The sequence below is a fragment of the Desmodus rotundus genome, chromosome 9 (assembly GCF_022682495.2).
Source record: "Desmodus rotundus isolate HL8 chromosome 9, HLdesRot8A.1, whole genome shotgun sequence".
Taxonomy (NCBI): Eukaryota; Metazoa; Chordata; class Mammalia; order Chiroptera; family Phyllostomidae; genus Desmodus; species Desmodus rotundus.
This window is the reverse complement of record NC_071395.1, coordinates 11,573,791-11,645,879: the sequence shown is the minus strand read 5'-3', so window position 1 is coordinate 11,645,879 and position 72,089 is coordinate 11,573,791.

Here is a 72,089-nt window from a genome sequence, read left to right as displayed (position 1 = left end):
TTAATTATATCCCTGCGGATTTGCATATCTTAACCAGCAGAATGGCCACATGGCAATGGCCATGTGGACGGGAAGAAGGGTCAGAAATCAGCTGATTGATTACTCAGGGACTGTGGCTCTCAGAACTCCAACAAAAGGTGGAGAGGAAACTGAGCACGATAGGGGATAAATCACAAAACATCTTGGTATTGTGTCCGATTCTTCACCTTCCTGCAAACCTGCAAAGCCCCAGTAGCTCAGGAATCGAATTTTTGTAATTGAAAAGATTCTAGGATAAAATGGTCACATTTCCACTTTCCCAGTGGGGGAAAAAGTCGCATAGAAAGACTCCAGGGGCTTGTCCACAGCACTGCTGCAGCTCTAAATGGCAAAATTTAAAGACAGCAAGTGCTATTACACCTCCAGTTATAGGGGTCCAAGATGACGTTACAAACGAGGAGGTCTCATTTACTATTTGAGACGTAGATACACTAAATGCCAAGGATGGCACTTACGGAATACAGTGTCATCTGGCACACAGTTGGTGTTCGGTAATTACTTGAATCAAAGATGATGTGGACTATGCTGCCTTATCCTATGATCCAGAACAATCTGGTTCAGTTCAGTGTATTTCAGTTCAGCTCAGCAGCCATTTACTATCAGTTTGCAAGTCCCTGCGTTAGGGGCTGTAGAAAATGGTACGACTCAGTCTGATGTTGATGGAGGTGATGGCCAACATGTGATAAGTACCAATAAATACAATGTCTATAAAACAGGAAATATTAGCTTCACAAGAGAGCTACCAAAAAGCATCCTCAAATAGCATGATGCAGATGTGTGAATGTTACTTCCAGAGCACAGGTTATAGAAGAAGCCAAGGGTGGTCACTGGTAGCCCTCGTCAGCTGGGCATAGGGAAGGTCACACACGATCGAGCGTGTATTTGCATCCTGGAATGAGTGTGTGGTCATTTTATTGAGACTTCCTCTTGTAAAGGATGCTGCACAGTGGGATGAGCACAGACTTTTATCTTTCGCCCAACTGACCTGCGCTCAGATCCTGTTTCCGCTAGTGGTCAGCATTGTGAAAACTGGTAAATCTCTCTGCTTCTCAATTCCTTTCTCTCCCAAATAGCGAAAAAATTCCTATGAATACTAATTTGCAAGGTTGTTGGAAGGATTAAAAGAGATAATGCATATAATATACTTAATCCAGCATCTGGCACACGGCAGGCCCTCAGCTAAGATCCTTCTCCATCTTTCTCCCTTCTGTCACAGAGCAAGCTTATGTAAGTCAATCTATTTCTCAGATGCTTTTAAGCATAGCTGTTCCATGGAAAAAGGTAGTAATCCTTTTCTGGGCTATTACTTATTAGTAGCACTAAAAAAACTTAAGAAAAGAAAGTGAAGAATTTGCAAGTAATCTGATGGACTTCTGATGGCCCTCTCCCACGGTGGAGGGGCCCAATATATACTTACTGCAGAGGATACTGTCTGTGTTTACAAAAACCTAGTGTTGATATTCAGAGAATTCTTTCAAGCCCCTTTTGCACGCATGATCTAAGGATTCACCTCATTCACTGGTGAATGATATTAGAAAAGTAGCTTCTGCTTATGCATTTGTTTGACTGATAAATATTTTATTTAAAATATAGCTTAGATCTGTATTCCTTTTACTCACATACTTGTATTTTTTTCTCTTTCGCTAAAATTTTATAACAGTGCATCTCTGGCTGCAGGTGGGGGCAGATCACATTTCTGAGCATTTCCCCCCTGGAGTTCGAGGCCCTTTCAGTGTGCAATGCATTAGGTCGTGTACTTTCCCTGGTATCTTACCCTGGAAGCTCCTAGGTTCTCATTCTTTTCTGCAGGTTTTTCTTGAAACACAAATTTTCCTTTATCTCCCTATTTTTCTTTATTTCCGCCTAAGATTCTTTTTTTAAAAAAAGATTTTATTTATTATTTATTTTTAGAGAAGCGAAGGGAGGGAGAAAGAGAGGGGGAGAAACATCGAATGGCCACCTCTCGTACATTCCCCAAGGAGGGGGAGGGGACCAGGCCTGCGACCCAGGCATGTGTCCCAACTGGGAATAGAACTGGCGACCCTTTGCCCTGTGGGATGTCACCCAGCCAACCATCCACACCACCCAGGGCTCCTCCTAAGAAACCCAGATGGTAAGTTTCTTGTAGGAAATATTTCCGTCTTAAATCCTTTTGCTCAACAAATATTTATGCATATGCCAGAAGCCCAGAAAAGTCTCTCTCGTAAACCACACTCTCCATTTGCAACATTCAAGTGTTTATTATAGTCATCAAAGCATTACTCATTATGGGACATTTTTTCTAATTCTCCTGGTGGGCCAGAAAACCGCAAAATGCTGTAGTTGGAAAAGTCACAGCAAATGAATATTTCATTCATTTCATACAGCACATATACTAATTTGTAGATCTTGAAAACCCAATAGATTACTTAAGTGATAATACTTAAGTACAGTATTTTCCTATGTTAAGTAAGAACGAATTTCCTTTCTTGCTCCCCTCCCTCCCTTCTGCCCTTCCCCCTCTGTGTTCCCTCCTTCCCCTCCCTCGTGGCCCGCCTTCCTTCCTTCCTTCTTTCCTTTCTTCCTCCCTTCCTTCTTCATCTAGGTCATTTCATGAAAGGGGAAAATACACTGTCACCGTGGCTAATTTTCCAAGATTCACTGTATTGCTTGCTCCAAATATTTTTTCTCCATTTTACTCACTTCCTAGAGCTGTATCTCATTTAAATGGGATCACAAACAAATAAAAAGCATGGCACTCTCCCTTGTTTTTATGCCATCCCCTCCTGTGACAGGTGTCCCAGAAATTGATATCCTTCACCTGATTACAGAACACGTATTCAGTGAACACGTACATGCCAGGCCCTGGGCCTGTGGCTGGACATTCCGTAGCGAACAGGAGCCCTCTGAACGAGAGTTCATGTAGAAAGCACAGGTTTTCCAGGCCCTGGGCAGCTCAGATTCAGTCCTGGTGTTTGAAGAAGTTCATTCCGCATCACAGAACAGTACGGAGGAGAACACTTTGTTTCCTGAAGTCCCAGCATGGATTAGCAGGAGAATTCTTTTAATCACTCAAACTTAATTTTTAAAGAATCCTTTAAATTCCCCGTGGTTCAGATAAGCTTTCCTCATATGTTAGAAGAGCTGACCACACTGGCTGCCGGTTCCCCAGCCCAGCCTGGGGAGGTGCGTTAGGGACCGCACCAGACTCTGCGTGACCCCCTTGTTGAGAAGTTGGTGGTGCTGGTTCCCCAACAGGCATTCTTAATAAGTAATAAAAATAACCTTTCAGATACTGAAATCATTTTGCTGCCAAGGACATTTAATCAGGCCCATTGCCAAATGCTAATTAATGGTACAAGTGGAGGATTTTATTTAAATTTGTTATACTAATATGTTGAAGTATAAATAGAAACTGCCAATTGAGAGCAACCTGTCCAAGGGTGGAATGTGTCACGTAAGAGAACACCAAACCTTAAAATAATAGACCCGCTGTGCTCCAGAAGGTCATTGAAATGGAAAGCTTGCAAAGAAGCTAATTTATTTGTGAAGAGCTTTTTGTAATTTCAAGTACTCAAGGTGCTGAAAAAGATAAAATAATGAGGATTATTTTAGGCTAACACTTAAGAGATAGGATGAACTCAACTCTGTTGTGAGAGAGGTTACGGGTAGCCGTGCGCTCAAAGGCCACCTTCTTCTGGGAGCAGAGTTGCTTATCCCGACGCTTCTGTTTCCAGGTGGTGTTCGTCCTGGGTTTACTTCCCAGCACCAGGTGCTGCTGAGGTCATGTTTTTGGTCTTTCTGATTTGCAAAGAGAGCTCCTGGTAGAGACATGGTATCACCAATGGCCAATGGCTAACAGGATTTCTTACGTGCTCTGTGGTACGTAAGCATGAAATACTGCCCAAACCAAATATGTCTGCAATATTTATCAGCATGTTTTCCACGAGGAAGCCCCATGGTTCCTCTTTTTTGCTACTATACTGCTGACGTGTCCTGGTGGCTTTATTGTGGATTAACACTACTGGGTTAGCTGAAGGTTAGGAGGGTATGGGGGGGCAGGGGGGTACACTTCGATTCTTACTAGATGTGAGCAAAAATGGGAAGGTCTATTTTTTCTTCTTGTGTTAGTGAAAAGATTGGATCTATAGATCTCTAAACTATAGTCCATCATGAACGAAAGGAGTAATTCTGGTTAAGGAAACAAGCGCTTTGAGTCAGGGAGCTGTGTATGCTGATCAGTGTGACGGATCCCACTTTGCGTGGTGTAGAAAGAGTGAGTGGGAGGCCATAGGCTGTAGGTGAGTGGACGTATGGAGACATCCTGAGCAACCATGCAAGGTTTAACCCGTTCTGTTCTGGGTGCTTTGGGATTTCCCAGTTGAGTGCCTTCTTTTATGCCGACTTCCCAGCCTGGAGTGAGCCTCCTCCAGCTTGTCGCTCCCTTTACCTTCATACATTACATTCCAGCTCAGATTACACAGCTTGGGATACTCCATCTAAAATTAATGTTTTAATCAGCCGAAGAAAGACATCGAATCCATTTAAAATCTAGTCCATAAATGGCACTTATTGCCTGGCATCATGTGACACTTATGATACACTATCTTGTTTTATTATTAGATATTTACTTACCATTATTATTTATCATTATGCCCAGATACCCATCTCTTCAAATTAGATTTCACATTCAGGGGAGGCAGGTGTGGTATCTTTGCATTGTCCGCATCTTTGCACAGTGCCTCACTTAGGGAAGTAGCAGAGTAAATATTTGTTGATGAACCAAGGAAGGAACACAGAGGGTCGAACTCAAATGGCCAGTGTGGTCACTAAGCTGCTGACTACAGGGTGTCATTCTCTCTGTGAGACAAGCTGTCTTGTTCTTTCACTCCTCACTGTGGCCTTAATGACAGAACGAGGTCTGGATGCATCTCATTACGTGAAACATTAACTTTGTAACCACACGTCCAAGTGGCATAAACATCTGGGCACGCTCCTGATGGACACTTTCAAATCTGCATCGCCTGGTGACTGCGAAATGCCTGACAAGGCTTTTTTTTTTTTGCTTATAGAAGATCTCAGTCAACATTTATATTCTTGTGAGTGTGGGGTGATGTAACTCCCTTGGCCTCACAAGGAGACTGTATTTTTAGTTGCTCTTCTCAAGACTTGACGTCTTCTTCTTGGAGCTCTAGGGACAAACAGACCTTACTGACCTCTTCTCTTTGCAGAGGAGGACGGCGCGGCTTACAGAGTGTGAAGGACTTGCTCAAGGTCACTCAGCTTGTTATTGGCAGAGCAGACCCACAGAGAGTTCCTGTGCTCCTCCCACCACCTGTCTGAATACGAGGTAATTCACAGATGGCTTTGTTATCTGACCATCAGACCAGACCTTTAATCTTTTTACTCTATTATATGCTCTCTACCTATCACCGTGATCTCTTTTGATGTCCGTATAGCAAGCCTTGGGCGCCTCTGTTATAAGTAGGCTCATGGAGGAGAGACCGTACCATAGGGAAGTTAAAGGAGTTTATTTGACGTCAGTGACGACTAAGCCCGTGGGAAAGCTACAGTTACCACTGTTTGAGATTTTATTTTGAAATTTAGTTCTGGCAAAGGACGGCCATTTGTGTCTCTCTGCTGTTGCTTGGCTGGTCCCTCCTGGCGTCGGTAACAGGCGTTTCTAACGAGGAGTGTTACTGCGACTACTCACCCGTCTGTGGGTGCGGAGCAGGCGCTGTGCTGTCAGGGGCCCCGAGTCCCTGCACCTGTCTCTTCTCTCCCCGCAGGGCATGGGGCTTTCCTGCAAAGAACTCTCCAGGGGTGTGTGGGCTCCCAAGTGAGGTCTGGCATGTGCCTACTACTGAATTTCTAGCTTTAGGAACTAACAGCACTGGACTGCCGTCCTTGCTTCCTGTGGTGACCCCCATGCCCCCAGGCCTCAAAGCCACTGGAAGGAGCCTTTTCCATCGCCATTTGTGATGGTGGCGGCTGTACATGCGCCACCATGCAAGAGCTGTCTTGCTTTCTTCTCATGATGCCTGCTTTAGGTTTCTGAGTGACAGTTGTCCCACCCAGAAATGGAGAGCAGACCTCTCCTCGTTTCTTTGCCTCACTTTGTGACGTGGGCCCTAAAACATCATTTCTTGGGAATCCAGTCACAAAACGTCTCGTCAGAAATCAGCTCCTTCAGACCAGGGCCCTCATTCCTCCCTGGCTCGGGGCCCACCGTGAAGTCACTTGGCAGGAGGGGAATGTGTTCCATTATTACCTTTGCTGTGTTCTTCATTTCTCCCTCCTTTCTCCCAATCCCCTCCCAAACTCTCCAAAAACAAGAAGCGACATCCCTGACCCTTCTTCAGCAAGACGCCACCCGAATCAGTGTCAGCATGTGCAGACGGTTGCTGGGGAGGGTCCCGGGCCCTCTTCCTCAGACCAGGGGGCAACACACAAACGTGAGACCCCTCGCTCCTCCGGTTTTCGGATTCCCACTCTGGGCCACATATGTTGACATACATTATCATATTGAATTCTCACAACAATTTGAAAGGTATCACTGTTATTTCAAATTTAGCGACAAGGGGACTAAAGCTCAGAGAGCTTAAGTCAAGGTGAAGGAACTTGCTCACGTCAGGCGGCTGGAGGCGAAACATCTTGGGCCCCCACCCAGCGCTGGCGGACTCCTCGCCTGAGGCTCTTTCCCTGGGCAAATGTGTTTCCATGTTCGGTAGCTGCTCATCCAACTTCAGGGTGCACAAGGTTCACCTAGGCCACCTGCCAATAAAGCGAGTCCCTGGACCCCATCCTGGGCCCCAGCGGCAGTTGCCCCCCCCCCGGTGATTCAGACCATCGCTGTGGGAAACTCTGGGGTGAAGGGAGTCTCTGGGGCCGGGGGCAGGGCAGGGCCTGTTAAGGCCCATGGAATGAAGACTCAACACCTTGCGAGACCCACACACCAGTTCTGCCTGAGCTCTCTCCTCTGGGGCCAAGGGGACGCAGGTAGCAAACACCCGCGTTCAGGAGTGCCCTTGGGTGAGCACAGCGTTTCCTGAGGCGCTCGGACCATCTGCCTCAGATAGGACATTTATTTAAAGATCGCTTATACCCTATAACCTTCACAGACCCACTGATTGGGGCGTGCGCTTGAGGGCCAGGAACCTGCATTTTCACCAGGCCCTCAGCTGGGTGTGATGCACAGTCCACACTAGATGTAAGAGCAAGCAAACGCACACCCCTCCCCCGCAAAACAGGAACAGGTCCGGAAATAGCTCTTTCTATGCTGCTTCCAGAATTAGTCTGTGTTTGAATTACCAATACATGAAAAAAATATATGACAAAGTTGTCTCTAGGCATTGATTCAATTAAGTTTGTCATCTGGGCCGTGCCTACCTGTTCAAATCAACCCAGAGAGGATGCTGATGAGGATGCTGTGAGAAATAGACAAAATCAGAGCATATTGGATTGATCCTTTCTCCCCCCCTGGGTCAGCGAAGTGCATGTTTCCTCGCTGTTTTCCCCCATAGGCTTTCAAAAGAGATCCCGGGACTGGAGTCCTGTGAGAATGGATTTGATGGAAACTGCAAGAATATTGGAGCAGAAGGGCTCGAATTAATTAGCATCCTTAAAACAGCGGCACTAGGCCCTTGAATTTTTGGAACATATGAATGGTAACTGTTGATTTCTCAACCCAAAGCAGAACATCTGTTCTTTTGCAGAGAGTCTCGCAGAGAGTGCCGTGCGGAGTCAGGTGGGCGGGGGCGCTGGGAGGGAACGCAGCTTGTGTTGTAGCTGTCCATTAGGGTTTATTATTAGACAGCACTCGGTATGATTGCTCTCCCAAGGATTTTTAGATGTCTGACACATACACTGTACATCTTGGGGGGGTTTATTGGAACTTAATCCTCTGTGAAGTCATTCCAATCAGAAATGTACTTGGGAAGGATTCATAAAATGTAACAATCTGGATTCAGGATTAATTTTACATTAAGTACAAATCATGAATTCCCATCAAGTTATTCTCTCTGTCACCTTGCCGTGGATCTTCGGGAGGTGTAAACAAGTCAGCGGAGAAAGGGAAAGATGAGGATGAAGGCTGGGAAAGGAGGGGACACAGATTAAGCTGTTTTTCAAGAAGTAAAGGACTATAAGAATTAGACAATAAGGTGACAACCAAGAGAAATTAAAACAAAAAGGAATGGCATTATTAATGGTATCAAGTATAGATCCTCAGCTACTGTGTACTTAGACATGAAGTATTTATCGTCTCTTTCTTTCATTTTCATTTTAACTCCAGGAGGCAGAGAGACCTTGGGTACGTCCCAGCTTTGCCACACACTAGTTCTGTGATCTTTGGGAAGTTATTTAAATTTTTGATATAGGGAGAGTTTATAGAAACTAATAATACCTTTCTTTCAGGGTTCTTGTAAGGATGAAAATGAAATAATATGAGCAAGGGCCTAGCAAAAGGGCCCGACAGAGAAGGTATTTAAAAATGCTGGATACTTCTCTTCCTCCTGTTTCCACAAAGTGCTATGCAGCTGATATTTTTATGTTCAGACTTGATAGAATTGGATTATTTAGTTGCTGCTTCACTAAATTAATTGGAAAGTGAATGGCTGACTACATTAATTTTCTGTCTGGTGCTCTGCAAATAAATACAGTTTCTTGTTATGAGCTGAAGAGGGTGGGCATTTGCTTTTGTCGCATTTTCTGCCAGAAGCGTGGATGCCGGAAGCGCCCTTCAGATCTGTGTGGGAGGACAAGGTTTAGGAAGGGGGTGGTGAGCCGGGGGATGGGCCTCATCCAGGCTCAGGGGTCTGCTCCCTTTGCCTTGGGATGCCTCTGTTTTCGTTTTGAGGGCTGGTATGTTGGTAGGCTTTAAAAACATAAAAAAATGCTTCCTGTGAGTATTTTCAAATGTCATAAACTATAGAGTTTACTGGAAGATGCATAGAAGCTACTGAGTGGGAAGTGGAAGACGGGGATCAGCACTTAGATTTAGATCATTAGTCGGGAACGTGGCTTCTTTAGGTTTATACGTCAATGGTTCTATTCCTAGAGTTACATTTAGTTGGTTTGATGGTGGGCGATGAATGCTGCTGCGGAGACTGCAGCCTCTCTGACTTCTCTGGTGGGCTTCTAAATCATGCCCTGTATTAACTAAGTTAATTCAGGATGATGACTTTTATTTCTTTTTTTAAAGATTTCATTTTATTTGTTTTTAGAGAGAAGGGAAGGGAAGGAGAAAGGGAGAGAAACATCAATGGGGGTGATGCTCAAGCTTGTGGTTGCCTCTCAAGTGCCCCCTACTGGGGATCCGGCTGGCGACCCAGGCTTGTGCCCTGACTGGGAAGCAAGCTGGTGACCCTTTGGTTCACAGGCCTGTGCTCAATCCACTGAGCTACAGCAGCCAGGGCTGATGACTTTATTTCTGTAGCCTCCTTTTGTGGTGAGTGCCGCCTCCGCGAAAGGGAGCACGTTCGAGGTTTTAGATTTTCCGTGGTGATCATCGCAGCATTTCTCTTCACTGCTTTGTTAGTATGGCCAGGAATCGGAATTCCTATATGCCAGGAAGGGAGACTAAATTAAAAAAAAATTAAACAACACTTTGTATTTTCAGCCTCCACAGAAGATTCTCAAAGTTCTTTTCAAGGAGTCCTCATGCCTTACTCTCAGGTAGAAGAAAGCCATTTTTCATAAGGCCAACCAAAACTGTAAATTTGCCATAGGCTTTTAGCAGTCACTTCCTGCTTTGCCCCTTCTAATATAGGGGTGAAAGAGAGGACAAGGACATTCTAAACCTTGTGCTTCAGGATTAAGTGATAGAAATGAAATTAGCATTAGGATTAGGAATTGACACTGCCCTGCCACTGGAAATAGACCAAATCTACTTTTATAGAGATATGGAAATGATCAAATCTGGGGTTTTGTGCAGCTCGCTCTCTCTCTCTCTCTCTCTCTCTCTCTCTCTCTCTCCATGTGCCCCTAAGATTCAGGATATAAGCCTATGCTGGTTGCTGGTGAAGCTGTAATGAATATAGTGCTAATATTGAACTTAGATGATATTGAAAAAAAAAATAGCCAGGCAAATTAAAAAAAAATTGAGAGAGTAGCTGTACTAGCCGAGATAACCTGGCGACAAAAGCAAATCCATTCTCTTGATACCTTTTCCTGTGCCTTCTTGCACAAGGTATATCTTTCTCTCTCGGCAGGTTTCTTTTTGTTTTGTTTTTGTTTTTTTGAGTCCGTGCCAGAAGGAAGACACACAGGTGTCACCAGTGTATATTTTCTGGAGCCTCGAAAGGAAATTTCAAGCAGATTTCATGAGGAAATAGTATTCATTGCTGAACTGCAAATTAGATTGCAAATGCTTTGGGCATTCTTAGTAAATTATATAGCTAAAACCTGAAGCTCCGCTAAACCCTTTGAATTTAATTTGACTGCTGGCAGCCATCAATAGTTAAAAGACTTTAGGAAACCAGAGCACTCACACTTAAATGTGTTGGTAGGGGATGTTGTAGAAAAGACAGGTGGCTCAGGGAGCCAAATAAAACACTGGCCTTTTACAGACTATTTAAAAACTGATGCAATAAAAATGAATACACTGAATAATAACCTAAGTAGTGCTAATGTAATCAAGGTGCACACACAGCCTTAAGAGGTACAAGTTCATTTTCCAACCTCTGAGTTATACTAGGCCAGTGCACCTGTCTGCTCTGCAGTCTTCATTCTGGGAAGGCTTGTCTCTCCCTGGGTGGCCGGCCTGTGTCCCTTTGCATGCTAATGCAATATTCTCTTCTAACCCGACCAGAACAGATTAGCGAGTTTCTTGCCTAATGCAATTCCTGCCAAGCGGGGAACCTGACGTTTGCCTTAAACAGTCCTAAGCGTTTTTCATATGCAATTCAATTGAACTATTTCCTAGTCTAAGTGTCTGTTCAGTTTTTTACCTTTCAGCAGAATGAGTTTTCCTTCCTGTGAAAATACTTAAAAGCAAGCCATTGAAGGAAGCAGGGGAGAGAGGGAGAGGGCAAGGGCTTATGGGGGGTGAACCATGCTGTTGGCTCAGTCAGCTTATTGTTTCCAGCCTTTGTTTTTCTGTTCCCCTTGAAGATGCGCTGTATTTTAACTACCGCTTGAGAGATTTGTCTTGATTAGATGGCTAGGCGGTGTCAGTGCTCCTGAAAGAGATGAAAATGCACAGGGACGGGGAAGGAAGCAGCCAAGGTGGATACACCTTGGAAACTGCCTAGGCCATCCTCTGTGCCCTTGCCACCTGGCCCCTTACTCCTGTCCAGGCTCCATTTCGGGAGCAGAAGGAGCCTGGAGATGTTTGCTGACACAGTGGTCTAAAATAGGATCCTCTTCTCGTGGGATGAGGAATAAACGGGTACAAACTTTGCAGAAGAGAGCCTCCAAAGAAATTAGGCAAAACCTCTCGGTCTTAATGAGATAGAACTACCATTGGCAGGGCCAGGGCGTCCTGCTCTGCTTCCTGAGATGGAAAAAGAGCAAGCGTGCACGTTGGGTGAGGGAGGTGGCTATAACCATAGATACGGCTGCAGCCCTCTGCACGGCATTGCTCATAGCCTTGGGGACACACCTGGCTCCCGTGCAGCGTGGCAGCGCTCTGAGAATATCGGAGCTGCTCCAGGGGCCTAGAGGACAGGACGCCCAAGGTCGCATCCCCCCCCTCGCACCCTGAGGCTGGGGAGGGCTTCATGGAGAAGTTCTCCCTTATGCAGTCTTGAGGACTGAGTGATGGGGGAAAGGGCAGGCCTGTGAAACGAGCATATGGACTGGAAGGCAGTGAAAAAATTTAGCAATTAGATGGTTCCTGGTAGCATCCGTGAGAGCCGTTGAAGGGGACAGTGGGCACAGAAGCAGGTTGTCCAGCGTGTAGGAGGGAAAAGGAAGCAAAGAAACCCTTCAGATTTTTCTTTTAAGGAGTTGACTTGAGGAAAGGACAAGATAGATTTCTAACTGGAGTGTTTTCAGTGTAGGCTTTCATGTAAAGCAAAGCAAATTGTTGATGTCTAGATTCCTCAGGCCCCAGAGTCTTGCTATTAAAGGAAAATCAGACTCCATTTAGTGTGCATTTTTCAACTAGCTAACACAATTAATGAAATCAGAAGATTTCTCCATGTCTCTGTAATACAGCCTTTAAAGGGGAATATTCCTCACAGGGAATCTATAAAATTATCTTCTCTTTTCTCTGGACATTTTTGGAATTTTTAAAAAATAGCAGAGATAAAGGACCTAGTTTACTGTAATACATTGCTTTAAAGTAACTGGAAGTGTTACGAATGAGTCTAGCTTCACATAATAGCCAGAGAAGCAGTAGGCATTTAACCTAAAGTAACATTTAGTTGTACAAAGAGCATTTTTGAACACACAAAATACATTTTATTCATTCATTTTAAAATAATAATTTCTAACTTCTTTATGAAGGTCAGTATGAGACCCACAAATACCCTGTTTTCACTTTTTATTATTGAATTACACAACATTTTCAGTGCTCGCAATGAAAAGCTTTTCAAACACTGGTTGTGTTAGGGGAATAAACATAGCTCTCCATTGTCCCCTCACTCCCGACATAACTGAGAAAAACAATCAGAAGTTAATTTTTAGAACAAGGTACTGGAGAAGCCAATGGCCATCTGGGGACCTGGGCGTCCCTGTGCATGTGTGTGTGAGAATTGGCCTTTGGCCTGGCCCTGAGTTAAAGTGGATTCTGGGATAAGCATGTGTTTCCTTTGGAGTTTGAGCTTTCAATGCCTAGGACCATTGTACCAAGTTGAAATGGGGTAAAAGAGTAAGGAAAGTGTTAAAAGTAAAAAAAAAAAAAAAAAAAGAACGTTGCCAGTTCTGGAAACATCTGCGTCATCTAATGGCATCATATTTTTATCATAGAAAACATAATTTTCCCTTTCATCACCACTAGAACTTGTCTCACTTAAAGTAAGCAGTTACTGAGTGCCTGATGAATATGTAGTTTATATATGGCACCTCCATTCATATTTAGGTGGATGCTATTTTTTTTTCAACCCTACTTCTTGAAAGTTTTATTTTTGGAAAATAACAGACTTTTGAGGCCCTGAAAGATCAATACATGTGATAAATAAATAAATGAAGCCGAATTTTATGGGATGTGGATGTTCTGTAATAACATTGGTTGAATTATTTCTAGCCAGAAAATATATACTTATACTTTTAAAAATTAATAAAATTTGTGAAAAAATCTTCCTCAAGTCAGGAAGTGAATGTCAGAAATCGGAGTGCAGTGTTTTAGTGTATTGGTTCTTCTTCCTCGTGCTTCCTGTGGGAGACACTGAGAAGTGACTACGAGATTTGATTTGCAGTAGTCACATACACAGAAGACAACACTTTACCTCCAGATGCCAGGGGCAGAGGCCCACGCAGTTACAGAAGGAAAGTCTGAGGCAGAAAGCAAATATATGGGCCAAGAAAGATTGACACTGGTCATTTTTTTTCTGAAATAAATTTTAACACATTAATTTTTATATTAATTTTAAAACTTTATTTTTTAATTGGGGTGACATTGGTTAATAAAATTATATAGGTTTCAGGTATACAATTCTATAATCCACCATCTGTATGGTGTATTGTGTGTTTATCACAGTAAGTCAGGTCTCCTTCTGTCATCATTTATCCCCCTTCACCCTCTTCTCCCTCCCTCACCCCCCATTCCCTTTGGAATCACCACGCTTGTCTGTGCCTGTGAGTCTTTCTTTTTTTCCCGCCCCCCTTAACCCCTTTTTTACTTGGCTGAGAAGTTTCTTGAACTTAAAACAAATAGGGATCACTGAGGATCATTGCTCAGGTTTGCCTTTTATTGTTATGGTTTATTGTATTTGTATATCTCAATATTTCATATTCATGAATGCATATGAATATTCATAAATATTCTTGTATTTATTTCATTGGTGACAATGCTTCACAATATTTCCAATAAAGGGAATTGAAAGTCAGCAACTCATAAATCACTTTCCCTTCAGAATGCCTCATTTTCTTAGGGTGTGGTGAAAATGGAACATTTTCCTAGAAGGGACACACATTGTATATGAACTGGGATTTAAAATTGAAATAAAGTCTTATCACTTTGCAAAAAGAAAGGCCCAAAAGTTCTTGTTGATAAGTCTGGAGGAAGCGATTAGAATCTCCCAGTGAAGAGACAGGTTGGCAGCTGTCCTCCCGAGCAGCAGAAGACAGCGGAAGCAGTGCCATGCATGGGATATGAGGACCTGCCCTCCGAGCCTGCTTCATTACTGGCTATTATTCAATAAAGCATAAAAGAATTTTAGTTCAATTTATCTTACCCATATTTGTCATGGGGGAAAAAAGCCATGTGAACCACTAATCTAGATGGGTAGTTATTTCACAAAAGACAGAGACTTGAAAGAATCTTAAAAAGTTAATGCAGTTAACATCCCTGCCAATCAATTTATGATACTCCCTCAAAATAAAGCAGTTTCAGAGAGATGATTTTTCTCATAAGGTCTGAAAAGGCCTGCCTTAACTTCCTTAATTTCAGATTTAAAGTGAGATATGCGGACAGATGGAGTGTGAGAAGCATCTGCTAAATCAAATCAAGGCCATTGCTAAGGTTTATGTATGTGTGTAAATATGTGGGAGTGTAGCATTTCGGTAGATTATACTGGCCAAAGGAAGGTCACAGAAGGACATGTTTTTCTTCCAAGACTCAGAAACCTAATAATTTTAGGCTGTTGAATTGGAGGATAATTGCATATTGCCTAAGTGGATTGATCTGATGTGTGGAATTGTAATTACTATAAATAACCCCCATATTTAGACATTTCAATTTGATAGTTTAGTAAGGAAGTGTGACAAAAAAAATGAGGTCATCATTCATTCTGTGCATGGAGGTTCGGGTAGGGTGGAAATGGGGCTGAGCCTGATAAGTGAAATAAACTCCAGGACACGCGTTGTCAGGTAAGATGGAATTTTTGTAGAGGATGAATATTTAAAGAATGCTTAGGGTCCTTATTGGGAGACGGTGGTGTGTCTGTGCTCCAATTCAGCCAAATCTTGATGAATCAGAAACCAATCCTTGTGCCTGGGAATGGCCCAGGGCTGCCTCTGCTGCTGGTCATTCCACTTCTTATTAGCATAATCCTCAAGCATATGGAAGGGAGTTGGGAGATAAAACTGCAATCAGCTTTGTTCCTTGCTAACAACTCTGGCAAACTGTTGACACTTCTGGCTAAAATGAAGTTTGGGTATTCTCTGTGGATTTTTATTATTTGGACTGTCCTTGTCTCCACAGATAATCAACAGTTCACTGCATAATACTGAGCAGATGCCAACCTGGCTCATTCTTTTGACTGAGTAATCAGAGGTTATGCAAATTAACACCTTCACCTGGGGAAAAGAAAGAACTTTAGAATTCACCCAGTTCAGCAAATGGAAGTATTAATCACAGGGTTTCAATAATAAAGGATTTGGAGAAAAAGCAAGGCACTTCCCTCCTGCGTTTTCACTAGAAAATATACATTCTAATTATCTTCCATATCTACCAAAAGGGACAATTCAAGTTAAGATGACCCTACATTTAAAAGAAATTGATTAAGAAATAATATGTAAAAACAACTCATATTAATTCTCTCTCTCCTTCTTTTTTCTTTTCCGACAGCTGTGGTGATAATTAGTATTTAATTGTTTGAAATGTTAAAGTAGTAATTAAAAACTTTGTTTTTTTTTTTAAATAGCCTATATTCATTGTACAAACAATGTCCCAAAATAGTAAGTCACTGAGGAGTTTGATTTTTGTAATTTTGCCTGCTTATGCTTGTGGTACCTTCTCCACTGGAATCGTCCTGGGCATATTGTGTTAGAATCTCTTTTGTTCAGTTCACATGGCATGCCATTAAATATTCTTTCATAATGCTACTTCTAAATGGTACGTAGCATTTTATAACCAATATACTAGAATGTATTCAGTCCCCTAGTGCTGGACATTTGGTGGGTTTTCATTACTATAAACAAATACAGGTTGAATATACTTACAGCTAAATCTCTGCATAAATCCATGATTTTTTTTTTTTTTTTCAGGAAAAATTCCTACATGGGAGGCCTTTGCCATATTGTCTTCCAGGAAGTTTACACCTGTGGATATTTATGTCTGTGGTAGTTTAAATATGGACCAAAGGCAAGGGGCGAGGTTTCTGGAGTATGCTATGCGGGTCGTTACATGAGCTAACCAAGAAAAGCAAGCCTGTCTGTGCACAGACACAACCCTGATGGCCGTGCTGCGGCACTACACGAGCTTCCTCTAAGACCTTGCCTAGTATTCTGACACCTTGAGAATGTTGGTGGCGAAAGGGCACCAGGCGCTAGACAGGTGGAGTCAGACAGGACCTCAGTTTGGCAACCTCGGTGCTTGAGTTCCAGCTAAGAAAGAATTCCTGTTCTTGAAATCATAAGGTCATTGTGTGTGATAGGCCAGACTGTGCCCTGTGTCCAAACTCCGACCATGAAGTTCCAGAGGTCTGTTAGGGCTGTGGGCGTGGGAGCCCTGGTACCTGGCTTACCTTCCCCAGGGGGAGCTTATCACCACAGAGGGGCCACCTGGAGAGACATGTGTGTTAGAGGTCAAGCAGGTTTGGCTTTAACTACCTGCAAAACCTGTCGTCCAGTGGCTCCGGACCCCCACCGTCGGCGCCCAGCCGCGGGAGCCTTTCCTACAGCATGCGTCCCCTTGGAGCAGGGAGAAATTTCGACTACACATGCAGAGCCCAAAGGTACAGAAAGTCTGTATTTAAAAGAGAAATTTCAAACATAGACTACATTCTGAATATATAAAAGCATCGTGGTTGAATCCATAACATTAATAGATACTCGAGACTTCATTTCATACTCACCAAGTACCCCCTGGAAAGTCCTGCACAGAGGTGTACTTGTAAGGGCTCCTAGGCACGCCGCTCCCTGTGAGGCACCGCCCTCAGGGCCCAGACGTCCTCAAACTGCCCATCCAGCGCGCTTTGTTCTTAGGGTGTCTGTGCTTGTCCACCCCTATTTCCCCCGTCATAGGGTAGGAAAAAATGTGTTCTCTATACTCCTGTCACAGCTCCCAATAGGGATTGTATCCAATTTACTCATTTTAGGCTGTAGGTTAAAAGTATTTTAGAGAGCTGTGTTATGGACCGAAAAATTTCTCTTCTAGACGGCATACCCTGTTTACAAAATGGACAGCTGCGGGTTGCTCATGTAATTCGTAATGCCCACCTCCGTCCTTTATTCCTTCCAAATTTAAAGACTTAGGGTTTAAAAAATATCCTATCATCAAAGGTTAAAAAATGAGTCTGTTCTCTATATGATTCTCCAGCTATGGTGACCACTGTCTTGAATTTTTCAGTTTTAATCTCAAAAATACTTTTCTGTTGGCCTCCATTGTATTGAATATAAAAATGGTTTTGAATATAAATCACATCCCCCCCCCCCTGAAAATGTGATCATCCTATTTATGGTGAAAATACCGCTCCTGTGCCTTTTCTACACTCCTTCTGTCTTCACCTTGCCAGTGTCCTCACCATTCCCTGTCGCTCTGGGACAGAGAGGCCTGGGCAAGCACCCAAAACCAACGGGACTTGGAATCGTAGGGATGAGTGCTTGGATACGGAACTCATTTTCAGGTTTCAGGTTTTGTTTTTCAGTGGTCCATCACAAACCCAGGTGTCCAGTATAAAGCCACGACGGGGCGCGTGGGCTTTTTTACTCGTGTCCTGTGGCCTCTGGACTTGGTGGGAAGTCACGTGCGAAGGGTGCTCTCCAGCCCCTCACCGCCCATGGGGATCCCAGGAAAGCGGTCTGCCAGCAGGAAGGCGTGAGCCGATGACAAACGGTACCTGACTCCAGGGGAAAATAGACTCTGGGAAGCTTTTAATGCCAAGCTTTATAATGTTTGGGATGAAATACTGCATCAGATTTCTCATGAGGATGGGAACGACCTCGGATCAGTTTAACAAAGCATTTTCTCGCAGAAGAGAACATGCTTGAATAGAAAAAGAAAATAACCCAGTACTTAAAGCTTCGAGAGGGCCTCCTTTTCTACCTATCGCTGGCTTTGCCCACTCTTTCATCCTGACTCCAGTTCTGTAACTCCCAGCCAAGCTCACTTTTAAAAACCTTCCTCTGTATGGATTTTCCCAGTTGGTCTTGAGAACAGACATTCTGCCCTATTGAACTCGAAGGTACCCCCATGAATGTCGGGTCACATACACCATTCTTTATTGGGTTCGGAAAACACGGGGGCTTTATTTGTATCTGATCAGCCCCGTCCTGTACTTCCTTTGAAAGTGGGTCTCTCCCCTACTTCACCCTCTGCTGTCGTCTTAGACCCGATCTTCGTTCCCTGCCTGGATGAAGGCTACACTTTTCTTACTGTTTTCCTCTGGTTTGATGAGAAAGGGCAGGATGGACGCAAGAGATATTTTCAAAGGGAAATTTGCCCTGGAATTTGGTGTGGGGATAAATTTGGTGTGGTAATTCAATGATAATTCTTAAAGGATTCTGACCTCATCTAGGTGACCCTGTTGCAGGGGTGTAGAGAAAAATCCTGTCTTTGATGGCTAATGGCACTCACTATACTACCATTGTAATTGCTTCATTTAATGGCTTGATTCGATCTGAGACCGATTCTAAGGGCCCTCCCACCATTGTGCCTGCTTTATCTGCCGTGGCTGCCTGTGGCTCTCTCTGTGCTGATGCAAAAGCACACGCAACATGGAGAAGTAGGACTGGCATTTAAAATACATTCCAATTCCTAAATTCTGTGGATTTCCGACTTGCATTGTTAGAAAATAAATGATTATCTATCATCTACACGTCCGTCTATATTTTCTCTACTTCCCAATTGTATCACTATTTCAGAATGGAGTTCTTTTCATGTTTTTTGATTTTTTCTTATGTCTCATGAATCTGATATGATAAAGGGAGCAGAGTAATAACATTATTGACCAGGCTTCAATAGTGAGGAAGGGGATACACTGAGTATCTGTGATTTATTTGTTTATTTATTTATATAGAGTTTTAGTTATCTTGGCAAATGAGTGGACTTGATGTTACTGTTCCCTGTTTAGCATTTTCTGCTGATGTGTGGAGAAGATCCTGTTGGGTGTGTTCGGTGAAAAAATGTGGGCGGAGAGGGGAGGAAAAGGTCTTGCGGCTTCTTTAAGGTTTTCCCAGAATCCATCTCCCCTGGCTGTTCATGTGGTTGAGGTTGATGGCCCTGACATTAGAGCAAATTAGGTTTCTTTGGCTTCAATCAACTTTCATATGATGAGAATGTTTTCAAAGTAGCTCAAGCTGAAGAAAACATGACTGAGAAGCCAGTCTATTTTAATGTGTAAAGTATACTGAGCTGCATTTTTGGAAAAGTGAATCATTTTTATGGAGTTTACTTTTTCCATTGTAGAAGTAACACACACTCATTACAAAATTTCAGAAACAAAATAGGTGGAATGAAAACTTTTGCCCGTATTCCAGCTACCCAAAGGTAAACAGAGTCAGCCTTTCAGTTAGTATCTGTCCATCCCCCTTGAGAAAATGCAAACATAGAGTTGTAATCCTACTTTTAGTGTGATTTTTATACCTCTTTTTTTCTTAAGCAACTTCTTAATAGCTTCATCATACTATAGGGAATTTGCTACAAGTAACCTCTGCAACACATTTGCTTGGGCATTTAGGTGGTGTGCCATTTTCAGTATCTTAGATAAGCTATAATGAGCATCTTTGAGCTTTTCCAGTAATTAGGATTAATTTTCTCAGGAATGATTATGCAAAGTGAATATTTTTAAAGCTCATAATAAATTTTGCCAAATTAGTTTTAAAAAGTTCTTCTGTTAGTATGTGAATGCACCTTTTTCATTTCAGCCTTATCAGTGCAGCAGCTTCTTAGTTAAAAAGGTCCTAGTTTTACAGGCAAAAATTTTCAGTGCTCATTATTATTTGCTTGTTGAGTGCCTTCTATTGTGATTACTTGTGTTTGTCTTCTGGCTGCTTATCTATCACAATCTCAGTGGTTTTGTTTTTGTTTTTTTTTTTACAGAATTGGTTTAGTAGACTCTTCATATGTTGAACATCCATCTTTGCTACATGTATTTTGAAGTTTTGCTTGCTTACCTTTTTATTTGGGTTATTTTTTTCTTTACACACAATATTTTAAACTTTTACAGGGCAAAATTATCATCATCCAACTCTCTTGGTAATTAAAAAAAAAATTCTAGGTTCAGCTTAGATGTTTCCCTTCTCCTCAGATGCTGCTCTCTATCAATCAACTGAAGATTTAAGGGAGTATAATTAATATAGGGAAAAAAAATCTCGGGAATTTTTTTTGGAAATGTTTATCCATGTTTTGCTATATAAGTACAGTGAAATAATCCTGAAAAAAGATTTGTGATTTAATTTTTGTCTCCTTAACTAAGGCAACGTGAGGGTCCTGCTGGTGGCACATAGTAGGTGGAGCCCAGAGATGCTGCTAAATGTCCCCGAGTGCACCCAACAAATAATCGTGCAGCTCACACTTCAGTGGCGCTGCCATGAGGAAGTCCCGCCCCAGAGTTAGTGCACGTCCGAGTCAGAGTGATTACTTCTACTGTCGCAGCAGGAGAGAAATTTATTGTGAAATCATTTAAAATTCACTGTTTCTGTCTCTCTTTGTCTCCTTTTCCTGAGTAGAGAGTCCATTATTTTCCACTTTGTTTTCCTCAAGTATTTTAATGACTTCCTTTGGCTCCCCTTAGGAAATGGCCAGCCTGGGAAGTGTGCAGGTGCGGGGGTTGTGGGTGACCCCCCTACTCGGAGACCACCTCCAGGGCATGCGGGATCTCTACTCTCCCATTTTCGTCCCTTTCTTGTTTGGAGCGGATAACCTGGAAATCGTGATATTAAAAACTGTGGATATGATATATTTTCACGAAGTTTTTGAGACAAGTCGTTGCATTCGGGCTGCTCCCCAAGTCAGGTTGAATGAAGGAAAAGGAGTAGGAGAGGTTTGTCTCAGCTAAATTCCCCAAGGGAGAACCTACAATCGTTTGGGAGTCAGTGCCAATACGAAATCCAGAGTTAAGCATAAAATAGTAAATAATAAATAGTAACTGGAAATAGAAATGCGGAGTTACATGGAAGCAGAATGGTAGTACAGTAGTTGCCACGCACGTCGTCGGAAGAGCGAGGCTGTTTCTTTCTTCACTCGGAAACCAGGGCAACAGCTTTTATTCAAGTGCATTCCTATTGTACAGGACGCTCATTCATATTCTGTAAAAACCAACCATCTAGCCACCAAACAAGCAAACAAACAAAACAAGTCCTGTTTGCAATTTAAAATTGAAGCACAATTTAAATAAATTGAAGCAGATTTAAATAAAATTAGATTGGATTCTTTGTTGCAGAGCTTCCAGAGGCTTTGCTATGACAGTTTGCACTGGGAACCCGGAGAGGGACAAGGGGATTACCGCCCCCTGCATTTATCCTCACTGCCACTGCTCGAGTCTCACAGGGCGTCTTTCAGGGCTGGTGTCACACGGTGGCTTTCCTCCTGGCAGCAGATCTGAATGAAGGTGGCTGTGTGGGTGGGACTGCAGATCCCACCTCCACACTCACCAGCTTCCGATGGAACTGGCCTGGGCAGGGCACTGCTTGAGTGAGGAGCTGGCTAGGTGACCCCACTGTGTGGCTGGGGGCGAGCACCCCTACCTTCATGGAACACGCTTTGGAAAGAGCCAACTGGGATCACACAGAACAGGGTTCCCAAACTTGCGAGTTCATCAGGATCATCCGAGCGCTCGGGAAAACTGTCGTCCCAGGCGTCCCTCTCGCAGGTGTGATTCGGTCTGTGGGGCGGGTTCCAGCAGTGTGGATGGGCAGTGAGTCCCTTAGTGATGCTTGTACGCAGGCAAGTCTGAGGAACAGTCTGCTGCCGGGTCTCCCATGGAGATGACTCAACGGCAAAGGGGGTGTGGCTGGTGTCCAGCACCAGCGCGTAGTAGAGTCTCCCCTGAAGAGCCTCAAAGGTTTATTTTTGGTCCCTTGCAACCCACAGACCTCTAAGTATTATTATTATTTTTAAACAAACGAATGTGTTCATCCATAAAGCCTTCCTGAGTGTTCAGCACCCAGAAGGTCCTCCCTCCCTTCCTTTCAGGCCCTCAGGATGTTACTGGTTTCTAAGAAGTTGTGGAAATAAAATAGGTGGCTGGGTCTTGAGTAATGAAAGACAAGTTGGGGAGTGGGTGGGAAGGGGAGAGAGGGGGGGCGGGGGTACAGACAGAGAGACAGAGATCTCAAAGTGTAATAAGGAGGGAAACCTGGGTTCTACAAACAAGACCTGACTTCCGATAGAGCCGTTCAAGCTACACTCGGTGCCCAGGGACTTACAGATCTGCAGAGTGTAGGGGTGGACTTCAGTCTGGGCCGAACTGAGGCGATTATTATTATACCGATGCTAAACTATTGCATTAGTCCTGTTTATACTTTTTATCTGATTTCCTTCTAGAGTTCTAAAGCCCAAGGCAGTTCTTTTAGGAAGAGGTCAAACAAGCAGGCTGAAGTTACAAGAGATTATTGCTGTTTTGGTTAAAGCTAGTAGGAGCTATTATCAGCTAAGTGGCAGATTTGACTCTAAGTAAAGAGTCAGGAAACATTTATTATCTGGGAAACTCCCTTTAAGGAACAAAGGCTCTCTCCTCTCTCTGTGGGAATGGGGAACTTGCTTACCCACCTGGTCTGACTGAGAAAAGGGTCTCCAAATGGGTCTTGTAGACATGGAGTTTTGATAGGTGAGGCCATAGCTCAGCAAGCTTGCCTGTGCCCGACTGTCTGCCGGGCATGAGTACTAACGAGGAAAGTCTGGTTACCCCCTAGGTGCACAGCATAGTAGGGATGCCCCAGTGGTGTGTTATTTAAGACCGTATCCCCATGTGAGTATGGCCAAGTTCTGTTCTGTGACACCCCACCCTTCTTCTGTTAAACTGATTAGATGGCAGCCCAGGGCGCTTGTTCACCAAGATCCAGGTGACACAGAACTACCAGGCTAGGGAGGCCTTTAGGAACTTGGACATGGGAAGCAAGAGTGGACCCCTTTTGGCACCAGAGGCAGAAGATGATGGTGATGTTGAGCTCAGGCTTGGGGGGGGCGGGGTGGGGCTTGTGTGCTGAGTTCAAGGGGAAGAAGCTGACTGGGAGAGAGAGAGGGAGGTGGAGTGACATGCAGACAGGAGCAGTGATGTTGTGACCTTAGGGTGTCTGAGAGGGCCATGGAAAAGAAAGGCTTCAGGGTCTGATGGCTCTCTTGATTGGTTCCTGTGAAGCTGGTGTTTGCAAGTGCCTGGGGAGTTCCCGCCTCCTTACGACTCGTCCCAACCAGCCAGCTGCGGCTTAGGTCATTTCTGCTCTTTGCAGGGGCCGTGGAATAGAGAGCGGAACTCAAGCAGTTGCCAGGCCATGTTAGGAGCCATGATGGAGTACTGGTGCTCCAGGAGGGTCTGGGGACATTTATCAGGACAGTGGGAGGCTGGGAAGGGTTCCTGTACATGACATGTAAAGTGAGAACTGAATGGCAAGGAAGACTTAGTGGGGCGAAGGGGCCTGGAAAAGATTGGAGAACAGCATAGGCAATGGCTGGGTAATGAGAGGAAGCTCTCAAGGAACCCTGAGAAATTTAGAATGGTGGCAGAGATGAGGAGAGCTAAAACTGATGAAATTGGAGAGAGTTGATAAGAGTCCTAGCTAATCATGTCAAGGAGTTGGGGATTTCTGCTGAGACAAAGTGGGAAACATTTAAGTATGCTGCTCTGGCCTGTGTGGCTCCGGTGGTTGGAATGTCATCCCATAACCAAAGGGTTGCAGGTTCGATTCCTGGTCAGGGCACATACCTAGGTTGTGGGTCCCATCCCTAGCCCAGGCACGTACAATCCCTGGCCTGGGTGTACACAAGAAGCAACTAATTGACGTTTCTGCCATGTATCGATGTTTCTCCCTCTGCTTTCTTCTCTCTCTAAAATCAGTGAAAAACTGTCTTCCGGTGTGGGTATAAATAGATACAAGATTACATATTAAAAAAATAAGGATGTTAAGTAGAGGACTTTAGTAATGTGATTTGTCTTTAAGAAGAGTCATTCTGGCTGCATTAGTGCAAGACGAGGTTGGGACCAGGTGACAACAGTTAGGATGAGCCCCGTTTTCCAACTTGGGGTATTTTCACGGAGCTAGGCTGGCCTATTGTGTGTCTTGGGATTTAGCAAGGTGATATCAAATAGAGGGGTAATTTTATGACGGTGATGGGCTTTACAAGCCAGAATATAGCAGGTGAGCTCTGCAGGGAGGTGCGGCAGAGACCTAAGTTTTGTCTGTGAATGGGAAGGAAGGGCCCTGGGGCAGCTACCTGGGGCAGAAAAGAGCTCGGCAAGACTCTTGATGGGATCTCATTCGTTCATGGCTGGCCCGACTGCATGGCCACAAAGTACAGAGTACACACAAAGTACACACAAGGGGATGGCACAATTGAGAGAGGAGCAGCCTTGGGCCAGGGAAACTGGGAACAAAGACGTCAGTCCCCTGGAAGTATGTAGGAAGAGCTAGGGGAACTCAACAGTGTCCTGGAGGAGGTGACACTGAGTTAGGACTAAGAATCAGGGAAACTTTGTTGGATGGCGAAGGGGCAGGAAAGGGGACGATGCATCACAGACGCAGAAAGTGGAATATGGAAGACCGGTGACTACGAGGGAAGGGTGTGGGCCTGGCATGGGGACTTCCAAGTGGGATTGCAGGGAACCCAGCGCGGACAGGTGGTTCAGAACATCTGCATTCCCCATGACCGCCTGCAAGGGTTTTGGCAAGTGTGAAAATGGCCCGTCTATTGAAAAATGACCACAGGGGGACTTGCAATGATGCAGGCTTTCATGAATGCAAGAGTAGTTTTTCCTTATATTTGATCTGACCTGGGACTTGGGGACAGTTTTGTGTCTGTACAACGGATATTTTCCCCCTCTCACTCACCTCTACTGCTTCCCCGTGCTCGCAACCTGTGGTGGGACACCCTTTATCCAAGCTGCTGTATATCTTCTCGGGCTTGGTGCTACCTCGATTTATGATTTAGGTTTGGTGCCTGATGCTTTGCAGAGAACCTTGCCCTCTCACCGTCGTCATTGAGTGGATTTTAATTTTTTTTTTGGAGGCCGCAGCCAATTTGCAGTAATTAATGTGCTAAGAACAGCAGCTGCAGCAGTCATTAATTCCTTAATCTTGGAGTAGAGAGAGGAGCGGATTAGTGAGAGATAAATATAGCTTATGGCATTTTCTCTTGAGAAGAAACCCTTTAAAAACAGTGCATTTCTGCTGCAGTGTGGGGGTGGGGCGGGAGGAGGAGAGAGAGCCCTTTGCCTTTTTCTTGGGGAATTATTCTTGCGAGAAGGAAGGAGTGGGGGTGAGGTAAAAGGGGAGTTCATGTACAACGAGACAAAAAGGCTGACCCTGGACACCACAGAAGCTTTTGCCTTCACTCCCAGGACCCCAGGACCTCTGGGTGAAGGTCCGCCTTCGGAGCTGATACCAGCGTTTGTGCGCACATCAAACATCTGCGCAGGAAGCCAAGTGGGGGGAGGAGGGAGAAAGAAGAAAATCTGAGATGTTTTTCAAGATGAGATGAGAGGTTAGATACAACTTAGATGAAATGAGAGGTGGCTCAAAGATGTTAATGGAAATCTTTGCAAACAAAAGCTAAAGTTTCTTCAATCCAAAGAGCCAGTCAGCCATAAATATGTGTGGGTTATTCAGATGCTTCCAAAGGTTACTCGAAAATTGCCTATTTCTCTGCAAAGAAGTGAGCTGTTTACTGCTTCAAAAACGTGCCTCAGAGTGAATGCTTTTCTCATGTGAGACGGAGAAAATACTGAAATGCATGTAATGCTGAGAAATGGTTGATTGGAGAGCTGAGAGGTGCCTGGGGCTGGAGGCTTAGGGTGGCTGTGCTAAGTGTGCTTTGCCCAACTTTCAGATTGAGGAAAAAGCAGGCGACATTGTCCTCCTGGGGCGTGGGCAGGTGCTGGTCTCTTTGTGGGTCAGATAAAAGGCCACAGTGAGGAAGGCTGTGAGGCAGAGAAGGGGCCTTGGTAGGGGAGTTGGGTTTCTGTAACAGGGACCCTTGGGGACTGAAAAGTAACGCCTCTGCATGTAACAGCTACCTGGGGCAGAGAAGAGCTCGGCAAGACTCTTGATGGGATCTCATTCGTTCATGGCTGGCCCGACTGCATGGCCACAAAGTACAGGGCCCCTTCTTTATTCTGTGGGAAACCCCGTAACAGAGACTACCTTCTGGCCACTTAGGTAGATTTATACCAGATCCCAGTAAGGCATGTTTTATAGCTCAGAGCCCTCTTTTTGTGCACTGCTGCGATTGTCTTAACTGGGATCGAATTTATGCCAAAATCAGGGTTGAGACAGGGCCTCACAAGTGTGACTGCAATGTCTGTACTCTGTAGCAAAGACACTGTGGGGGACCCACTTTCCATGAGACCTTTTTCATTGGAAAAAAAAGGTTGAGAGGTGACATTTGCTAAGGGCCTACTGTAGGCAGTGCTACACTAGGCATTTTTCACATAGTATTTTAATTCAACCTCAAAGTAACCCTTGAAAGATATTTCCTCCTTTTTCCATATGAATGAAGTAACAGGCCCAAGGTGAAAGACACACACACACACACACACACACACACACACACGGAGAAGTGCTGAACGCCCCACTGTTGGGGTTCTTTCAACCCCTCAGAGCCCCTGGTTCCCCAGACTTGGGGGAAGTCGATGGGCGTCATCTGGCTAAGCACACACTGCTGCTTTGGTGATGATGCGTCGAAGGACTGGCGGCTGTACACCTTGCCCTCCCCCTGTCCCTGTCGGGGACTTGCCAGCGGGCTGTGGGGAGCACGGTCCACCCTGTTGATCAAGAAGCCGGGGCTTTCCCTCTGTTCTTCCAAAGCCCTGAGGACTGAGACCAAGTGGAATCACATAGTGTTATTATTTGTACCCTGAAAAATTTATGACTCTTTGTTAAAATATAGATGAATATGTTGGCTGCTGAGCACTGAAGATAAGAAATAATCCAAGTTGTTGGCAACATTTCCCACGGGTTCCACTTGAGTGAGAATGAATCATTCATCGGATGTTCATGGCGACAACCACCACCAACCTGGCTGCTTCTAGAGGCTGAAGAAAACAAGCCCGTTGTTGCTTGTACTGCAGCAGCAGGAAAGAGTAAAGCAAATTAGTTTTAAAGTCATCCAATGCCCGAGTCCTCCCCTAGTGCAGCTCAGCGGGTTGGGTCTGTTTGAGGACAGGCGGTACTCGCCAGAACCTCCTGATTTAGGCAGGCTGGTGTCAGGTCCCCAGTTTTACCGTGCTTGTGCCCCAGAGCATGACTCGGCTTGTAGGGCTTTATGAAGAGTGGTCTGTTTACAGCCCCATTTAATAAAGCCTCCTGTAAATTCGGCCCATTTTCACCTTGTCCACACGCAGTGTGGAACAGCACAATACCAACAGCAGAAGAGTTTCATTGGTATTCAGTTTTGATTGCTAAGATGGATGGAAGATAAACTGCTTAGCAGCTCCTCACAGCCACATAAATTGGATGTCCAACAGTGCAAAACTCCAAAATGCATCTTTTAAGCCTGTGAAAAGAAGCATTAGAGGCAGAACTTAGGATTTGTTTCAACTGAGTTGACAGTAATCCCAGACACAAGGGAGTGTCCTGGGTACTCTTCATTTCTTTGAAAATTGATATGTTATGGCTAAAAGTAGCCAATAGCTCTGGGAGAAAAGCTAACACATTCTTGAATTATCCTTGAGTTTCTGTACTTTAATTTCAAATTGTTCTAGTCACGGTTGACTCTACCGTGAGAGTCTTGACTAAATTTGACTACCTGGTAAAAACTCAGAATTAAAGGTAGATCACAAACAGTTTTATACATCAATTAATGATATCAATGTATGTGGTTAGAAAAAAGAAACAATTTTTTTCCCTTGGTGTGTAGGTATATTTTATAAATTCGTTATTGATGCTTCTTTGCTAGAGGTGGAATTTCCTCTGTGGAGAGAGAAAACATCCAAGCTATTTCCTGCCTGAAAATCCACAGTAGCTAAATGTACTCAAATTACAGGAAAGTATACAAATTCCTGAGCTGGCATTCAAGGACTTACCTTGCCAAGGCCATCAGCAGGAATCCATGGAGGCAATACTTTCTGTTATTTGTGTGATCCCAAATTCTTCCAGTCTAGAATGGTATTGCCTTCCATCTCTAACTTTATACCCATCTTTCACAGTTCAAGCTCAATTTAATCTCCTCCATGATTTTATTTTTCTACCTAATGTAGATTATTTCCAAATATTTCTATCACTTCTTTGTCATAAAGCATATACCTCTCCAGCAGTGAAGAACATCAATATTAAGCAAGACTCCCAAACTTCCCTTATGGCTCATTCCAAATTGAGCGTATCAAGAGGCCTGGTAGGTCTTTTGATGGGGTGGTTGAGTGGACCACGCTCTATTTCTGAAGGGCCCCTGTTGTGGAATAAAATAGTGTTCATTCCCCAACATTCCACTTCCTGCCTGATCTGTGGGGTTGTTTGGGGGAATAAAGGCAGGTATTCCAGTTCTGAAAATATCATTAAATGTCTTCTCTCAGGCATTTTGGCTTAAAGGCAAAATAATGGAAATAGTTCTGAAGATGTCCTGGGTTCCTCCCACTGCAGGACAAAGTGCTTCCTGGGTTCCTTACCCTCCTCTCAGAAGTCTGTCTTCTCAGCAGATGCATCAAGAAGAGCATGGGGCCTCTCTGCCAAGGTATCGGCTGGCTGGAGCCCCTCAAATCCCTTGATCTTGCTTGCTTGGCCTGAGCGGCACATGGTTACCTTAGAACTGCCTCTGTCTTTTTCCTCCTCCCATGCTGAGCTCAGCAAAGTTTCCAGAGACTTCTTGAGGTCCCTGCAAGCTCTTTGGCGCCTGTTGCTGCTCTTCCATTTTGTTCTCACATCATTCTGATCTAGATGAGAGACTTAACCTTTGCAGGTAAGAGAGTTAGTTACCTGATAACCTGCTAGGACTTTTGACTCTTCTTTACCTTGGCTGCAGAGGTAAGGGCAGGGAGCAGAGGTACTATGGTCTTACTGAGCAGATGGACTCTAGCAGGGTCTCTGCCCTTTGCCAGGTTCTCTCCTCTTGTGGGGAGGCCAGCAGGAACCTATGTCTTACCTTAGCCTCTCCTTTTCCCTTTCCTGGGGTTTGCAGTTCACCCTTTGGGGCATTAATGAAGATTCTGGCCAGCCTTACACATGCCCACACCATTCAAAGTCCTTACCTTCCCCAGTTCATTACTGGGTGGTGGAGGTCATAAGGTTTCATAGTGGTCATAGTCAGAGTACTTTATTTGACATACTTGTGTCCTTGAGCAGGAATGAATGTCCTCTAAATTGCCCAGATGGTTGACGGAGGAGTTCGAGGTGTGTTTTGCGTGTGCATGTGGGCCCATGACAGTGAGCACTGGCATGGTCTTCTCACCTGGGTGCTTGCGCTGGGTTTGTTGCATCATTCCAGCCACCCAGGTGCTCATAGGAAAACAATCCCAGGGTATCGGTTTGGTCTTTAGAAGTGAACCTGCTTGGGACAGGATTCTGATTCAATGACTTGCTAACTATGTCTTCCTGGGCAAGTTCTTCAGTCTCTCTTCTCTTTAGTTCCTAATCTGAAAAATGGTTTCTGATTGCAACTACCTTAGAAGTTTGTTATGGGGATTAGATTAAGAAGGTAGGTTAGAGCTCATTGTAGGTTCTAGTAAATACTAGTGTTTTTTGTTTTTGTTTTTGCTTTTGAGTCAGGTCTGTGTGAAATGGGGCAGGGAACGCCAGTTTCTGCAGGTATCCATGGTGGCAGAGGGCCATTCATTATCTACTGGTCTAATTTAGTCATTCAACTAATATTCATCAAATGTGTAGTATGTACGTTATGCTCTAGGCTCTGGGGCAGTATTAAGTAAAACTAGACATGGTATCTGTCCTCATGTAGCTTATAGTTTTGTCCAAGAGAGAGACATGAATCAATTGCAAAAATATGTATATAACTGAAAATTATGATATGTGCTAAGAAAAAGAAGTATAAGGTACAGGAGCACTTGACCTAGTTTGTAAGATGATTAAGAGTAAATGAAGTGAAGGCAGAGGCACCTGTATGTGCAAAGGTCATGTGGCAGAAGTACCCATGGTTTATTTGAGGAATTATAAGGACATCAGTGGGGCTGGAACTGGTAGAAAGGTGGGGGATAATTCTATGAAATATGACCGATGAGGTAGGTATATAGGAAGAATAATGGCCCTCAAGAGATGTCCATGTCCTAATCTGTGGAACCTGAATATGCTACTTTACATGTCATGGGGCTTTTGCAGAAGTGATTAAGATTAAGGATTTTGAGATGACATTATCTTGGATTGGCTGGGTGGGGCCAGTGTAATCAGGAGGGTTTTTATAAATGCAAGAGGGAAGCAGGGGTGTCAGAGTGAGAGACAGGGGAGGAGAGGGCGTGGCTGCGGGGAGAGAAAGATTAGAAAATGCCACACTGCTGATTTTGAAGATGGAGGAAGAGGGCCACCAACCAAGGAATGCATCTGACTTTTAAAAGCTGGAAAAGTCAAGGAAACAGATGATCTTTTGCAGGCTCTAGAAGGAATGCAGCCCTGACGACACCTTGACTTTAGCCTTGTGAGACCCATTTTAAACTTCCAACCTCCCCGACTAGAGGAGAAAACATTTGTGTTGTTTTAGGCTTCTAGGTTTGTGGTAATTTGTTCTACAGAACAGGAAACTAATATAGTAGGCAAGGCCCAGTCTTGTAGGTCAAAAGTGCTCCCACTTAGCATGCCCTTAGGGCCAACCCAAGGAAAAGAAACAGCTGGGGCATGTGCACAGTGCAGAGATCTGAGATAAGGGTGGGGCTGGATCCCACTGGGAACGGAGCATGGCAGGATCTGGTGACCCACTGGCTGTGAGGGATAAAGAAGCTCAATGGTGATCCGAGGTTTTGAGACTGAAAGAGCGAGAAGGTAGTGATTCAGTTCAACATGAGAGGAAGGCGGAAAGGGGAGCTGGAGTAGACGGCAGGCTGCAGGGCAGCAGGGCAGAGTGGTTGGGTGCACTTAACCATGAGCCTGGTTTTATTGATGTTGAACTTGGAGCATTGATAGAAGAGTCAAGCCCTTGGAACTTGGGGACACACGGAGTGGTAACAGATGAAAATATAAGAATTAGTTTAATAGAATGAATAACGGACGAGGAGTTGAGGTTGAAGATGTGCCTCTGGAAGATGAAGATTGAGATGAAGGCTGAAGCAATGAACATAAAAGATTTCTTTGAGATAGTCTAAAGATAGCAGGAAAGAGGGGCGGTACATTAGCACTCACTGAGCACCTGCTTTGATGAGACATTGGAATACATTTTGATTCTTATATATGCGTTAACTAGGTCAATCCTAATATTCCCCGCCCCCCCCCCCCATTTTGTCCCGCTATTAGGAGATAGGGTTAGCATTATTTTAAAAAGATGTTAAGTACAGAATCAGAGAAGTTAAGTAACTTGCCTGTAATCAAACAGCACCATGTACATAGTTAGGGCAAAGAAAGTGGATGGAGTAGGAATTTGCCTAGTGTGGTGTCACTGAAGCCAAGAAACAGGAGGACTCTGCAGTCTCAAAAATTACTCCTTAAAGATTAGCCAATCGGAATTCAGAATCCTGAATGATGCCTTGGTAGAATCCACCCTCTGGATCACTGGGTGCCAGGTGCTATTCTTTTGAGGTATGTTTCATTGTCAACTGTCTTTTTAGTTATATAATGGCTTCTGTGATGATGATGATGATGATGATGATGATGGTGGTGGTGGTGGTGTGTGTGTGTGTGAGAGAGAGAGAGAGAGAGAGAGAGAAGTAGGAGAAATAGATCACTACTTCCACATGCACAATTAATCTCTCCAACTAGAGAGTCGGGTTATAGATGTATTCGATCTTTAAGATGCCAGGCCTTCCCAGAAGTATTGGTTATAATTTTAGTGACAAACACTGTGGGAAGTATTTGACTTTTGGCTCGGAAGCTTCATGGTCCAGATGAATCAATAATATATGACACATCTTTTAAATCCCCCCCAGTGATGTCTATAAAGGGCACTCTTTAAAATGGCCCACCCACAGTCAGGCAGAATCAGATGGTCTATTAATTCAGATCCGAATTGAAAACTCTCACCTCTCTGGCTTGAGCTGCTCAGGATGCAGTCTGCGTCTAGTTGTGAAAATGAACACTTACAGTGACCACAGCCCTGAATCCGATACCCCACATGGTAGCAGAGTACAGACCCTCGACGTGGACTTTCGTCTTCGGTCATTTCAGACTGAAAATACAATTAGACTTGGCTGCCAGACAGACGAAATCTGTCATATTTCCCCTATAGGAGCTGCACTCAGTCCAGATCGATAAATACAAAACCACTTGCACATAAATTGCAGACTAAGCTCATGGCTTCAATACGTGTGGGCTTAAATTCCCTTGTATCTGGCATACTCTGCTTCCTGGCCAAACGGTCTGTTTCTGTGATTAGTGCAATTTCATAGCCGGGCCAGAAAAACAAGGCTGAAAACCATCGCTATAAAGCAGCAGATGGCTTTGCCACACCTTCCTGTAAGGGCAGTTCCCCAAGGGAAAAAAAAAAATTTTTTTAGTTGCTTGCTGTATAGAATGGAACGTTCAAATTGGGATGAGTTCAAGTCATTTCCTGAGTATAGCTCCATAAAGCTGTTGTTATTTTTTTTTTTCCCTATTCCTTCTTGAGATTTCAAACTGAATTTGTAATAAGCTTTGCCTGGACACGACTTGTCACACGAAAGAGATGTGATTTATATAGAGATACGAGATTCTCTGTGAATGCTTCAGAGAGCCAGCTTTTACTTGATGAGACATACATGTAGCATTGGCTTTATGAAGAGTAAGATGTGCTTGCTTTTTCTTTAGAGACTGTTAACCAAGATAACATTTATTTGGGGGGAAGGTAACACCTATTTCTCTAACCCCTCGCTGCTCCCCCATCCCCCAGTTTAGCTTAGAGGCCCAATTTCACACAAAGGCAGTATTTTTTTTTTTTCTGGTATAACATTGAATTAGGCTGTAAAATTTGCCGCTCTAGGATATTAAGTGAGGCAATTAACCTAGACTATTTAGAGGCAAGAATTAGACATTTGCTATATCTGAATAAGAATATCTCTATTTTCAGGAGTTCCTGTGGAATAGAAACCTCCAGACTTCCAAATACAGGTGCTTGCTAAGCAAAGTGATTATAAAATCAGGTCAAGAGAAAAAAAATCCCCTGTAACACACAATGTAAAAAGACATGTCAAGCTATGTGCTGTCACTTCCTGGAAGGCCACAGCTGTTGCAGGTGGGCTGTATTCTAAGGATGGCTAAACCTACCTGGCCGAGAGCCCATCCCTGGCTCCGTCTAGCCATTTTTCTCCTGGGAGCTCATGAGGCCCAGTGACATTCTCTGATGCTGCCCATTTTGAGGTGCTCACATTATAACAGAAGCTCCTCATGAGTAGGAAATAGAAAACTTGCCTTTGAGGGCCATTTAAAATCAACACTTCAAGATAGGTGGAGCAAAAAATACATCTTGTGTCTTTGGGGCAGATATTTTGGGGGAATCATATGATTGTGTAAATCATTCTTGGAGTCATGATAGGTTTGAGAGGTGTTTTTAATTCTGTTAAGGAAAATCTTACTGACTTACCAGGTTTGGGTTGGTACAGACCAAGGATCCCCATCTTTCAGAAGCCGGAGGAGGGGTAAGGGCTAAAGGCATGGGGCTGGTCCATGAAGAGGCCAGAGAGTGAACCTTAAAAAAACAAAACACGACTTATGTGTCATTTTACCAACTAGAGATTAATTTACATGAACAAGCTGGTTTTAAAACATCTCCCCTGCCTCAACCCCCCAAACCCAGATATATAGGATATAGTATACAAGGTCTGTCCAAAAGGTATCCAGCCACGTCAAATGAAAAATAGAGACATGTATTAAAGAAGATATAAGATACAAGACATATTGTACATAAGAAAATGACACGTCAGTTCCCTCCAGAGTAGGCACCTTGGGACCTCACAACCATCAGCTGCCCCATTGTATTTTCCTGAATCTCATCACGGTCTTTAATCTCTTCCCTTTCAAAGGTGATTTTAGTTTGGGGAAAAGCCAGAAGCCACAGGGTGCCACATCTGTTCTGTAGGGGGCCTGAGTCACCTGGGTGATTTGGTGTTTTGCCAAAAAACTCTGCAGGAGACCTGATGAATGAGCAGGTGCATTGTTGTGATGAAGTTGCCCATCACCAGTTGCCCATAGCTACAGCCTTCTGAATCATCCGAATAGTTTCCACAGATGAATGTTCAAGTTTAACACAAAATTGGATGCAGATTTGTTGCTCTACTCGCTCAGTCATTTTGAATGTGACGGCCACACAGTGCACATGCTCACTCAATAGCATCTACCACCCCCACTGACTAGTACAGTGAAGTCGTCATTGTTCACGCATGTGCATTCCAGTTCACTCTCCTTGGCTGCCAGGTTACATCAATGTCATGCAAACCATTCTCATTATATTAACAATGGCTGGGCTTTTCCCAGACAGACTATATATCTTCCAACAGGAAACAAATGAAACACTCAAATTAGGGTAATTCAGGTAGAACTAAGAAGGTTCATTTGCAAAGGGGTAAGCTCATGGAAACTAGAAGGGATAGTTTGGGAAACTGGATTTATAACAGTTGAGCTTTTACCCCTCCGGAGGCTGGCAGGGTGTGAGGAAGGAGAGCTCACCCAACCAGAACCAGTTGCCCAACCCATAAGAAGAAAGAGTTTCCTAGAGCATGCCCTCTGGAGAGCGGGGTCGTGACCTTCAGTGAGGGTATCAGTCCTGACCTCACAGAGAAGCAGCCAGAGAGACCCCACCCCCGCCTTGCTCCCCTTTCTTCATTCCTCTAACTCCCCGTGAGAACTTCCCATGGGATGGAGGGCACAGCAGCCTAAAGATGTGCTCCATACAGGGGAGAGCAGAGGGCAGCGAGCGCGTCTCCACCAAACAGAAGACGTGCCACACGCTCACCTCGCTTACTGAGCGACAGTACAGTCCACCGAACAGAATTTTGCTTTCTTTGTAACACTCACCTGAGAGCCTCTGCATTGCAAGAATGGTAGTTTGGAGCCAGTGGGCATTTCTAGAAGGACAGGCTTATGTGTGAGAATTAGGTGCATCCAGAGGACAGTATGAGTCCAGAGGACTTGGTATAGCCAGGGGAAGGTCTTTGCCTAAATGGGTGTAGGTTAAGGTTGAGGTGGGAGAGCAAAAAGGAGGCTGTACGTGACTTCTTATAGTTGGAAAAAGCACCACACGATTCACTCCCCTAATTTTACTACGGTGGAGACTGAGTCAGAGAGGCTGTGGGTTAGCTCAGGGTCATGTGCGAGTCACTACAGAGTCAGAAGTCAAGTCTTGGTCCCTTAACTTGCTGTTCACTCAACTTATTCCTGCTCATTGCTTCTTCTCATTCTCTCGGAAGGTTTAAATGTCGGCGTTTCTGAGTTCTCTTCTCAGCCCTTTTCTCTGTGGGCTCGTTGCCTGAGATGAGGTGATTTTTCAGAAAGAAATAGGGCATGAAAGCTGCAGTTTGCTGAACTTAACATCAACCGATCTGGAAGAGTCATGAGAGTGGAAGAGGGAGACATCTGTAAGTGATGTGTGTGCTTCTGAGATAAAAACAGAAACTACAATAACATCAGGGAAAAAAGGACCATGTTGGAAGATCCTCTAACTACCTGATAATTACTGCTGGAATCCATGCCATCTCTCACTGGGGCCCAAATGTCCTCTAACAAAATCATTCTGGCCATAAAACCTTGGAACTCATGAAAATTTATGAACAGAAAATAGAGATGTTGAAGAAATGACCTGAGGTGGAGAAAACAGAGCCTTAGACAAAACTATAAATGATGCATTAAAGTAAGTTCAATATGAACTTGAAGTTCCACCACGTTCCCCACTGAGTTGTGGGCAATACCAATAAACTCCATCATAAATGAGCACGTGTTTCTGGCACATGGTGTCTGGCGTGGAGGTGCACAGGCGCTCCTTGTGAGTTAGTTACCGCCTAAGACAGAAATTAGGTCACAGTCAGTTGATTTGTTCTACCATTTTGCTTTTTATTTCCGTGGAACATTTTGATCTGTTTTCTCCTTTTTCATCTTTCAGAGTACACACAGGGATTGGAATTCCAAGGGGTCTGGTACTGGAAGGCTGGTGGTAAGATTGACACAGAGAATTGAGCTTTGTGAACCGGAAATCTCACTATAAACCTCTATCCTCATCATAACGTAACCTGATCTTTCAAAAGTGTTCCCCACCGAATTGTGTAGTCATGTGGTTGGGATGGGGACAGCATGGCAGACAATACCCCCTGGAGTCGGCTCCTTATACTTGTTTAGCTGGAACCTTACTTTTGTATCAGCCTCTCGGGACCACAATTTCCATGGATTGTATTGCCACGCAAGGAGGCTGTCATCGCCAAGCCGTGAGACTTTAAAGCAGATTACTCAGCCAAGCTGCCATTTTAGGGTTCCGACATTCATCTCATGCTCTGTTACCTCGAGAGAAGGGGAGAAAAGTGAGACAGGCTTTCCATGACAATAAAGTACAGCAGGCGTTAAAGCTGATGGACAGAAGGAGAGGTTTGGGCTGCGGACTCACCTGGTGTGGGATAGATGCCACACCTTTTGGCTGTTGTGCCTTTGCTAGTGGAAAGACACTGGCTAACTGCTCCCACAGGAGGGAGCATGATTACCACCCACTGGCCTCATTTGGGGGTCACGATATAAAAGTGGGTGCTTAGAAGACTCAGCAGGTCTGATTAATATCCTCAAGGCAGTACTCATGAGCCATTTTTGGCCCATCAAATGGCTAATAATAAAATACAGTGGTGCAATTTGTGTTTTTACCGCAGGCCAATTAAGAAGGGGGAGAGAGTGGGAAGTAAAGTGACATGTCCTTGCAAAGCCGAAACAACAGTCCTAGCAGCAGGAGGGGGTGAAAGACAGGCGCAAGGGAAGCAGCCAGCCGCTTAGAGCAGCTAAAAGGTCAGGCGTCTCATGTCTTGTTGCCCACCCCCTGCCAGAAAATTCCCTTTTCCTGCTGGCTTGTAGGGCACTGGATATTTTCAAAGGGGAATAATTATGTGGCAACATATGTTCATCCAGACAGAGATTGGTGAGTTTCAAATCGAATGGTATTTAAAAAAAAATCGCTGGAAGAGGAAATGGTGTTTCTCAACATTCTTACTGAGTTCTATGAGGCTCGCATCCTTGGGTTTTGTGATTTAGCCTTCCTTCCTTTGTCTATTTGAAAGCCAGGAGGAAAAAGGCTTAGAACAAACTTTCATCATTGGATTATTATTTTTTTTCCCCAGGGTTCATTGAGGGCAAGCATTTGAGTGTGGGTTTAAAAAAATGTGCCCTCTCTGTAATGTTGGGGTGCACTAATCACTCTAGGAAGTTCTCTGGGCATCTCCTTACCGGGCTGCTTCTTAAGGTACTGTTATTTTCTTTGGCTGCCTGGAGACCAGGAAAAAGAGAGAGGTGGAGGAGGGGAGGAGGAAGTAAGTAAGAGAGAGGGGAGTATGAAAGGGGGATGAGGGACATAAATTCAGGGTTAACTTTATGAAGTAAAAGGGAGAGAGAGGGGGAGGAGGAAAGGAGAAGTGGGAATCAATGGAAAATGTTCATAATTTGAACAACTAAGGATAATAGCTTGCCACTTAAGACCAGTGGAGGAAATAAATAGTGCCTGCTGCCTGTGGGACAAGACGAGAACTGGGTGGGGTAAATTTCTCAAGCTTTTTGCACATCCAAATGTATTTGGTCACTGAAGACAAGAGGATCGAAACCGAGAGAGTGAAAAAAATGAGAGAAAATGTCTAGGTAATGTAGGGCCTAAGTATCACTACCGGAAACTGGTGGAGGCAGGAACAGGGTGAAGTATCAATTCTAAGCTCTCTGTTTAAGTGGAAGGAATTCCTTGGGTATTTTCTCACCCATCTCTTTCTTTCTTTCTTTCTTTCTTTTTTTTTTTTTTTTTTTGCACATTCTATTTTGACTTCACTTTTTAAAAAACAATTTTGAGCTTTATCTTTTTTTCCTGGTTGTAAAAACAAAACCCAAGTACGAGCCCTTTGCTTTTCTGCCTCAAGGATCTCACCCTGCGGTCTTGGGGAAACATGGTGTTTGTCTCACATCCCAGTCTCAGTTGTCCCCTGGCCACTGTTTGCCGGAGTCATGCACCAGCCTTGGTTGTTCTGGGTGAAAGACAGTAGCCCCACGGAAAGCGGGGTGGGGGGAGTGTTAGCTGCTCCTCATGACCTTGCTCTCAGGTTATCTCCACAGTGAAACTCCGAGCTAATTCGCTCAGCAAATAAACAGCCCGGAGCAAGCAGGCACAAAACAACTATCCTGTAGCTTCACTGAAGCCCTGTCTCTTCTCCTCTCCCGGGCTCCAGCTGTGACTTCAGTGGAAGGTGCACTGGAGGCAAAAAGTGCTCCTGAACTCTCCAGACGACTTTCACTTACCCTTCCTGTGGGCAGTCGGCCACTGGAAGTCTCTCAACAGCTGGGGGGGTGGGGGGGGGGGGGGTCCAGGGCTGCTTAGGGATCCTGAGTCAGAGAACAGCCCTGAGTGTACAGGTGGGCCTCAGGCGTCTCTAGAGAACTTGTCACTCTGCTCACACAGGGGGAGGAGGTGTCTCTCCAACATTTAAGCCCATTTAAGCAACATTCGCATCTCTTGCATTCCACAAATTTCACCAATGATTGCCCGTTTCTAATATCCATTATGCTCATTTACAACCCATTAATTTACCCTATGAAGACCCATTTCTGAAATTCAGTATGCTAATTAGCAAAATGTTTCTTGTTGATTAGAGATATGGATTACAGAAGGCTTTTAGTAATCACCTCTGGAGTTTGGCCTTTCTGCTAAAAGGCTTTGTGACCGCCCTGGGGTGTGGACTGCTGATTACAACAGTTGTCTGTTCCTAGGGTGTAGCCTAAGCTGTAAAGGAAAACAACGCCATGCAAATCTACATTGTACCACGCTGGCTCACTATTTAGTAAATTACACGTGTGAATACGAATCCTTATACTGTGTAAGTGGCCATATGTAGTATTAATTGCGTATGTGCTATAACAAGTAACTTCCCTTTCTTGGGCATTCAGGTGGTTTCTAGCTTTTTGCTGTGGTAATTAATGACATTCTTCTTTTTACTCAGTTGTTCTGTTCCTTCCTTAAAATGAATTCCTAGAGATGGGATTTCTGGGTCAAAGATTTGCATGTTTACACGTCGATACACGTTGCTAATGTTCTACTTTCTAGGAGAGCTTATCCTGTGCTGATTTCGAGGGCGGGCACATGAGAATGTGCGTTTGCTTATGCGCCCGTCCGCCAGGCTGTCAGTCTTCCTAACCTGGAACAGTCTCCTGGTATCTCCCTCAGTCTCACAGCCTTCAGTTCCCCTGGGCGATGACTCCCGAATGGACACCTCCGAGATGGAAGAGCGCTTTGGAACTTACCTTCGTGGATTCAGCTGACTATTTGACATCTGCACTTGGGTTCGTAGAAGGCATCTTAAAGCCAACATGTTAGAAACTAAAGCCCCCAAGCCACCCCTCCCCCGTCTGCTTCACGGTCAGTTTCCTCTCACAGTTAGTGACCATTGCACCCTTCCAGGTGCTCAGGTCAAAAACCTTGATGCCTCCTTGGACTCACTTTTCCGATGTCATATCCAATACTCTGCTACCGCGTGGCCCAAAGCACTGTCATCTCTCACCTGGACTATTGGAATAGTCCCCTAACAGGTTGTCCTGCTTCCAGGAGAGTCTAGGCTCAACATGGAAGCCAGAGTGATTCTGATAACTCATGAGATAATATCACCCCCTAGTCAACACCCTCCGGTGCCATCCCCTCTCGTTCACGGTGAATGCCTGCGTCCTGGCAATGGCCCCCAAGGCCTAGGTGATGTTGTTCCCCTCCTGTAGCCTCTTTCTTCCCTCACCCTTGTTTTCTACTACTCTGGCCCCACTGGCCTCCTTGCTCTTCCTGGAACACATCAAACAGCTCCTGCCTGAGGACTTCTCCTAGGCTCAAAGCTCTGCCTGGGCCACTAGTGTGGCTCACTCAGGGGACCTGCCCTGGTTTAAAATGTCATGGGTCCCACCGTCTAGCATCTCCTATCCCCCTTTCCAGCTTTATTTTATTTCATAGTACTCATTCGCTAGTATATGGTGCAGTTTATTTATTTATCTTGTTCATTGCTTATCTGGACTCAGTAGAATATAAATGTCACAAGGATGGAACTTTCTCCTTCTGTCTTCTTTATTCCCGGATCCCCGGCTCTTTTGTATAATGCTTGTCACATAATGGACACTTGACAAATTTTTGTTGAGGAAATGAATGAATAAATCTGAAAGGTAAAAAAAATTAAACCTCATCTTTATCTGCATTTCCTTTGATTACTAGTGGGTGGAATTTTAATCATCTTGGTGTACAGAAGGCCTTCCTGAGCTTAATAATAAATTCACAAAGCATGAAGGAAAAAATAGATAGACTTGACTGATTACAAATTAAAAACTCCTGCAGAGAGGGAAAAAATCTCTACCACAAACAAGATTGACAAATAGGAAACCTACTTGCAATACCTATTTCAGAACAAGGTTAATAGCCCTAATACGCAAAGAGTGCCTACAAATCAATAAAAAAGATGAACACTGTAATAGGAAAATGAATAAAGAACTGCCCAGTCACAAAACAAGAAACACACAGCAGTATCTGACAAAGCTTTATCATCACTTTACTTTTTCTTCAATGTGCTTTCTTTATATCGGAGGGAGTTTTCATTTCCCCTTCCCTGAAATTAATTTCCAAGGAACTTTCTTGTTTTCTCTAACCACCACCCTAACCACCACCGAGTATTTCCAGCTGCTTTTCCCTTAGCAAACAGCGCCCCATGTCCTGCCTCACTCAGATTTACAAATGCCTCCCCGCTCCTTCCCCCCAACAGATGCTACTATCACGGGTGTGACGCCCCCCTTCAGCAGTGAGGAAGAACTGCAGTGTGGGGCCCAGGGCCACGCTCCCACGTTTGGTAGCTGTTCCGTTGCAATATTCTGAATCCCAGAAAACGTGCAGATTTGCTCTTTCAACAACGATGAAGACCTGTTTGACTTGCGTAGCATTCCGTGAGTGGATGCACCAGGCATGCTGATGAACAGCGTTTGGCTGTGGAGCGCCCTCAGCTTGTTTTGCACCAAGTTTGTACACGTTGCTCTGAAATTACTACTATTTATTTTTGCATGCCAGGTGCAGTGCCCTTGTCTCACTTTGGAGTGAGCGTTTTGTCTCATTCAGAACTATGTTCTCTAAACACAAAGGGAGATGAAAAAGGGAGAATCATTGACTGGGAAATGCAGGAGTGGACGTCAACAGCCAGCAGAACGAGCACAGACTCCCGAGGCCGAAGATGCATCTTGGACTTTGATAATGAGAGAATCCTGGCAGACACCTACTCTCCACTGCAATTGGACCACCTCAGTGCTCCCAGAAGGAGAGTCTGGTAAACCGAATGCTCCCTGGGGCCACGCCCATGTCTAATCTGTGGAACCAGGGAATGTTCTGTTTTACACGGCAAAGGGGACTTTGCCAATGGGATTCCAGGAAGGCTCTTCCTGGAGAGGAGGGAGGTTACCCCAGGCAATCCTGGGGGACCCAGTGTAACCTCAAGGGGCCTTGTAAGTGAAAAAGGGAGGCAGGAGTCAGAATCAGAGAAACAGGCGTTGGAGCGATGCTGCTGCCGGCTGGGGCCGGGGCCAAGGCCTCCGGAAGCTGCAAAAGTCAAGGAAACAGATTCCATCTTGAACTTCTAGAAGGAACACAGCTCTGCCAGCACCTTGGCTTTAGCCCATAGGACCCGTTTGGACTTCTGACCCCTGAACTACGCGCATGCCTTGCTTTACTGTGAGTTGCTTCATTGCACTACACAGGTGTTGCGTGTTTTTGTTTTTAAATAATTGAAGGCAAGACCCTCCTCCAGCAAAAAGGTTTTGACTCACTGATATCACAGTGTGATGGTCTGGGACTGAACCCACAATATCTCCAAGATAAGTCTGTGTAAGAGAAGGCCTTGTGTCTGTTTTACACTGCTAGATTGGCAGTAAATTGTCACTGCAGGAAAAGGGAATTCATGCAAAGCAGCTGAGCCCTGTTTCCTTATGTCACGGCCACTGCTCAACTCTGATGTTGACTGGGAGTCCCGGGCAGGTGTGCCTACCACGGGAGAGCATTCGAGATCCTTGGGCTCTGGTCTGGCCGCATAGTAGAAGCACCTGTGGAGCTCGTGAAAACTAGAGGCCCAGCTCTTTCCACGCCGCCTAGGTTTCCTTCTGCAGCACCGGGGCTTTGTCGCGGTACTTTAGTCTCAGGTCCCAGAGGCAGCAGTGAGACCAGCAGACAGAGGCCCTGAAAGCTCGTTGTCGCTGCACCTGCTGGTGCTCAGGGTCTCAGTGTGCAGACAGACCTTCCAGAAGAAGCACCCTCCCGTTGACCAGGAAGTCCCCTGTTCTGCAGAACAGCCAGGGGAACCTGCTGCAGGACTTCACACCTAAACTCGTCCCCGCAGCGCATGCAGGAGAAGTACACAGTGAGCGCTTCTGGTCACCGCTGTCCCCAAGAAGACTCAAGGAGGGAACATCCCAGGGCCTGGCTCTGCGTTACATGGTTAGTATTTCTCTTGTTTTTTTTTTTCTTTTAATTACAACAGAAGAAAAGAGAGAGTGTGAGTATATTGAAAAGCTACTTTGTTGGAGAAATCAGACAGTACTGTTATTCTGAAAGGAGTGGCGTTTTCTCTAGTTTGGCTCAGGCCAGGGCACAATGCATGGACAGGATGGTCACAGATGTCACCTCCATGGTCACTGTGATTAAAAAAAATTACAGGGAGGAGGAATAGAGAGTTGGACAGATCCTGAAATGAAGTCCTAAGTACATTGACCCCTCACCATTTGAGAAATGCTGAGCTCAGATCTGTAAAGGGGGCACTCCTTGTCTGCTCCTTGAATGCCCAGGGCTGGGGGAGCTCAGGCTGGTGGTGCTGTTACTCCGCTGTGGCTTCCAGGGCCCTGGGGCGGTGGGGAGCCTTGTTTCTGTTTTCAGCTAGGAGCCCGGGAGGGTGGAGTGGAGGTGGCACTCAGTGCCTGCTAGGGAGGGGCAGGCAGAAGGCTCTCCGAGGGCGCACTTGACCCAGTCCTCTCCATGTTGTAATCAGCCGGGCGCTGCCTTTCTTGTGGCCACAGCGTGGTGGGAACCGGGATGGTGGTAAGACGTTCAAAAGTTGAAGTCCAGTAACTCTAGGGTGCGGGAGGGTTGTGGGGTTCTTTACAGTGTCTGGCCAGGGGCCAACAGTAGATGTGTTTAAGGATGGCTTAGAAGCGAGGCACTGGGAAATGTAGGGTGAGCAAAAAGAATCTTCAGGTTTCCTTCGGTTCAGGAAAGAAGGAGAACTGAAATCCTTTTCCTACGTTCGTAACCTGTGTTTTCATTACACTGAAAGCGTTTCTAGGCTTCTGCTTTCCCTTGATCCAAAGATTTAATTCTTGGACAAGTCTTAGAAGAGGGGAAGAATGGGGGGCGGGGAAGTGTGAATTTTATTGGATGCTCCCAAGATATATTCCTTATCACAGTGGATAAGTGTGTTGTTATCATTTTCTTCCTTGAGGAAAACATTATTTATTCGCAGAGAAAAGGACACATTTGTTGGTTGGTAGCTCTGTTACCATGGAAACATATAAATTTAAAAAAATAAGAAAAATGTTTTAATACATTATTTTTAGACCTCCCTTTTCCCCCTGAGGTGTGGCATGACAGAATGGGGACAGAGCCTGGGCCGGCCGGGGCTCCCGTGCCGGCACAGGAGGCCGGCTCAATGGCTCTCCTCTCTCCCCTGCCTCAGAGAGTGGCCACGCGTGCATTGTAAATGCACACCCTCAGCGTGGCTGGTCTGCCTCAGGCTCCACATAGGCTCGGCAAAGCAGAACGCACTGCCTGCAGGATGTGGCTGACTAGCCATGGGAAGAGAGGCCGTTTGGGATGCAAGTGGTGACAGACCATAGTTGGATGTCCTTGCTAGCTGCTCTCATTAGCTCTGCTCTGCCTTCCGTGTGGGCGTGAAGCGGTGGAAATTGGGGTGATGGTAAGATATTAAAAAGGTTAATTAATAACTCCGCTGTTATGTGTGTGCTCCTACTGGAACCTCCCACTTAATTCACTTGTTTGGAGGGACTGTATCGGGGAGAAGACGGAGCCTCCCACGATGCTCGAGATGCGCACAGGCTTTGGAGCCAGGTGCCCCTGGTTTTTGATTCTTGCTGCGTCTCTGACGACTTTGGTAACCTGGGGCTGGCGACAATCTTTTCAAGCCTTGATTTCATCATCTGAAAAACAGGGGTCGTAATTCCCACACCGGAGTGCTTCTGTGGACATTTAAGGAGATAGTACTGCCCACAGGACAGGCTTAGTCTCTTGCTGGGCTGTCGGTGTGGCTATGATCCTAAGCGTCACCGACAGATGCCGCATGTGTTGGTCAGTTCCAAATGCTCCCGGTGGAAGAAAGGACACTTCTCACAGAGCTCCCATAGCCCTCACAGGAGACCCCCAGGGTCTTCGCTGTCTTGTTGACAGCTCTGTTGGAAGCTAAACACCACCACACTTCACTTTAATGCCAGTGTAAATTTGAGAATATTTCACTGACTTCTCCTAAATAAATGCACTTCCCTCTTTTTCATTTGTTCAAGGAATACTTTTTGAGTACCTGTTCCATGCCAGGCCCTGTGCTAGATGCCGGGGAAAAGACAATCAACAAGATGGCAATGGCTTCTCTTGTGGATGTCACATGTAGTGGGGACAAAAAAGATCACGACTAGGCAATTACAAGGCCACGTGTTCAGTGCTATGGCATGAATATGGTGCCACCGGAGTACTTTGCTGGGGCACCTAACCCAGGTTTGGGAGTAGCGTCTCTGGAAGTGAGATTATTTTCAAGTTGGAGGGCTATTCTAGGGCTCTTCTCACTCTGTTTGAGCTGCCTTGAATTGCTAGAAGTCATTCATTTTTGCCTTCATTCATTCACTCACCCACTCTGCATTTACTGAGTGCCGATTAGGTCCCGGGCCCTGTGCCAAGCGCTGGGATAATGGTGGGGAGAAATGCAGACAGGGCCCCTTCCCTTATAGAGTTCATGGGCCGGTGGGCAGTGGGGTGGTATGAATCCTTGCCCAGGAAGGCGGAGGGAAAGGAGCTGTGAGGTCCTGCTGCAGGGGAGGGCATGGGATCTGAGCTGAGACCTGAGGGAGACCAGGAACCAGGTGAGGGATGAGGTTGGCAGAGCCCTGCAGTAGAGGAGGCAGCACAGTGTATGGGTGGGACGGGACGGGAAGGAGTGCCTGGCCCTCGTAGGGTAGAGGGGTCAGCATAGCCTGAGGGCGGAGGGGGGACCACGGTGGGGGGTGAGCTCAGAGCTGCAGGGCATTCCTGGGGTGGGGAGGGAGGTGTTCCTGTACTGGAGATCTTGCAATCTGATTAGCTCTCTGTGCCCCCATCACCTCTTCAGTTCCTCTCTGGTGCTCACTCTGGTGGGGGTGAAGGGAGGCTTTCTCTGGGAATTGAGGGTCATCCTTGGTGGGGGATGCCGTGGTGTGTGGTCCAGATTTCCTCTGGGGAATGAAGAACTCATTTCCCCAATGATGCTGTGAGAGCTGTTGACAGGTGGCTCTCAGCTCCCAGCTCCCTTTGCGGGGCTCCTTCCCACTTTCCAGGCTGGTCCACAGCCAGTGACTAACTGCCTGGTGGAGGAACACAAAGGCCCGACCACCTCACCCTGATCTGGGGCAACTCAGAAGGGTGACCCCAGCTCCAGAGGTCCCTGAGGGGTTGGCTGAGGCTTGGCTGGGATTGCTGCTCTCACAGCTTCCCTCTGCCTTTCTCTGTGCAGGTGGGGTTCCCAAGGGCACCCCTTAACATGCGTCTTATCTCACAGTTGACTTTCTGAGAACCCTAACCTGCGACAGCCTTGAGATTCAGACCATGTGAGAACAGAGTTGGCATATGAAGGTCACTTAATACAGACAGACTGATTTCCGGGAAAGCAAGGGCTGGGCTGTAACCCGACAGGATTTGTCAGTGAGGTACAGGTACAGAGAGCAGAGAGGCCACAGAAATCTCCCCTCCTCAAAGACCTGTCTAAGGCAGAGGAGGCGCAGCCACTTGAACGCAGGTGTGACTCCGGGCTGACCTGATGGTGGAACTGGGTTTGTCCATATGCCTTTATCACGAGCAGCCACTAAACCCACACCTAAGGACATATATTTGGATTCTGTGTGTGTCCCCCCCCACCTTCGGATCATAGGCTGACTTGCCTGCAGGTCCATCTGAGGGGAGACTGAGGCGGCCAGTTTTCCACTGTGGTTCACAGGACAGACCTCATTTTTTGCTGGACACGAATGCCTGGGGACCCTGGTTTTCTCCATGACCACTGTCCCATGTGTACCTCTGAGGTAGCCTGTCAGGCCTCTGGCTGGACGGACCTGGACCATTTGGCGACGGCCAGCTGACCTTTCCCTGGAAGCAACATACTAAGTCCCTGGCTATGAATAAGCTGTTTCTTTTTTCTCTGAAAGTTCTCACTCATCTCTCTTGAATCTCTTTGGAGTGATCTACCCTTTGCATTATAGGCTTGAAGTTCCCCCGGCTGGCTCTTATTAAACTCATACACCGAAAGTATATTGAGTATTGTTTATGTCCAGGGGTTGTGGCTATGACTGTGTAATGAATCCTTTCTACAAGATGCATTCATTTATTTGTTTGTTTATTTAGTTTGCATAAGAAGCAGTTGAGAGCAAGCAGCATACCCGCGTGATGGGTGATGGGCCGAGGGCCAGTTGAGCGGGGGCTGGATTTTGGATCTGCCGCGGTGTGGCCGTGTGGCGGGGAAGGTTGCTTCCCTGCTCTGTGCTCCAGTCTCCTTAGAGGGTTGTTGGGGGCGGGGCAGTCCCAGCAAAATGCTTAGAACAGTGCCGGCACGTGGTCAGCACTAGGTGAGTGAAAGCTACTGTTAATATAGGAAAAGGCACCACGATAGTCACTTGTGCTGCAGCCGTTTCCACCGCGTCCCGTAAGCTCTGCATCAGGGGTCTCGTATGCTTTTCATGTGCCACAGTAAATAAAGCCTCAGTAAGCTGAATAAAACCATCCCGCACAGATGTGCAATTTCTCTCAAAACAAAAAGGGGTAAAAGAGACTTCTTACTACATCTCCAGGTCGGAGCGTCGGGTCTGCCCAAGGGCCAGAGTGACAGTGTCCAGACCGTCGGCCACCAGCTGTGGGGAGGCTTCCTCAGCACACGGGCGCACATGGTAAGTTTGTGGCCTGCGGTATCGTTTCCCACTTCATTTTTAAAAGAAATGCAGTTAATTTTCGTGAGCATTTTAAGGCCGAATTTAATCTCATCTGGTGAATCCTGCAGAAGCTGAGAAAGATCTTGTTAACCAAAGCAAGTTACTAAACTCCCGCAAGTCTGAATCAGACCCACAGAATTTGAACTTAGATGAAGGACATGCCCACAGAATTCATCCTGCTTCATTTCTGCAGGATTGAAGCCAAGGCAGGCACTCTAAGCGGCCGGCAGATCTGTGACCGTGGCATCTAATTGCAGCTGCCTTTCAGCTCCGAGCAGGTCAATGGAGGCACGATGATCTCAGGGATAATTTGTCTTTTATGTGTTTCTGTGGTGTGATATGTAACCCCTCGCTGAAAAGGGTCCTCATGGGTGTCAGCGTCTGTTCCCACCCATAATAGAATAAAGAACTGGTAAATAGGTGATTCTTTGTATCTATCTCTTTTGTCCTGCATCACGTGAGCTGAGGGAAGGGCCTGTCTCTGTTAAGGCAGGGATTCTGGACTCGCTTTATGTCGTGACTGGACTCAAGTGCGTGTGCTGATGCTTCTGAAATCTTGCCACACTGTAATGACAGTGTCGAGTAGCCAGGGAGCTGCTGCATCTGAAGTCTGACTTTGCTCACTCTCGAGACAGCTGAGCACCTCAGATGGGGTGCAGTAAAGAGAAGAAGTAATGGTGCTGCCTTGAAATGCAGGAGCCAGGGAGGGCGAAGAACTCTTTTTGTCTGTGTCTGCACCTATTCAAAGTCCTCTGCTCAAGTGCGGGGTTTATAGGATAACCCACAGCACAGCAGGTCTGGAGCAAAACTCTGCTGTAAACATTTAAAGTGTGCATTAAGAATGGACAAGGCTTCTGTCCTCTTGACTCCTCCGCACCCACCTATCTCTGCCCCAGGCTCTTGGGAGACTGGAAGCATTTTGAGTGACCCAGATGCCTCCAATAGCAAAAGTGTGGGAACTTCGGTCAGGTGCTGTGGTTAGGTGGAGCTTAGGTAAAAAGCTCTCCTTAAGCCAGGAGCTTCTCCCCAGTATCCAGGTCAGTATCCAGGGATCCAGGGCTGCACTACTGTGGGTCCACTCGTGGCAACTCCATGCTGGGTTGCAGCAGAAGCAGGCGGCACGGCCCCTGTGTGCAAGTGTGCATCTGTCTTCACACTTCCCAGCTGTTCTCCCTACAGTCCTCTCCCCTCCCCCCTCCCCCTCCCCCTCTCCCTCCCCCTCCCTCCCCCTCCCCCCTCCTCCCCTCTGTTTTTTCCCTTTCTCAAGGCTGCATTGCAAGAATGCCTCCTCCATTTGTGAAATCCATTTACTTCCATTTTCTCTTCCTGACCGCCCCCTGCCCCAGTTTCCTTTCTTTCTCAACCATTATGTGACCCACATAGATAAATAGCCCACATGTAAGCTATTATGTAAGTAAATATGAGAGACTACTGAAAAGGCCAGCAATTGTGGAAAAAATAACAGGCAGAACTTCAAGAGGGAGGGGGACCTGGCGTTTCTTTTAATCAAGAGGGGAGGGGTGGGGGTGGCTGTGGGGTGCAGGAAGAATGTACTGTGTCCAGGGACCAGGGCATCGGTCCAAGAGGTCTGGGGTTGTATCCTGGCCTCCACAGTTACTGTGCTCTGTGACCTTGACCTTGGGAAAATCCCTACAGTTCTCTGAGACTCAGGCTTCTTGGCTGTAAGATGGGGATAGTCATATCTGGCTTCCACTGTTGTTAGAAGGGTTATAGTTACTTCACTCAATAGATCCTGACATGTGTGGAGCCTGGGCTAGGTGCGGATGGAAGGGGCCTGGTCTCCGCCCTCCAGGAGCTTCCAGGAGAGAGACAGGTAAGTGAACAACCATGTAAGTAAAACTCTCGTGAGCCACGAGGGTGCACACAGAGCAAATGCATTGGTGGGTTTCACAGCGTGGTTAGGGAAGCTTCCCGAGGATGTGGTAATGTCTGCGGGTGCTCCTCAGAACTCCAGGCTCAGGGTGGAATGAGCTCTCAGTGGTTCATTTGGTCCCTGGAACGCTTCCCTGTGGACAGGAGAATTAGGGAGGGACTGTGTGAGAAAAGCAAATGCTGGCGACCAGGATTGTCCAGTCAGTGGATCTTCCTGCTTTCCCCTCACACCCTTTCTCTGTCTAAAGTGGCGGGTTCATCTACAAGCTTCAGGAGGGAGCGGGAGGAGTCTGCTGGTCCATGGTGGAGTGTCCTTGGCCGGGCCCCCTCTAAGCAGGTCCCTTAGGCTGTCCACCACTGTGCTGAGATGGAGTGCGTGTTGGTCAAGTCCCTAGCCGTGGATGGAGTGCAGCCACGGTGGTGGAAATATTGATGACGAGGTTATCAATACTTGGGCTTTGAATTCAAGGAGCCTTTCCTCGCAAGTGCTCGAGGAGAGGCGGTGGTGGGGTTTGGTGTGGTTTTCTCAGGAGAGACAGAGCGGCACAAAGACACTGAAGACATTGGCTAGAATTTCACAGTAGCATCGGCCAGGCCTTCCTCGTAGGTCCTTGTCCCCAGCTCTGCATTACCCTTGCGGGGGTGTTTGGATGCCACCCCTTCATCCTCTGCTGCTACTTCCTCGTCCCTTCCAGGCACAGCCAGAGGGTGCCCCTGGAAGTGGTCCTGTCTGGGCCTGTGGTCACGTCCCCCTCCCCCTGTCCCCCCACCAGGGTGAGACAGGGCTGCACTCTGCGTTGTGACACTGAGAGGACCGGAGAGCAAAGCAGAGACACTGCGGTGGCGGGCTCCGCTCCCTAACCATGAAGTTGACTTACCTTTACAAAGTCAGAGGTCAAATACTTTGAGAGGCTAATTTCCGGTTTAGCACAGGGCATAACCCAGGGTGCTGTGTGGTTCCAAATGTAGGGAAAACGTATTTTTTTTGGAAGGTGTATGGGGACTGGGAGAGGAAAGGGTGAATGGCCAGGCTTTTGTACTGAATTTTCCTGAGACCTTGTACAAGGTGGATTAATTCCTTGGTCAAGAGTGGGCATGGAAAACACCAAAGGCCAATGGAGGGGCCCTGGAGCTTTGGTGAAAAGTTGTAGGTCAGGTCACAGGCTGACTCAGGGGATGATGATTATTTTTGCTTTTGGTTAAAAATTGACAAACTAATTGCTGAGCCCATTGTTAGCAACTGGGCAACCCATTAGAGATGATTGTAAGCCATTTCTCTCTATTATTCCTAATGAGATGGACGGATGCAGCCTTGTAAGTTGTATTTTATTGCTCAGAGAGAAATTGGGGTTTTAGCTCTTCGGTTTCTCTTCCTCAGAGCAGAGAGTCCCTGGGCACCAGCCCTGCTCCCTCCTGGCAGCTGCGCAGGGCGGGGGTTTGGCATCTCCTGCCCGAGCCTGAAGATGGATGATTTATTTGTCTGGTTGCCCCAGGGAGTCCCTTGCCACCTCTTCGTTTTCCACCTTCACTCCTTTCCAAACACCCTGTTTTCTGCTGGCCTGCTCCCAAGATACCGTTAATCTAAAAACCAAGGAAACAAACACTGAATGCAAAGACAAGACCGAAACTCTCTGGGATGGCACTTAAAATGCTGAAAGCTTCTAGGAGTTGGGTGTTTCAGTGGGTTTAGAAAAGACTCAGAGACCCTTTAATAGGACATTTAGAGTATTTCTCACTTTCAGATACTGAGGATGTAAGCACTTATGCATTGGTGGGGTGTCCAGGGTGTTGATTCTGAAAGAGAAAGGGATCTGAGCCCACCCCAAGGTAACACATTCCTAGGTTCAAGGGATGAGGGGTGGGCATTTTGCTGGGGGGCGGGGGGCATAATTCTTCCTACCACGGGAATGATAGGCAATGATAGGCAAAGGCAGGCTAGAAGGTCAGTCGTGAGAAATCAGCAATACGAATACATTTTGAATTCCCCTGTTTTTAAAACTTTTCTTGAAACAGTTGTTTTTAGTCCCACACAGGCTTGCAAATTGCACAGATTTTAATTGAATTCCTGTTCTGCTGTCCTCTTTGTGATTTATTTCATGTGTATGGAAGTATGGTAGTTTTGTAGGATGAGGAATTTACTTTCTGATCTTTAATGGTCAAGGGGCAGAGAGAACTGGTTTTGAATGTGACTTACCCACATGGAGCCGTTAATGAGAGGGAGGGAGAGAGAGAGAGAAAGGTATGGATTTGAAGATGTGACACAGACCAGAGGCAAGTGGAGGAGAACTGACTAGGATATTAGCTGATTTAGGAAAACTCAGCTCCTACTGCTGGGAGAATACTCGGATTCATATGTACTTATTATACTTCACTTTTTAAAAAGCCCTGTGTTCTACATGGTTTTGTCGTTAAATTTTCCATTGCCTCGCTCCACAGCCAGACATAAACACCGAGAGCCAGCCCCTCAGGTGAATTCTCACCCGAGGCCTCTCTTTGTTGTCAGTGGGCGATAGTGACTTAGAACCCACTTTCACACATGCATTGAAATTCAGTGTCAAGTTCAAGGATGCTCTATAAAGTTCGATTTCTTTCCCAGAATGAACAGACCTGGCATGGCCCCAGTATTCCCTCAGAACAAACCAAAAGGCTCTTTCCTCATGTCATCCATGCGTTTAGGCCTCCCTTGCAGCCATGGCTCGTGGTCTTCTTGACCGTTGGGGCGTTTCTGGGTTTGCACGTCAGCCTGCTCCCCTCTCATGACTGGCTTTTCTGGGAGACCCGCCAGGTGGGCTGGGAAGCTTCCAGGACCTGCTGCTGTGGCCCCTTCTGCTGTTGATCAAGTGATAGCTGAGCGGGTGGTCAGTGGAGCTGGGGGACCCCTTTGCCCCCCTTCTCATCTTGGCGGCTGAGTCAGGCAGTCCCGGGGAATGACGACACACAGCCTGCTGGGACTGGCGCCCGTTCCACCGCTTCAGCCGTGTGGGGACAGGCTGACTGTGCTGGCACCTCGTCCCGGGCTTGGCAAGAGCAGAGCACACTCCACTCTCAGCGTGGCCTGGAACAGGACCCGATGACAAGTGGCCACGAAATGATGACAGGGAGGCAGAGAACGACGGCTCAGGGGAAAGGGAGAGAAGTGGGAGGCAGGACCGGGAACAGCCATGCAGTTCGGAAGGCGCGGAAAATAGGGAAGGGCTAGCTGCTTGGATGCTTTTTTGTTGTGTTGGTTTTATTTTATTTTATTTTATTTTTTTTGCTCATTTTTGTCACTCTTTATCTATGCGGCTATCTTGTCTTCTGATTTAATGACTGTGTCTGCTTAATGAATCATTTCATGCTACTTGCTGATGGGGCTTTTCAAAAGAGTAGCGTTGGAGTAATAAATACAATTAGAGATTATCACCAACAATGACCAAGTGGGACTTACAGTTTTGGTTGGCTGAGACCACTTGTTCACTGGTTGGAGAATCCCAGGCCTGGCCAAATGACATCCTTTAACTGTAGAAAATTAAGGAAGTGTTTTTACCGATTAGCATACAATTTTGTTATTCTGTAGCTTTATAATGTCTGAGAATTCCTGAATAGAATCATCTTCTAAATAGGAATTAAAAATTTTATTCAATTTTACTCAGTGGTTCTCAAAGTTGAGTGCACAAATTACTCAAGGAACACGGTAAGTGCAAACTTCTGGGTCCGGTACCTGGAATTTCAGGTTTCATGGACCCAAATTTTCCTTTTAAACTAACTCCAAGGTTATTCTGATGCAAGTGTTTGGGGTCGCAGTTGAGGAAGATGGCTTGGATGTAGCAAATCGTGAACTGTGCACTCAAGCCCCGCTCCCCACATGGTTTCACATGATACGATTTTCCCTGAGGCAGCAGGAGGCTTCTGACAGTGCAGTGTATCACCTGCATGGTTATTTTCAGAGCTCTCAGTCTCAGGTTTATTCCCGGTACAAAGATTGAGAGATAATGTGAAATCAAATACATGTGTCTGGGAGTTGAATGTCTGTCAGACCCAGGCATTGATTTCCTGGAGCTCGAGTTCTCAGCAAATGTCTTTCCAGTGAGGATTCCAATCAGGATTTTAAAGGTTATATGGAAGAGGCTTGATTTCTGAGCATTCTTGGGGGCGATTGCTTAATTTATAAGCAAAGGGGGTTGGGGGGAGAAATCCACTCCCCAGCACTGTTTGTTTGTAATCAACACACAGTTCATATTTTAGAATAAAATACTATGTCGGTTAGTGGTGTGAACTAGGCTGAGTCAGAAAATATCTCTGTGCAGAGAATCCTTAAGGATGAAATAGTTGTACTTGGAGCATGTAAATGAACTCCAGGCTGAACTGTAGGCAAGTGTGCCTGGGAGAGACCTGATTCCTACCGGTGCTCTTACCTATTTCGTCACCAGGGGGCAGCATTGCACTTTGGTTGGAAAAAGGTCTCTGTGGCAAGCAGCCCTTTAAATTAAAGGAGAATGTCTCCAAATGAGCAAAGCTAAAAACCAGAACTTTAGCAAGAACCAGAAAACCAACAACACAGAACCAAAACTCTTTGTTATAATGTGCCATCTTTGCTTTTCTTGGTGCGTGGAGTTTAATATTGTAGTATTAAGACTCTCCAGGGCACACTTTATCAGTCCATTGATGCACACTTAGGGGTGGTACAGAAAGCAGTGAGATTATTTTTCATTTTCCCCACTTTTTGTTTGGCTCTCCCGTCTCATCTCACTGCCCTCACCCAGAGGCTGCTTTCCTTCCTGCTTCCTTCCTGGCAGAGGCAGGCCCAGTAGCTGGCTGCCCCTGGTAATCCTGGTTGGTTTGTGGAGCCCGGCTGCAAGCTCCCCCTCCCTTCTCCTTGGTGTCAAAACAGACTCACAATTTGTATGATTCTGGGAAATTCCTGGGGGCTACAGTTACTTTTATGCACTGACATATGCACACTTTCATAGGAATCAAACCATCATTTTCCAGGGAGTGATACAACATCCATAGATGCTAAAATGTTGCATCTTTGAAATGGACTCATGTTGTTAATGGATAAAGTGTGGGCAGATTAAACACAAACAACCATGGGCTTTAGGAATGTCCGTCCCACCGGGATGGGACTGTGTCTGTCCGTGGATGTCTCCCAGGTTCCTAGGACAGTACCTGGCATAGACAACACTCAGATTTGTTGGACAAGTGAATAAATTTAATCACGTGTGCCATGTTGGCCCCTCCCCGGTCAGGCTTTGCTTTCGAGTGATGATTGTCTTGGGAACCCAGGGAAGGCTGCCTCCGTTGTCTGGGTCTCTGTCTTGTTTCTGGGCGTTTGGACATACGGCCGCTGAGAGTTTCTTGAAGGAAAGCTCTCAGGTGCAGCCTGCAAGAACAACTCTAAACCCCAATATTTTTGTTTCTCTGAAATTTGCATATGAAGTGTCACACAATGACAGTGTTAATTCCACCACTTTTTTTGGGGGGGGTCATAAAGACTGTAGATTTGAAGGTAACTTTTTATTACTGTCCTACAAAGAAGTCTACTTTGCTTCCTCCTCCCTTTTCTTCTTTTGCAAGAGACAGGCAGGTTGGGAAACTTGACTTTGAACAGGAGCAGAGGTATGCACAGGGCAGGGAATAACAGGCACAATGAAGATTAATTACTCTCATTGGAATCCGGCTTGACTGGGCAAGGTGAGACAGTTCAATTATTGAATCACGTTGGTGCTACTGGCTTCCGAGGACTCAAGGAAGGGCTGGGACAGCCCTCCCTTCCCACTCAGTGCACGCACACGAGCAGTCGCTCCTCAGCTCACCGCTCCCAGTTGAACCCTTGGGCAGAGGGAGAGGAGCAGTGCATTTGGGGAGGAGACATTCTCATCTCTGCCTCCTCGCTGGCTGCATCCGCGGCGAGTGCTCCGTGCAGGCTGCCAATGTCTCTTCTGCCTCCAGGTGGGTTGCTTCCCTCAAAGCAGAGGGAAAGCTTTTTTTTTTCCCCTCGCACACAGCTTTTTCAGTTTTTCTTCGGGCTGGAGAAGGGCTGCGCATCCATCGAGCTAGACGTCAGAGCGCACCTGCAGACCAGAATCGCGATTGCAGCGTGGTCCCGTAGAACTTGCTGTGATGACGTGTGTTCCCTATCCGTCTGGTCCCCCGTGGTAGGCCGCATTCCCGTGTGGCTGTGGGCACTGCAAGTGTGGCTGGCGCGATTCAAGAAGTAAAATTCGAATTTGAATTAAAGTTACACCTGAAATTAATACAAAATAATATTGAATGGAAACTGTAATTGAAAAAAAACAAAACAAACAAACCCCAAACAACCCCTCTCCCCTTTCCCTGAATAAAGTTAAACTGTTCCTACAGTAGTAGATACTGTATGGGGCTGTGTAAAGCTAGTGAGCACCCACGATGCTGAAGAAATAACAACACGTTTGAAAAACACTACATTAAATAAACATAAGTGGGTTACTTGGACGCACGTTTTCCCTGAGCACGTAATATGTTCAGGCGATCTGTTAAATTCTAGAGGTAGAAAATAGATGCTACCTTTTCCAAGTTAATTCCACTCTGCAACCTTATGGTGATAAGAAATTGCCCAGGAAAGATGTTTCTTTTTCACTGATAATTATTTTTGATGGAACTTGACCATCACCCCATTATACAGAGGGCTGGTGTGCACCACAGTCTCTCTCTTATTGACGTGGGTTTATTTAGAAAACATTACCATGCCGTCACATCTGACCGCGCCCTGCTGTTCATGCCTTGCCCAAGTCACTCCTCATGAGCCTCTGAGGAAGGGCGGGGAAGGAGAAGTCGCTTTCCCTCCCCGCAGAAACGAGGTAGATGGGCGTGTCTTCCCCATCTCTTTCACAGGGATTGCATCTCTGTGGACTTCTGTCTCTGTGGTGCCACCTCCTTAGCACTGCCTGGCCTGGCAGTCAAACGCTGTGTTTAGTGTAGATTTTCAAAGTTGTTCCAAGACCAGTGCATCTATCAAAACAAGCCCTCCAAAAAAACTGCCTTAGGAACCAAATGTCTTCGGTCCCAACTAGACACAAAAAGAAAGGGATGGGCCATGAAATATCACCACCTGTAAGATGGAAAGACAGCGACTGCGCTTTCTCCCAGTCAGCGGGTTGAGGGATGGGACCAGAATTGTATGGCTTCCAGTCTTCCCCATCCTCCAGCATCCACCCTGCCTGGATCAGCTCATTATTCTCCTGCTGTCTCCACCCCAGCAGGACTCGGGCCTATGCACCTCATGCCCTAGTTGCTAAAATTCTACAAAAAGAAGGGGAAAAATGAGTCTGTGCAATCATTCTCTTGGTTCCTGCGGCTTACACATGCTAGTTAATTTGAGCCTTAACGTTGGTGTCTCAGAGTGACAGGAACAGCAGCCAGTCTGCTGTTGTACAAGCAAGTGCATATAGCCTAGTTGCTAACACCCTTGAAAAATGTCCCCAGAAATGCAGCTCACAAAGAGTTCTTTAAATTAAGCTAGATTTGTAAAGAGCCCATTTACTGCCTGACTTAGAGCTAAAGCCCCTGGCAGAATGGAATTCGGGGCTAGCTGCCAGTGAACAGAAAACAGCTTGGTACCAAACCGTGAGCCTGCGAGTGTCAGGGAAAGGAGAGATGTTGGAACAGACGGCATCCTGGAGCCTGAAAGGAAAGGGAGAACCAAAACAGAAGGAAGCATCTAAAGGCCAAGTACAGAGGGGTTGTCCAAGAAAGCTGTGATGCGGAGAATGAAGAGAGAGAGAATAAGAAAGACTTCACGGGAGAAAAGAAGGAGGGTAGAGGAAGGAAAAGAAAAATTGTGTTATCTTCCTGATTTACACCATTAAAAGATTGGGGCTAAAGATCAAGTCATTTTAACAGAGGGCCAGACAGAGCCTCTGCCCTCCCTAGGTGTTAAGTCCTGATTTCGTGCGTGCAAATAAACAAGCAATCACACAATTAGACAAAACCTACCCTATACTCGCTTTTCCTGGGTTTATATTTGCTTTTTGTAGAAGGAATGTTCTCAAATATTTTAACGTACTTGATGTCAAATCTCTTGAAGAAGACTTTGAACTGTGATGTCCAGATGCATTCCCTCCCCATTTTCTCTCCAAATGCAGAGACATCATGGCTGATGGACATCTAACTGCAAAGTATTTAGTTGCTTTACATCTTGGGGACTCTCACTTTGGTGGGCTCTAGAACCTTCTGGCAGAGCTTATTAAGAAGAGAGTTGCCTGGACTGCAGCCCCAGAGATTCGGATTCTCAAGGGAAGGCAGCATCTCTAAGAGAAACCTAGGCTGGGGAGATGTTGAGAAATGGAGTCAAGCTATAAAATGGGAACCTTTTAGGGTGTAGAGGATGAAGCAGTCCAATTCGATGCCAGTTAAAAGTTGGTGCAAAAGATAGGCTTGTGGAATAACTGGATTGGAAACGAAAGCTAATGGAAATGGAAGATGGCTGATTGTTCTCACACTGCAGTTCTTGGTACGAATGTCCTCTTTTTCTTTCCAATTAATTATTGAAGAAAGACCGAATTCCAAACTAGGAACATATGAACACATTTTAGGGATGGTTCAGATGGGGGAGTATAGTTGGGCTCATGGATCTCTTTACTTTGGAATCTGGCTGTGGTTCCATCCGTCCTCCTAGGTGGGGCTGATTCCGAGTCCCCCAACCCCCAGCTTCTGTCACATTCTGTGCTGCTGGAGGGCCAGCCTCCGTGCAGGTTCACTGCGGCACTGAGCCGTCATTCTAGACTTGGACGGCTGTAGTCTCAGTCTTGTTCAGCCTGTTCCTTAGCTCTGTGACTGTAGGAAAATGACTGTCTGAGCTTCAGATCTCTCCACTGGGAAGATGGGTGTGACTGTCAGTCCTCACTGCGCTGTAATTCTTATGTGAGTTAAGGCATAAAAAGAGCTTAGCAGAGTAAGTGTTTAGAAAACATGGCTCCCATGGGGGGCTTCTCTCCATTTACCCAGCAGCATCATCTGCCTTCTGCAAGGCCCAGGGTTTTGCTATACCCTCTCCTGTGTTCTTAGCTGTATCCCAAACCCTACCCCAGGGGAGTGGCCATCCGTGTTTGCAAGCCTTGGTAGCCTTCAGGCACTCAGTCTGTTATGTTTTCCAAGAAGAGCTGAGAAACCAGCAGGTGCTCCCTGGACAAGCTGAGGTTGAGGGGTGGGGGCAGGTCAACCTGACTATGTCGGGGCCTGCTGGGTTGTGCGTGCCTGAAGGACCCCGAGAGTTCTCTGGGTGCCCTTGTTGGGAAGCACAGTTACTTATTTGCTGAGAGGTACTTACACCGTAATTTCAAGGACTGACAAGTAAAATTTTCCACTGTGCCTTGTCCTTGCTCCCTCCTGGGCAATCTGCAAGATGGAGAGTCTTAACACCCTAGTGGGAATTCAAACATGTCATCCTCGCTGACAGGCAATCATGATTCTAATGAGGGCAGAAGAATTTAATTCAATAAAAAGCCTGTTAGAACTGACAGTACAAATGTAAACAGGCCCCTGATGAATAATTTCGCTCGGCCTTCCCCGCTGCTGCGCCAGTTGACGTCGGCCATAACCTAACGTGGAAGGCAGATGCTCCGGTCTCTTCCAATAGGACAGGGTTGACGCCTGCCTCCTAATTTGGCTGGGGGTGTGACGAGCAAGAGTCCCTGACGTATGAAGCAAGTCACCGTGCTTGCAGTTGGGTATCCGTCAGCTATGGTGTCTCCATCTGCGGAGAAAATGGGGAGGGACAGCACTTGGACCGAAGGCCACTAGAGAAGTTGGCTGGTTGTAGGGAAGCCCACCTTCTTATTGCTGCTCAGATTCTTCTCCAAAAGATCGTCATCAAGTAAATTGGAATATGTGAGAAAATTCTGTTTGCGTTGAAGCCATGGACCCGGTCACTGGGGCCAGTCTCCTAGAAATGGCGTTTTGGTCTCACAGGGGCCCTATGATGCCCGGAGACAGACACGGTTGGGGGTTATTTTTGCCATTTTCCAGAGATCTAGGTAGTAAGACAGTACTCCTTTGTCAACTGCTTTGTTTTTTCCATGAGACTCTTAGCATATTGTGCCCAAAATTATATGAATGTCTAGAAGTTTGTCCTTCTGTTTTAGCAACTGGATTTTAAAGACTTTTCATTGGGCTAGTTTATGAGTTGTTGATTACGAGTTGTTGACTATTATGGCAAATTTGATTTTCATTCAGCCATTCAGAGTTCAATTTTTAACAGATATAATAATAATAGGAATTAGCATTATTTCTTGAAAGACTCTGAGACATAGCTATGTCATGGTAGCAATAATTCCTTGTTAAAATGGTGTTTTTCCCCCTTCATTGTTGTGTTCTTCTAGTGCTTACAGTAGACATATTAAAATGTTTGACTTCTTCTTTTAAAGAGACAGAGGAAAAGAATAAATAAATAAATCAGGCCTGAGAGTGAGATCCTCCCCCTTTGCCCAAGTGGAGATGTAGTGAAGGCCCGCCCTGACCGGGAAGAGTGTTCTCTGCAGGTTGGCCTGTACTCACGCCCGATCTTGGCCTCCTCCGATTTTTCTGCCCCGGAACTGTGAGGTATAAATTTCTGTTGATTATAAGCCAAAAAGCAAAAACAAAAGCTCCCCTCACTCCCAAACCCAGAGAATAATTCTAAATATTTGTCTTGCAAAAAAAAAAACCTTTGCTTTATTAATGATATTAGCAGTAAATAACAATTGACTCTCAGTATGTGAATGTTTTCTCCATTTTTCTAGTTTTAAACCTTTCTCTTCAGCTTTTTTGATGGCAATTCCCATCAAAGTCACAGGAGGGTGAGTTCCCTGCCACCCTGCCACCCCCCGTGGTTCCTCCCCTGTGAGCTTCGCCCCTGCAGGCGGCGGAGCTGGTCCACAGCACTGTGATACTGTACTGGACAAGCTGTGTTTGCACCAAGTGTCTCTGCTGGGGGGTAAATAATGTTTTGCGCACAAATGTCACGATCGTTTTTCTGTATATATGGATGCTCTGAGGTTAAATACAATGCAAATTTAGAGTTGTTTTTCGAGGTTATACTAAGGCAGCCCGTATCGTGTAGGGAACTCTGTGGTACTCATGGCCCTGCCGAGGGGACTAATGTCATTATTTTTAAATATTGGGAACCCCTGCCCTAACCTAAAGCTGGGGCCAAGTCAGTGTTCTGAGTCCAAACCTTTAATTATGTCATGGACGTGTTGGTTATTGTTATGATGTCATTTCTGTTTCAGTTTCTGGTCCGCTGCTCCTGAGCAGAGGTGAGGGGGACGCTCCCGTCACAATTCAGTGGCATCGCTGGGGCCTCCTCACGACGCTCACCAAGCAACTGTGGGCATTTGTTCTGCCCGCTGCGAGAAAACAGAAGTAAATATTTATTACATGTTTGTAGTGACCAAGAACAAATTTCCATTCCTTAGGATTGCTTTCCTGTTGCCTCATTTTTACTCATGAGTTCCCCTGTGTTTTCTTGCTCATGATGGTTTAGCCTCAACAAACTGAAGTTCAGGGGCTCAGGAGAAGAATTCGCTGCTGCTACCCAAGGCCATTGTGAAGGAAGGAGGGAGGAAGCATATTTCCCGAGTGCCTTCTCCATGCTGGGGTTACACCTTTGCCCCTCCCCCTGAGGTCACCTGATGTCCATCATCACAGAGAGGAGTGTGGGGCTTGGAGGGGGAGAGGCTTGTTCTCTGGGATTTTTGGTGTTTTGTTTGCTGCCAAGTACAGAGGGGAGGGGGCAGGAATCGGTCCCAGATCTAGAGATTTCTAAAAGCCATGCTTTCGCCCTTTCCACCTTCCCTTTCTTCCTTCCACCCTTCCTGTAGCTACCATACTTGGTTACTTATTAACCACTTGGATTTTTCGATGAATTTGCATTTGCTGTGAATGTGTGACCTTTATTTTCCACTCAAGATTCCACTTATATTCTCAGATACATGCCAGTTTCTTGTGTTTGAAATTTTAAAATTTTTTTCTGATAGCTAGAAAAATCCAAACCTAGGATCGACGTGTGGGGGTTTATATTTTGGAAATCTACCGATAGACAATTCTAAATATATCAGAAAGTTAGAAGACAAAGCTCTTCGCGTTGTGTTCCTAGAAAAGAGAGTGCTCCTATGAACACCAGAACAGATTCCAAACATGGACTCTTTTAAGCAGCCTTTGGCTGATAACCCTCACATGTCTTAACACCATTGTCCCAAGGGACGGAGGGTGCGCCTGTGTTTACCCAAGTGCCTTTTCCGTGATCTGACACGCCCTCGTCCCTCTGCGAGCCATGAGCAGTGCGTCGAAACACACAGGCAAACCTGGCTATTCTGTCATTTCTGTCTCCGTTTCGTCATGAATTCTGCCATTTGCCTGTTGTGAAGGCCTTGAGCCGTGAGCGGTAACGGACAGCTCACAATTCTGACCTTTTCTGCCCCTCGTGCCCTGTCTCAGGAGCACTTCAAATAGTAAACAGCCCGGTTGGGCACCCCCTTGGTGGCAGAGCCCCATGGCTGGTGCCCCTTCACATGCCTGCAGGCCTGTTTGCTGGCAATTCAGGCCTGTGGGGGTGCCTGCGCCCCTGGCTGAGGCCCTTGGCACGGGACACTGCAGCCAGCTCAGTGACGGTATGTTTTAAAAAATTATTTATTTATTTTCAGTGACAGTTTAGATTTAATGTTTTGCATTAGTTTCTAGTGCCCAGCATAGTGGTTAAGCCTCTCCCCACCCCTCCCAAAGTGCTCAGTTTTAACACTGAGCTCTCACTGCCTCAGTCTCTTTGTTCATATCAGGCTTTGAGCATTTTCTTTGCAAATTTAAAAGCACACCATACTGTTTTCTTCAAGAAAAAAAACAAAACAAAACAGTTTTTCCCTACAGAAAAATCTGTTGCATGACCTCGGAGGCAGAAATAGCTACAGGCGGCTTCTCAAGCTGCATTTTGCTTCGTAATTAAGATGACAAGGCCCCTGCCCACAACCTGAGCATAGTAGGGGAGGGAGTGAGCAAAGCACCTTTGCAGCCCAGTCGTGACGTGACAGGTGTGTGTGGGCTGCCAGAGGACCATGAAGGAGGGAGCATTTAGTTCTGCCCACTGGCCCCTGGCTCTGTAGATTGACTTGCCTGAGGAACTTTCTAAGAAGGTAGCAGGAGATGCCGTTCTGAGCAGCTAGAACAGCATGTGAGAATGAGGCATGCAAATGGCTGGCACGTTGGAGGCAAGCAGATGTGGGTACAATGGGAGCACGGGGTGGAGAGGTTGGGTGAGAACCACGTGGCATCCTCAGGAGTTGATAAGTAACCATACGTTGGCTGTGCCACAATCAGATCTGTGCTTTAAAGCCTGTGCTGTGGCAGGGCAGGGGGCGGACTGGGGAGAGGGGAGGCAGTTGGCTCGTGCAACGGATTCCTGAACTCCAGCAGGGTATGGAGAAGAGGGCGTGGAGATTAGAGAAATGGCAAGCCACGTGACTTCACCCATGTGCCTAGAACAGTGTTTGCATTGAGCACATAGATGTCAACCAGTAAATACCGGTTGAAAGAAAGAATGGTGGAGTGGGACATTGGTGTCCAAGGATGTCCAAAGTGACCATCATTTCATGCATGTAAGTGTGGTCACATAGTGTTTGTTGTGCTCACATGTACAACGTGAGTTTTTGAATAAATGTAGCACCTCTTCTCTGCCATTTGTAAAGGACGACTTGAGGATGGTTCAGTAAAGAGGCACATTACAAAGGTGGGGGTAGCGTGTAGGGAACCGTTAATTGACTGGAAACCGCCAGGGAGCAGTTAGCGTTCCTGAGCCCCGGTAGACCCGGGGAGGTGGTATCCCTGGAGCTCAGAAGGATAAGTTATGTGGCATGAGCTGCCTTGACTGGACCTGAAACCTTCAGGGGAGGTTTGCAGTGAGCTGGCAGAAGCTGAGGGATGAATACCTTTCCATTACTCTTCTCTCTCTCAGTCTTCTAGCAGTCCACCCTATTGGGCTAATTCCACCTGAAGCTGAAGGTCGAGGGGGTCTGTGGCCCCTCCCAGCCAGAGGACTGCCATCTTCTGTCACTTTGCCTTTTTAACTCAAGGTCGGAATGCCTGTGGAGGGGAGCCCAACTTCTTTCTAAACTCCAGTCTGCCCTAACCCTCTGCGCAGCTGCCGCCTTGAAGCTGCCTGGGCTTCCATTTAGACCCTGGGGGATGTGCGAGACCCTGCGCTGCCTAAAGGGCAGCCCACTGTCCGACCTCTGCAGAGCTGACTGGCGGCCGCCCGACTGACAAGCTCAGCTGAGTCGCCCAGAGAGTGAACTCGTTGGCTGCTCTATTATTCACTAGCAAAGTAGAAGGATCTCCTTATACATTTGAAATTTGGTCAGAAAACAAAGTCTCAGACGTAATTAAGGGCTTTATTAAAAAGCCCGTGCAGTGTTTGAGGAGACGCCCACAATGGCCGTGACCTTGACCAGGGAACAAGGTGGTGGTGGTGGTTGGATGCTGCTGTGTTGAGGTTCTCTCTCAGTCAGGTGCTTTACAAGAGTGACGCTCCCGGGCAACTGAACATGGGGGGTCCACTGCAGTCATTGTTCTGTTAAAAACAGCCTTGACAAGACTTCCCATCTCGGAGTATTACCTCTGTTAAACTAAAGAATTTTGCAAAGCTTTGAAAAGTTAAACTAATGTGAAACCACTGTGGGGAATTGTTGCCACAGCTGGGTAGGATGTGTCAACTATTAAATAACAACACTGAGCGAGGCAGCCCAGCGTAGAGCGTGGTGTCCCACGGAAGCCACAGAGAAATTTAAATAGACAGGATGCCGGAGCCTGGGGGGGTTTGACTAGGCTAATAGTATCGCACGGGTATGTAAGCCTGTAATTTAGCCTCAGGATTCCTGCCCTTTGTTACCCGTCTCGACTTGATTTTCTCCTGTACTTTCCGACAAGGAAAATGAGGTTGCTGTAAACCTTCTCCCTTGGATGGCAGAGTCATTGCAAGCAGCACAGGCTTTTACTGCAAACCACAGTTAGGAGACACCAGGGCTCAGTGGTCCTCTAGGCCGCGGGGGTGTCCAACCTACAGCCCCGGGGCCACGTGCAGCCCCGACATGAAATGTGACCCGACATGAAACCCTAAATTTACTTAAAACATTATGGGATTTTTTATGATTATGTGTCAGAATGTATTTAATGGGTGGCCCAAGACAACTCTTCTTCTTCCAGTGTGGTGCAGAGACGCCAAAAGGTTGGACGCCCCTGCTAGGGTTTAAGGCTGTTTGACTTGGCAGCCGTCAGTTTATTGGAAGTCTCCTGATGTTCCCGTGGCCCCTCTCTGAGGGTTTTGTTTTTCCACATGAAGCCAGCCAAAGAGGTTCAAACTTTGGTCCCTCTTCTCAGTGAAGTCGCAATAATGGAGGCGGATGACATGCCGTATCTCTTTACCAGGCTTCCTTAATACCGAATTCCACTGCCCGGATGAAGATCCCAGCCCACATGTGTCCAAAGAGACAGGACCCTCTCTTCAGCAGGGGGTTCTTGGAAGTAATGGACCGACCAGATGCTCACATTCAATTACTACCTTTCTGATTTAGCTGAAGCCAAATTGAAATTACATTGTGATTAATCAGGGACTTTTCTTTTAACAATCTCAGTTTTCCAGAAACCCTTTCTTTCACCGTGACATTGGTGGCTGTAGGTACCCAATCAGACATAAAAATCACTATTGTTTAAGACAGCTTGCATTTCGGCAGCTCTTGCTTTTACCTGCTATGATTCCTACTCCAGCTCCTTGCAAGATAACCCCCAGGCCCCCCAGTAATTTCTGAAAGTGTCCATGAGGCCACTCACGTGTGCTCATGAAGCAAGACCGTCACCTACCGCTAGGCATCGGTGGGGCACGGCCTGCACTCCCGGCTCCTGACTCTGCCGGGCACTCCTGCGGCCTCCGGATGCTGCTGCTATGTCACATCTGGTGGATGTGCCAGAGCATGTTGTCATCAAAGCTTTATCGTATTCCCTGGGCCATCAGTGGGCCCGGCTGTGCTATCTCAGGCAGGGAAATAGGAATAGTGTTATTCTCTGTTAGCCCGGTCTCGAGGTGGCATTGCTTATGCACTCCAAACTCAAAATGTTTAAGAAAATAAAAACTAGCTTATTCAGTTTTAATTCTGAAGTCTACTTTTTTTCTCCCAAAGAATATGAATTTTTAGGGGTTGAAAAGAAATAGCCGTACAACAGACACTATCCCCTTCCCCACTGGTCACTTGTCTGCTGAGCCTTTTTGGGGCAAGTTGACTCCAGGAGGTTGTGTGGTTTCTCAGGGAAAATAGACTCTGGCAATCCCGCCTCAACAGACGATCAGGCGCACTGATATCGGAGGCCTAGCTGCGGGCACTGTGTCCATTTCCGCTGGGATCTCCTCATTATAGGAGTGAGGTCGAGTTGCAAATCACTGGTTTTAGATTCTCTCAAGCTCAGACCTGAGGACACCATGGGGTGAACCAAACTGGAGTGTGGCATCTGTCCTGGCTGAATTGTGACCCCCGCCCCTAATCCCATGTCAAGGTCCTAAAACCTTCAGTACCTCAGAATGTGACCGTATTTGGAGATTATCTTTCTTTAATTTAGAAAATATTTATTTAATGATTCATTAAAGATGCCAATGCTAAGTCTGTTATGTGGCAATGTAAATCACGTATTTCTATGAAAAATAATATTGGGGATAGAGTCTTTGCAGAGGTAAATGAAAATGAGGCCATTAATGTGGGCCCTCCCCCAACACGACTGGTGTTCCCATGACAAAGGAAATTTGGGCACAGAGATGCACACAAAGGGGAGCTGATGTGAAGACACAGGGACAGCACAGCCACCTGCAGTCCCGGGGGAGGGGGCCCGGGACAGATCCTTCCCTTGGGCCTGGGCCGGCAGAAGGAACTGACCCTGTAGACACCTTAATCTCGGACTTCCAGCCTCCAGAGCTGGGAGACAATACGTTTCTGTTGTCGAAACCATGTGGTCGGTGGTACTTTGTGACGGTAGCGCTGACTGATCCAACATTCCGGGAATGGTTCATATTTTATGGGGGTGGGGAGTGGAATGGGCCCGCGAGGCTTCCTCTGCCAGCAGGCGTAGGAGCAGCCCACCTTGTGCGCTGTGTGTGGTGTCTGAAGAGTATGGTGGCAGGTTGGAGAAGTGCCAGCGTCAAGGTGGGCCTGCAAGGGTGACAGGTGGTGTCCTTGCAGGAAGGCGGAGCCCAGTGGGGAGGAGTCTGGAAGAGGCAAGATGCTCAGACTCAGGAAGGCATTCATCATCGTCAGGGAGCCTGTCAGAGCTAAATGACAAAAAACAAAAACAAAAACAAGACATGGTTTTTCGTCATTTCACTCTTGATTTTGAGGAATGTGAGGATGAGGTCCGGAGCCTGGCTGGGACTCAGTGGCTGGAAACTGGGGAGGGATGTGGCACCTGGCCGTGTGAGGAGCATTGTGGCCAGTTGCTAGCACCTGATCATCAAGTCAGCCTGGGACTGTCAAGGTCATTTTCCATCCCAAACACATTTCTGGCCTGCATGTCCTTCAATCACCCCTGCCTAGAGATAGGTGGGGTCCTAGCATCTTGAGCAAGCCCAGCCCTCTAAGAAGTAAAGTCACATGGCTCCAGCAGTGAGCTGTAGTGGCCTGGGGAGGAGGGGCGCTCATTACACTGACAGTACAGTTCTCCTGAAGGAACAATAGGGCACATCTTCCACAGGAGCCATTGGCTCGGTATGCTTATTAATTTCCAGCCTGCCATTCTGGGATCTTTCCCAGAAATGTCATCCACCACTCCTGGGAGGAATTGTTCCAAGCAGGTGTCACTGCTTTGCTGCTTACAGAGGGAGCGTCTGGGAGCAACAGGAGCTGCCGCTTATGTTCCAGGGAACCCAGAGAGAAGCAAAAATGCCCGGCGTAGGAGAGACTGTAGGAAACGTAACTATGGTTTCAGTTCACTTTTGCCTGTAAACAGAAAACAATTTAAGCAGTTGCTCCACTGGTTCGTGAAAGTAATCAGAGCTAGTAGTAGAGAACATGTCCTTGAATTTGCAGGAAGTAATGCTCTAGAACAGCAACTTTCTAACATTTAGCGGCTATAGAATCCTTTGTTCGAATGGATGCTAAAAGGGGACTCCTTGATGTGACGAAAGAAGGCAGAGGAGCAGCTTGAGATAAAGCCCGGGTGCCAGGCCGCGTGCCACTGGCTGTCCCCCCTACACGTGTAGCTTGTAGTTCACCCCGAAAGAGCAGTCCCTTCATTAACTGGCCAAGCTGATGTGTTGTGATTATTGACACGTCTGAGAAATTTTTAGATTTTTAAAATGAGGCTTACAATCTTAAAAGACAAAAAGATAATTAGCCCAGTACTTGTCCCAATTATTTACTGTCCTTTAAGAAGCCACCCAATACTTAATGACTGGAGAGAACAGCACTCATTTAATTTGTTCAGGAGCTGCAGTACGGGTGGGGGCTGCAGGGGACAGCTCTGCCCCAGTGGCTGGGGGCTGGGGTGGCTCAGCAGGGACCCGAGCATTCACTTCCAAGGTGGTTTCCAGGGATGCTCCGCAAATGGGTGTGGCTCTCAGCTGGGGTCGCGGTTGAGACTTTCGGATTGGAGCCTGGGCTCCTTGTCATGTAGGCTTCTCCTTGGGCTGCCTACAGCGTGGCGACTGGCTTCTGAGACAGGCAGTGGAAGCCACTGGTCTTGTAAGAACTTGGTTCAGAAACTGGTACAGTGTCACTTGCACTTTGTTTCATTGGTCACAGCACTTACGGAGCCCACCCACATTCAAGGGGAGATTCCGTGTCTTCGTGGGAAGAGAGCCAAAAAAAAGTCTGTGGCTGTCTTTAGAGCACCACACCAGTCATTTCTCTCTTTTCCCCTTCTGTTTTTCCACAGTGTCACCCTCCTCCTCCTCCTCCTCGGCAACGACAGGAATGTGGGGAATTATTTCTCTGCATCACACTCTCTGCTCAGTGTTTCAGCAACTGGGGGAGGAAAGACCATCCTGTGTTCACAGGAGAGGTTTTACTTCCTCTATAGTCCATCACTGAAAAGAAGGAGTCCCTGTGTGTGATCACTTACCTTTAACAAATGTTGACATGTTGCCTACCGCATGTGCTGGGTGCCGGAGGGAAAACCAGGCTCAGTAGGACCCAGGACTTACCCTGAATGAGTTTGTGGTCAACAGCTCTTAGATGAGAGAGACTGGCCAGTTTTCTTGTAGATCTATTAGCAGGGTGTCAGGAAAACATAGAAGAGGGGGAGATGAATTCCAGCTGGGGGCAGGGGAGGATGCAGGGGGAGGTGGTGGTGTTAGGAGCCCCGGATGAGAGCTTCGAATGAAGAACATTCCACGACAGAGCAATCTGGTGAGCAGGCGCCCAGAGGTTGGACAGGGCTGGGAGGGTTCAGGGAATGATACTTCAGGTGTTCGAGCAGAACTTGATGCATGTAAAGGTGAGCTCAGGAAGATACCGTGGAAAACACGGGTTGGGGTCTTGTCAGTAGTCTCAGAAGTGTACGTTTAAAGCTCTGGTTTAGAATCCGTAAAACTTCTCATTTTATTTGAGAGTAAAAATTTGTTCTGAGCTTGCAAAGATGCGAAGCTCTGAAGTGCCATCTGCAGCTGCCGAAACGTGGGGCCTCCCAGCGGAGAATGAGATGGAGACGCAGGGCGCTCTTCCCACACCGTCTTTGTCCAGAGCCGCTGTGGCTGTTTGCAGTTGGAGAGATTCCATCTCCTGCTGAAAACTTTGAGTAAGGATTATCGCCTTTTCCTATGCCTCCTTTTTAGTCTCAAAGGCCTGCCTGCTGGTGTGGGAAAGGTTTCCAGAATCGCTTTTGCTCGCTTTGGGTACGATGCCTACAGTCGGCTGCAGAGAAGCGAGCCGGGTGTGGAATGGCCATGCAGTCGAAGTGGCTGCGGTGCCTGGTTCTGTAGCCAGTGACAGCAGGGTCTTCGAGGAGAGCAAAGAGGCTGATATAGTGCGTGATGGGGAGGACACAGGAAAGTAGATTTCCAATTAGAGGTCAGGTCAGCTGGGGGTCCTTTGTGTTTATCGGGCTGGGTATAGAGAAAGAGTGTTAGTGATTATTTCAAGTTAGAAGACGACACCAGAACGCGAGGAACTGTGATAAAGAATGCAGGGAATCTGAGCGTCAAAGGGAAATAAGAGAATTGGAGTTAGATTGTTGTGGGTGTTCCCCGGGCCCGCAAACATTTTGAAGGAGAGGATCCCATGCTTTGGGGTGTTTAGTCACTGCAAGGCGACCAGGCATTCATTAGGTGTGTGGTGGTATTGGCCCCTCCCCAAAGTCGGGACCCAGTCGGGGCTCACGTCAGAACTCTACATTCGGGCCCAGCATGCTTTTTATTTCCTTTCTACTCTCGATTTATCTCCTGTCCTCCCCTCAAGTGAGCATGTACGCTGCACAGGGGCGGGGACCTCCCCTGTTTGTCCCCTGCGGAGTCTCAGGTGCACAGCACGGGACCAGCTCACAGGACCCACTCTGGGAAGAGAGGGTTAATGAGGAATGGATGGAGCTGCCTTCACTTGAGCCAATCCCTCCCTAACTTTCAGGGGAAACACTTTTCCCATGGCTAGTCACACAACATGACTCTCCAGGAATTATGTCACAATTCAGAAATGGACCCAAGGTCTGAGAATAAAGAGGAAGGGGCATTTAGTTGTGGGTGGCAACAGAACCTCAACTATCCAGGAGGGTGAGAGGTACCATCTTTATAAGATGACAAGTGTGAAGGGACAGAAGGATGGGAACACCACACATTTGTATGATGCCACATACCCTTGAGAGTCCCCAGAAGGAAAGCAGGAGGACAGGTAGGTATCAGTCCCAGTTTACATAGGAGACTGGGTCCCTGAGAGTCCAGAGAGGCTGTGGGTGGAGCTGGAGTGAGACCTGCCCCTCAGCTGTGGGGTCTGCGAGAGGCAGGCCTGTGTCCCTTGTATGTGACACCCTCATGTCCTGAAGGTGAACACTGTGAATTTGAAAGAAGAGCTTCGTGGGAGATGGGAGGATATCCCCCACTGTCCGCATGAGGGGACAATTCGTGGTCACCACGGTGGAGCCAAAGAGGTGAATAATTAAAGGCTTAAAGGCAATTAATTCCTAGCTTTTGGGCTGTCTGAGCTCAATTCAGATAGGTGAGTAGAGGTCCTAAATATATAAACCAGGGTTCTTTTTTTTTTTTTTTGCTTTTTTCTTTTCCTTTTTTTTACTTAAAAAAATGTGTGCAAGGAGCTGAGCCCCATGGGAGGCATAGAGCCATTTGGTTTGTCATCATTTAAGGCTATTTCCTTTACAAACACAAAACACCCAGGCAAGTCACAGGCCCACCACAGGCCTTTCTCCTGAAGTCTGTCAGCACTTCTCTGGGCTGGGAACCCCGAGGCTTCACTTGTACCTGGTAGAAGAGGCCCCTCTCTGGGCCCTGCCTTGGGACTGTGCCCGACCCCAGAAGCAGAGCGGAGCTCTGTGTCTTTGCTGGCTGGGCAAAGGCGGCCCCTCTGGCAACAGCCCGCTTGCAGAAGGCACAGTGAATATAAATAGATGCACAGCGACGCCCCGGTGATTCTGTTCGTTCAAGGTCATAATGTCTGCGGCAGTGGGAGAAGTGTTTTTCTTGGCTCAGCAAATACACACCCAGGAAATGTATGTGAGGATGGCTTCTTTACTCTCCCGCTCACCTACCGGCTGAACCCTGAGCAGGCACATGGGGGTACCTGTTGATGTGTATGAGGGAATCGTGTCCAGGGCTGGTGCATTGGCAAGCTGGACTTTTATTTTTAAAGTTGTGTGGTATTCTAACTTATTAACAAAATGATTTCACTTCAGATGAGGTCTTTGGAATTACTGTTGATTCGTGTGCTTCCTTTTTGCCGTGTCCTCATATGAAATATAGCAGGGCACTCTCTGCTCCACATTTCATTAATCTTTCGACTCTATTTATCTGTTAGAGGGCAGAGATTCTCGATTGCTTTAAAAAGAAGGCAACATTAAAACCCAGACAGGTCAGGAAAGTCAGGCCAAGTGTTTCACTTTGAATGGGATTGTTTAAGATTTTTAAAGTCTTCTAACTTCTCATCTTCAAATGCCTTTTGAAGATGAAATGTGCACATGCCAGTGTGTAATGGGGTCAGTCCTCGCCTGTCGATGGGTAATTGAGGTCTGCAGGCAGTACCACCACCTCCTCTCCGTCCAGTGGCCGCACTCCCTCCCCCTGCACACCCCTTGCCTGACAGTTGTTGGGAGTCCTTACAGGAAGCGGGATGGCATTGCTCAGGGCTCCTGGTGAGATTGTCCTAGTCTATTCGGGCTGCTGTAAGAGAACCCCGTGGACTGGGTGGCTTGTAAATGACATACATGTATTTCTCATAGTTCAGAAGGCTGGGAAGTTCAAGATCAAGGTGTCAGCAGACTCAGGGTCTGGTGAGGGTCTGCTTCCGGTTTCAATGACCACTGCCTTCTTTGTGTGCCCTCACATGGTGGAAGGTACGAGGGAGTCCTCTGGC